The 60,961-nt window shown below is 46.4% G+C and overlaps 1 pseudogene; it reads left to right on the top strand.

The window, feature by feature from the left end:
* The first annotated feature begins 730 nt into the window (after window positions 1-730).
* LOC130520238 (NACHT, LRR and PYD domains-containing protein 12-like) lies at window positions 731-33,977 on the top strand (annotated as a pseudogene).
* Window positions 33,978-60,961: the final 26,984 nt, after the last annotated feature.

Here is a 60,961-nt window from a genome sequence, read left to right as displayed (position 1 = left end):
AGAGCAGTGATCTTTGAGGACTTGGATTATAGAAATAATTGAAGAGGGGAACAAAGGAGGGAAGTTAAAAAGTCCTGACTAGTATGTTTATGTAGCACCAGATAATTTAGTGGCTGAGCTGAAGACAGTCCTTTCACCATGTTGGCCTGTGGAAAACCAGTGTTGTGGGCCCGATGGACCAGCGTCCCCGTCGTTGCCGGACCACCGTTGGCCACCAGTTGGGTTTTGGGATCAAAGTGGGGGCGTTTCCTGTATCCGGTTCTCCTCACGGATCCATGACTACAACATGTTGCTGCAAGTGCAGAGACGTTTGCTCTGGAAAGAACTTTAGAGCACATTCAGTGCTGCAGGATGAGGGGCTGGAAAAGGTGCCAGTTCTTTTCTCACTGCAGGGAACAGTTAAAAAAAGCAGTTTAAACTCTGAAAACATGAAAATGATACAGAGACATCATTGATTTATTGATTCAGTTGTTATCCAGAATGGATTAGAAATGTTCCTGTTTGATAAAAATGCAGTGAATTGGGATTATTTAACTCCAACCTCTCCAGATTATTTACCTTCATCACAGTCTCATCACTATTTCTGATGTTTCCTCAGGATGGACGAGGACAGAGCAGAGTCCACAGTGTCCAGCAGGGTGTCCCTGAAGAGTGACCAGTCCAGAGGTGGACTAATAAACTTCAGAAGTTTAGTCAAATTGTAAGAAAACTAAAGCGTGATGATGTGTTTGTGTGGCACCCTTTAAACTTTGGTATCAGACCTCAAGGCTCACCTTTAAAGTAAGGTTTTCTGAACCACATAACTCTGCCTTAGAACATTTCACAACCATACAAAACATCATTTTGTAGGTATTAGCCTCTACTATCGTGAAAAATTAAATTAATGAAACGGTGCACCAACATGTCAGGCGTTCGCTCCCATTAACTCCCATGTTAATTTTAGTGTGGTAAATCTTTTAAAACTGAAAATTGCTTGTGTTTTTAACTGGTCATTTGTCCTACATGGGTTAACATCATCTCACAAAAATTCCTAGGCATATATTTTAAAGTTTCCCAACAATATCCACCATTGCAGAGTGCTCCAGCTCTCCATTTAGATACGGATGGGTAAGACATGGCAGGTCTGTGCAGCTTGTTCTGCCACACTGTTCCACCACATGTCATGAAAATTCATTAAAAAGTCTATTTATAAGGCTCCTGGTTCTAATAAACCCATAGACAACAATATCAGTCATTTCTAAATGGTTGAAATAAGCTTTTGAATACGCGTGACCTCTGTGCTATTTAATGATCAGTTTCAGAGACCAGACGACTGTATTTGGAGCATAAATGGAGAACTTTTGTTCTATTCTATGAGTTTATATTCCTGATTTGGCACTTTTATTTTTAACATAAATTCACAATGAGGAAAAGCCACTAAACACTTAGATCAAATACACTTTTCTCCAACTAAACGAGCTTGTTAGAACGTAAATAACTTTATATTTTTTGCTCAGTGTTCATTCAATCTTCAACTGTCAGAGCAAACTGAAAGTAGAAGTGAACGCAGCCTTTCTTAGGCGTTGCTAACGCCCAGTAGACATGTATAACCACTATTCCCATTTTTGACAGCTATCAGAAACGCTCTGCTTCCATTGGAGATTCCTCCTGTCCCGAGGGTGAAAAGAAACGGAGAACTGAACTGCAGACCGCCGACCTGAACAACAGCGTCTCACGTAAGCTCGTACATTTGTATTTATAAGATACTTTTGGGTCGGAATAAAGGAACAACTTGTGTATTTACAATGTGCAAGAGAAGATCCAGAGAGCTCTTGTTTGGTTCCACTGGAACCCCTGGACCCTCTTCAGACCTTCCTAAATGCTTAGACAGTATTCAGCAACATTTAGTCATTTAGTTCTGGAAAGTGTTAAAGAGCTGAAGGCAGGTGACTTTTACAGGACAATGGGTCTGCTGAGTATGATGTGTTTGGAGAAGGTTTGATGTGTTTTTCTAAATATCATCCAGCTTTTACCAGCTGTTTAGTCCAAGCAAACTCTTGGAAGACATGGAAATGGTTGTTATAGACTAAATTACACTGAAACCCAATGAAATAAAAGAATAGGTGTACATAAGAAGACATAACATTTCAAACTGACAGTGAGATGGGTCATGACCCGACTGTTGCTCCTATCATTCAAACATGACAGAATATTTTCCAGTTGAGGACATCTGTGTTACTGCTGTAGATGACAATTGTAAAAGGATTTAAAAGATTGTTTGTTTTAGAGGGTGGTGATCTGCAGGAGGTGATAGAAGGTCATAAGATGAGTCTGAAGAGAAGATGTGAACATGTGACTGAAGGAACTCATGAAGCAGGAAGTGGAACCCTGCTGAACAAGATCTACACTGAGCTCTACATCACTGAGGGACAAAGTGAGGAGGTGGACACACAACATGAGGTGAGACAGCTTGAGAGAACCTCCAAGAAGAACATCCAGGACACTCCAATCAAGTGCCAGGACCTCTTCAAAGTCTTATGTGAGCAACAGAGACACATCAGAGTGGTTCTGACCAACGGTGTCGCCGGCGTTGGAAAAACCTTCTCAGAGCAGAAGATCTGACTGTCTGGAAACTTCTGTTCATCTTTGATGGCCTGGATGAAAGCAGATTTTCACTGGGTTTCAACAAGCATCAGGTCATCTCTGATGTCACACAAGTATCGTCAGTTGGCGTGCTCCTGGTGAACCTCATCCAGGGGAACCTGCTTCCCTCAGCTCTCATCTGGATCACCTCCAGACCTGCAGCAGCCTATCAGATTCCTCCCTCGCGTGTTGACAGGATCACAGAAGTACGAGGCTTCACTGACTCCCAGAAGGAGGAGTACTTCAGGAGGAGGTTCAGTGATGAAGATCTGTCCAAGAGAATCATCTCACACATCAAGGCCTCCAGGAGCCTCCACATCATGTGTCTGATCCCAGTTTTCTGCTGGATCACTGCTATAGTTCTGGAGGACATGATGACCAGAGACCAGAGAGGAGAGCTGCCCCAAACCCTGACTGACCTCTACTCACACTTCCTGAGGGTTCAGATAAAGAGGAAGAAGCAGAAGTATGGAGGAAAGCAGAGACCAGAGGAACTGACTGAGGCTGATAAAGAACTCCTTCTGAAGTTGGGTCGGCTGGCGTTTGAACATCTGGAGAAAGGAAACATCATGTTCTACTCAGAAGACCTGGAGCGATGTGGACTGGACGTCTCCGAGGTGTCGGTGTACTCAGGAGTTTGTACAGAGATCTTCAAGAGAGAGAGTGTGATCTTCCAGAAATCAGTCTACTGCTTTGTTCATCTGAGCATTCAGGAGTTTCTGGCTGCCGTCTACATGTTCCACCGTTACACCAGGAAAGACACAGCGGTTATAAATAAGTTCCTAGAATATTCTGAACCAATCACATCTCTTGATGACTTCCTCGGGAGAGCACTAATGAAATCTCTCAAAAGTGAAAATGGCCACCTGGACTTGTTTGTTCGCTTCCTTCATGGTCTCTCTCTGGAGTCCAATCAGAGGATCTTGGGTGGACTGTTGGATCAGAGGAACAGCCACCCAGAAACCATCCAGAAGGTCCTCAACAACCTGAAGGAGGTGAACAGTGGTGGAATCTCCCCAGACAGAAGCATCAACATCTTCCACTGTCTGATGGAGATGAAGGATCAGTCAGTCCATCAGGAGATCCAAGAGTTCCTGAAGTCAGAGAAGATATCAGAGAGGAGACTGTCAGAGATCCACTGTTCAGCTCTGGCCTACCTGCTGCAGATGTCAGAGGAGGTTCTGGATGAGCTGAACCTGCAGCAGTACAACACCTCAGAGGAGGGACGATGTCGCCTGATTCCAGCTGTGAGGAACTGCAGGAAGTTCCAGTAAGTAAAGATTTTTAGGGCCGGACATCGGCGTTTAAACCAAGCGAGTGGATCATGTCAGGTAGCAATACCCCCTCCAGTGGTCATTCCTTCAATTCTTTATCTCCATTGCAGCGTCCATAAATTAAAAACAACAACAATTCATCCAGAAATGTTCAACACTGGCTGGATATAAGTCAAAGGTCAATCCAGACAAACCAACATAAGGCAGGAATAATAGGAGCCACAAGTTAACTGACTATCATGAAATTACTGTCATGTCATTAAATCACTTTTGTTTGTTTGTATACATCGTATTCAAACGACAGAAAAACACATTTTAACTAATGACTCGTGACTATTTTGCTTCATTTGTTCAACGTAAAAACAGCCGGCCTCGTTGGTTTAAATGGGTGTTTTAGGTCTTTGTGGCGGTTCCGTTTGGAGCCTTTATGTGACCCACAAAGTTGTTTGAGCCTTTCCACCCCCGTTAGGTGGCAACTTCATCACTAGCAACAAAAGGTGCAGTGAAAATGATTTGAAGGGAAACAGGCAGATAGAACAGAAGCTGAGGGCAATCGATGCAACCAGAGACTCTGATGTCATCGATCGGATCGCTGAATTAAGACTTGACGCACCATCGTACAAATTGGATGAAATGCAAAATATCCAAAGAGCCGATAGACAGATAAAAAGATGCACGTTTCTTTAAACCATTTGCTACAATCATTTTAAATATTGAGTAATTATGAGCTGTTCTAAAATAAGACAAATGTTGAGAATAATTCAGTTGCATTTCAGATCTGATGGTCGTTCAAACTGTTGCTCTACGGTGTTGAATTTAGCTTTTCCAGGAAATGAGCTACATTTGTGTTGAGGTAGATTCTCAGATAAGTTGATGAGAAATCCCAAAGTTTGACTCACTATTTTTGTTTCATACACAACAGACTGCCTGGTAGTTTTCTTTCAAAGAGTGATTGGGAAGTTGTGGCCTCAGCAATGACGTCAAACCCTTCTCATCTACGGGAGCTGAGCTTAAGCTGGAACCAAAACCTGACAGATGCTGCAGTAGAGTTACTGTCTTCTGCAATGATGCATCCAAACTGCAGACTGGAGACGCTCAGGTCAGGAGGCCTCTGTTGGTCTTTTCTAAATTTCTTTACATTTTCTGCTTTTCTCTTCATTTTCTGATTTAGAAATGTGTTTTTATTTGCCCCATTTATTCCTTTTCCAGGCTGAGTGGCTGCAGTTATCAGAGATCAGCTGTGGCTCTCTGGCCTCGGCGCTGAGGTCCAATCCCTCCCATCTGAGGGTTCTGGACCTGAGTCAGAACCAGCTGAAGGATCCAGCAGTGAAGCTGCTCTGTGGTTTTCTCCAGGATCCTCTCTGTAAGCTGGAGACTCTCAGGTCAGTCAGAGATGATCCAGTACTTTCCCAGGTGTAACTAGTTAGACAATAACTGTTTACATGTTTGATCTTTGTTATAAATGTAGTGTTACAGTTCTTAGAAAAAAGACCACACAGGACAGATTTGCAGTATTAAATTGGTTGTGGAAATCTGTCCCATGTGAGGATGGTCATCAATGACTAGAAAGGAAGTATCAGTTGTAGATTTGTCTTGTTTTATTTTAGGCTGGCCACAAAACCGCCCAAACATTCAGACCAATCAAAAATGGTTCTTCCTGTCTTTTAAAGATCAAAAGGAAAACTAGCAAACCCAAAAAGAAAGCTGCTGCAGTGTGCCATGCCCCTTCTCTCCTGAGAAAACCCATCCCAAAAAAGAGAAAAGCCCAAGTGTGAAGTGAGCACCCTGTTAAACCTTGGTACCGAAAGCCTGCAGTCATTCTCATCTTAGGTGGCTTCATTCCAGCCAGAAGCCCAAACCTGCCTCCCTCTTAAAGGGGCAGCAGGTCAGTCCAACCACAGAAACCTTCATGAAGATCTGAAGCTTTCAGCATCCACAATTGTTGCACCTCACTTCCATTGGAGTCCAAATCAGAAGTCAACAAGTTGATTCTACACCGATTCTACACAATGCAACCATTTTAAAAAGGTTTCCATCCATAAGTTTTCACACATTTTTAGATAAATCTGTTTGTTCATCGCCTCCTTCTTTTGTAATGATCAATAAAGAAAATGACCTTATTTGAGTTTTTCTCCTCACAAATATGACTTTCTATGAACGATGCAATAAATGCAGCTTGCAATCTAAGACAATATGGAAGTATGTGTATATAATAGTAGTGGAAGTAGCTCATAAAATAATACATTTGCTCTTCTCATCGAATCTCTCTATGTTATTAAAGAAAAACCTGCTCTTAGTCAACAACATCTAAGACATCAACCAAAAATCCTAATTTTATACAATCTAATATAAAACAGTAGAGACTCTTTCTGCAGAGACACTGGTGGCAGGAATGCAGAAGTATCACCTGCTCAACTTGGAAGGTGGAGCAGAAACCACCAGCTGAGAAGGTCCTCAGCGAGAGGAAGTGGTGGAGAACCATGAAACTTGCTAAGCTCCACCTCAGCTCCAGAGACGGGCTGATCTGGAGCTGTGGCACCAGGTATCGCCCAGAAGAGCCTCCAACAAACAAGCTCTTCTCTTGGGAGGAGAGGGCTTTGAATCTCAGCTCAGTGTGCTTGTCTCTAGTAGGTGGCAGCTGCACCTTTTCCTGAGCTCCTTGTTGATGCCCTGAGGGGAATTGATGCTCCTGCAATGTTTTCTGGCAGCATTGAGCTTGCAGTGGGGCAATCAAACACACTGTGGGGGGGCTCTCTTTCCTTCTCTCATCTGGAGAACAAGTGACACCAGCTGCCAATCATTGTTGGAGAAATGTGCAGTCAGGGGAACTATGCGTCCAGACTATAGCCACCCTTCCAGCATCCAGCAGTGTCTAAAACCTTTGATTTGGTTTCACCAGAGAGTGTAGGGATTGCAGGGTCGCTGCAGCATCGCCCACAAGCTATCAGGAGTGGGTCGCTTTGTCCCAACTCCTGACAAGAGTTGAGTGCTATTGAGAAATGTGGTCTCACAAACTTGGAAGGTATTTTGACCTACACACACTTTACATACGCTGTAGATCTTGTCCAACCGCCCTGAAAGAACCCAAAATAGGAACATACGGCAGATAAGCCGGTGCAGGACCAGAGGTTTGTTGCTTGGAAGCTGTGTTTTGCTCTGGTACATGTTGATTTTTATTTGTCTTCTCTCAAAATAATTGTTATTTTAGACTAAGAGGCTGCAGTTTATCAGAGACCAGCTGTGATTCTGTGGCCTCAGCTCTGAAGTCCAACCTCTCCCATCTGAGGGTTCTGGACCTGAGCGCCAACACGTTGCAGGATTCAGGAGTGAAGCGGCTCTGTTCTGGACTGGAGAGTCCAAACTGTAAACTGGAGAGGCTCAGGTCAGTCTTCATTTTTCTACCTATATACCAGCTGCTAAGATGGTGAAGTGAGGCTGTTCTCAACACTGCTGTGATGCACCACATTAAAAAAATTCCTTGGAATATCGTGAATTCAGGTCTGACCCAACTAAGAACTAATGTAGGTTTAGTACTGACGCAGATAACATGCAGACCTGCACCGTATAACCTCATCCTGCATTTTTCAGATTGATTGACTGCAGGTTATCAGAGACCAGCTGTGACTCTCTGGCCTCGGCGCTGAGGTCCAATCCCTCCCATCTCAGAGAACTGGACCTGAGTCAGAACCAGCTGCAGGATTCAGGAGTGAAGCTGCTCTGTGGTTTTCTCCAGGATCCAAACTGCCGACTGGAAACTCTGAGGTAAACACCATTCTCAAAAATGTCCATTATTCCATCCGAGGGTCCTCACACTTTCTGAGTGTGTGTGTTGTGCCCAGTTCCTTCAGGAGGGAGGGCCACACGGGGACCACTTATTCATGATAAATTGATTTAAGGACAATGAAAAAGCCGACAGATGGTAACCAAAATTAGACAAAACTAGGTGAGGGTGCCTGGTAGACACCAGCCAACGAGGAGGGAGATGGTGAGGGAGACAGGAAGTCATCTAAGACAGGTTGTGCCTTTAAAGATGAGCCCCAGGTGAGATGGATCTCCATGATGAGATGGGAGGGAAAGAGGTGGGAGAACCTGGGAAGAGTGAGGGCCAGAACAATATATATTCTCCTCTGGAACAGTGCAAACCTGAGAGGTTGGAATTGTGGTAATTACATATTACTATCATTTTTTAACCTGTAACTAAATTAAATATTTACAGATCATGCCTTTGATTAACCTTTCAGATTAATACTGGTTTCACTTATAACCTTATAAAAGTTTCCCTTCTGTATTTAGATTATGGGACTGCAGCTTATCAGAGATCAGCTGTGGCTCTCTGGCCTCGGTGCTGAGGTCCAATCCCTCCCATCTCAGAAAACTGGACCTCAGCTTCAACAATCTGCAGGGTTCAGGAGTGAAGCTGCTGTCTGATCTCGTAGAGAATCCAGACTATGGGCTGGAGACATTGAGACGGTAGCCGGTTGAAGCCAGTCACCTCCCGCTCATCTGCTGCATCACTCACTGACCACTGGTGAAGAGCATCTGTGGAAACATCTGCCGTCTACTCCCCCATAGATGAAAAATTCAGTTTTTAAAAAGCGGTGGTGGACTTTCAGGAGATCAGTCGATGGTCGACAAAGCAGAAGCAGCTTCGCCTTGAAGTTAAATTAGTTCCTGGTATCACACAATGCATCTTTATAAAGTTCTAAATGGCTCCTCGGCCACTCTTATAAGCATGAAACATTCTCTTAATTGTCTCTTCAAATGTCTGTATTATACGTTACTATTTCACATCATGCCTTCAGAATCTTTAGGGTTTAGTATTTACTGTCTCTGTGACATGGAGCATTGGAATATTTCAGCTGCAGCCAGCAAAAACCCATCAGAATGACGGCTATCGGTGGGAACCGCAGGTCATTTGACTTTAGTCAGTCTGGTCAATGTTATAGGATTTATTGCAATCTAATAAAAACTATGAATAAATGTGGGAAATAGGAAATAAAAAGAAGCAAAATGACCAAATAAAACTCCCATGAATACTGTAAATTTAAAGATGTCAAGAATGGAATATCAGCTTAAATGGAATCAAACATAAAGGGAAAAGGCCTCCTTTAAGTTTACTGCAAAAATAAACACTAAATCAAGAGCGACACGCACCAAAAACGTCTCATTCTCTCTTCTGTCTCCACTCATTCTTTTATATTCTCTTCAGATAATGGGGACGGGGTCGCGTGATAACAAAACAAGCTAACTGGGGACTATATTTTTGTTGCAAGAACTTTGGCTCTTCAGAAGTTTCTATGTTGGCTTCCACAGATTGTGCATCCACTAGAAACTCAGTGTTTTTGAGGAACTACCAGGAGTGGCTGGAGTGGAGCCCAATGACGCTATAGCTACATATAGGTACATATAGATCACCGTTATCCTCAACCCAAAAGACCACCAGTTGGCGCAGCAATACTAAAGATAGGAGGTTGTGGTCGTTGTGCAGACGCGGAGTGATATCACGCACAAACGCGCCCTATGTTCTATATACCGTATGTTCGCGACCAAAGGGCGCACCGTATTAAAAGGTGCAGCCTCAGTTACGGTGCTATTTCTGTATTTAACACATACATCAGGCGCTCCGGATTATAGGGCGCGGGCATGGTAAAACATACCGCTACGATAGCTTAAAACATGCATGCTAGCGCGTATTTAGCAATTTAGCGAAAGCCGGCAAGTCGAACAACGACAACAATGTTTCCAAAATTAAAATTTTGGTATTTTTCGTATTTTGTTATTAAGCCCCGGAGGGCTGAAGCAGGACCGCTGTTAAAAATGTATCAGTCCGCGCTTCCAGTTCTGGTGCAACGTCCAGTTCTAAATGTATGAATCCGCGTATTGACGTTTCAACGTCAATCAGTAAACGGAGAGATTTGGATATAGTCCCCCTGAGGTGGTGTTTTTAGAGCAGTTCTTAACAACTTTCTCTTTGCCTGATAAGAGGTCCAAACATTATTTCACTTCCCTATAAAATACTCTAAAATTTGCCATTCAAGATCAGATCCCACCAGGTATAATTCATCCTCTAAATTTTCACAATTTCTTATTCTGTCAGGCTGTTTTTAAACCTTTGGCAACATCAAATAAAGTACCCAACTGGTATTATGTCAGGCTGGTTTACATCCCATTAAAGAAGCCAGCAGAAATAAAGCACAACAGTTACACAGACGACGCACAATAATATAGAGGATATAAAAAACAGTGTTGAGATGGGTTTGTGTCACTTTAGTAAAATCAAAGCATTTTTCTTTATGTGCCAGCAATGAACACAATCTAAGAAGTCTTTGACACTAAACAGTGGACCTGCGGGGAGAGGGTCCTCCTCCTGCAGCTGCTAAGTTGTCCAGAAAGTGCGGGGCTGTGACGGCGGCGGCGGCGGAGGAGGAGGAGCAGGAGGAGGAGGAGGAGGAGGAGGAGGAGCAGGAGGAGGAGGAGGAGGAGGTGTAACCCCAGCAGAGCCTGTCCTCCTGAGGGGAGCCGCTGCTGACGTCTGATCGTCACACAAAACACACAAAACACCTCCTCGGGAAACACGTGTCACACGCACGACGCACGGGCGCGTGTTGGTGAACACACCTGAACCTGAGAACATTAAATTCCACCTGTGGCAGCAGCAGGAGCACACAGGAGCATCACGTCTCCATCGCGCTTCATGACATTATTCGACTTTTCCAGCGGGATTCCTCGGAAGATCCGCCCGGCGTGTCTGAGGCAGCAGCGCCGCCTGCTGGTCAAGATCGTGTATGACTGATCGGTCCAACATATCGGATAGAAGATAAAGTTGAGATAAAATATCTGATTTGCAGCGTCAGGCCTGGTCGAGACCCGCCCTCTGGCTCTTACGTTCACGTTCAAGTCTGTGTTTGCGTTTGTTAATGTGCGTGTTCAACACGGTTTCTTCATCAAGCGCGCACGTGAGATAAGATAAGATAAGATAAAACTTTATTGATCCCGCATCGGGGAGATTCACGCATGTACGCGGGATGAAAACATCTCAACGTTTCCCAGTAAAATGTAGTAAATATTGTAAATATTGGTGTCAGGAAAACAGGGCAGCTGATGCCGAACCACGTGACCAGGCGTCAGGAGCGCCGCTTCAAACCCACTGACGCCCAGCAGGAGCATCAACCGACCGAACCTCCTGAGCAGCAGGTGGACTGTCAAGTTTGGGTCAGCACCCTTCTGGGGGGAGTTGGGTCAGCACCCTTCCGGGGGGAGTTGGGTCAGCACCCTTCTGGGGGGAGTTGGGTCAGCACCCTTCCGGGGGGAGTGTGGGTCAGCACCCTTCTGGGGGGAGTGTGGGTCAGCACCCTTCCGGGGGGAGTGTGGGTCAGCACCCTTCCGGGGGGAGTGTGGGTCAGCACCCTTCTCCCCTGGACAGGTGAGATCAACGCATCCACCTCTCTGTTCTGACTGACACCCGCGTGGAAGAACGGAACACAAACCGGAACTGAAGAGACTATTGAAGGAAAGGAAAGGAAGGAAAGGAAAGGAAAGGAAAGGAAGGAAAGGAAAGGAAAGGAAAGGAAAGGAAAGGAAAGGAAAGGAAAATGAAGGGAAGGGAAGGGAAGGAAACCCGCTATTCTCTCCCCCCCCTGAGCTGAGAGCGTTCTCCTTTGAGAGTCTTTCAACCCTTTGAGCTGGTTAAGCTGGTTTTCTTGGTATTAACTTGTTGGTATAGTTTAATTGTCACAGCCCCATTCCCCCAGTTCCCTCCTGTCCCGGTACCTTTCCACTGCCCTGCTCACACCACACCCTCTGATCACACACCTGTCCTCAGTCACTGATCACACACCTGCCCTCACTCATCAATCAGCTCACCTACCAGTGTATATATTCTCCAGCCTCACACTCACTCAGTGCCAGATTGTTCTTCTGCTTTCATGTGAGACTTTCCAGCGTTACCGACCCTGCCTGTCTTCGTTCTGCCTGCCTTGCCTGTTCCCCGGACAACCTACCTGCTTTCTGCCCCTGACTACGACTTCTGCCTCAGCGTCTCTGGTTCCTGTCTGCTCACCTGGTTTTGACTTCTCCGCCCGGCCCCGACTTCGCTGCTGCTCGCCCCACTCCCCGAGCCTGCAACCCATAGACTTTGTGCAGGCCCAGAGCCTGAAGAACGGACTATTTCCTGTGTTTCCTGGTCTGCCTGAGTTCCTGTTTGCCCGTGGGTTAATAAAAGGCATTACAACGGTCCAGCTTTCCAGAGTGCTGCATTTGGGTCCTAACTGCACCCGTCACACTCCCTGCCCCTGCTCCACGCTACCTGCCCCTGCTCCACTCCACCTGCCCCTGCTCCCCTCCACCTGCCCCTGCTCCACTCCACCCTCCCCTGCTCCCCTCCACCTGCCCCTCTCCCCTGCCCCTGCTCCACTCCACCTGCCCCTGCTCCACTCCACCTGCCCCTGCTCCACTCCACCTGCCCCTGCTCCACTCTCCCTGCCCCTGCTCCATGCTACCTGCCCCTGCTCCACTCCACCTGCCCTGCTCCACTCCACCTGCCCCTGCCCCTGCTCCACTCCACCTGCCTCTGCTCCACTCCACCTGCTCCACTCCACCTGCCCCTGCTCCACTCCACCTGCTCCTGCTCCACTCCACCTGCCCCTGCTCCACTCTACCTGCCCCTGCTCCACTCCACCTGCCCCTGCTCCACTCTCCCTGCCCCTGCTCCACTCTCCCTGCTCCTGCTCCACTCTCCCTGCCCCTGCTCCACTCCCCCTCCCCCTGCTCCACTCCACCTGCCCCTGCTCCACTCTCCCTGCCCCTGCTCCACTCCACCTGCCCCTGCTCCACTCTCCCTGCCCCTGCTCCACTCTCCCTGCTCCTGCTCCACTCTCCCTGCCCCTGCTCCACTCCCCCTGCTCCACTCTCCCTGCCCCTGCTCCACTCTCCCTGCCCCTGCTCCACTCTCCCTGCCCCTGCTCCACTCTCCCTGCCTCTGCTCCACTCCACCTGCCCCTCCTCCACTCTCCCTGCCCCTGCGCCACTCTCCCTGCCCCTGCTCCACTCTCCCTGCCCCTGCTCCACTCCACCTGCCCCTGCTCCACTCTCCCTGCCCCTGCGCCACTCTCCCTGCCCCTGCTCCGCTCCACCTGCCCCTGCTCCACTCCACCTGCCCCTGCTCCACTCTCCCTGCCCCTGCTCCACTCTCCCTGCCCCTGCTCCACTCTCCCTGCCCCACTCCACCTGCCCCACTCCACCTGCCCCTGCCCCTGCTCCACTCTCCCTGCCCCTGCTCCACTCTCCCTGCCCCTGCTCCACTCCACCTGCCCCTGCTCCACTCCATTCCACCTGCCCCTGCTCCACTCTCCCTGCCCCTGCTCCACTCTCCCTGCCCCTGCTCCACTCCACCCGCCCCTGCTCCACTCCACCCGCCCCTGCTCCACTCCACCTGCCCCTGCTCCACTCTCCCTGCCCCTGCTCCACTCCACCTGCCCCTGCTCCACTCTCCCTCCCCTGCTCCACTCTCCCTGCCCCTGCTCCACTCCACCTGCCCCTGCTCCACTCCACCCGCCCCTGCTCCACTCCACCTGCCCCTGCTCCACTCTCCCTGCCCCTGCTCCACTCCACCTGCCCCTGCTCCACTCCACCCGCCCCTGCTCCACTCCACCTGCCCCTGCTCCACTCTCCCTGCCCCTGCTCCACTCCACCTGCCCCTGCTCCACTCCACCTGCCCCTGCTCCACTCCACCTGCCCCTGCTCCACTCTACCTGCCCCTGCTCCACTCCACCGCCCCTGCTCCACTCTCCCTGCCCCTGCTCCACTCTCCGCCCCTGCTCCACTCTCCCTGCCCCTGCTCCTCCCCCTGCTCCACTCCACCTGCCCCTGCTCCACTCCACCTGCCCTGCTCCACTCCACCTGCCTCTGCTCCACTCCACCTGCCCCTGCTCCACTCTCCCTGCCCCTGCGCCACTCTCCCTGCCCCTGCGCCACTCTCCCTGCCCCTGCTCCACTCTCCCTGCCTCTGCTCCACTCCACCTGCCCCTGCTCCACTCTCCCTGCCCCTGCGCCACTCTCCCTGCCCCTGCTCCACTCTCCCTGCCCCTGCTCCGCTCCACGTGCCCCTGCTCTCCACTCTCCCTCTCCTGCCCCTGCTCCACTCTCCCTGCCCCACTCCACCTGCCCCACTCCACCTGCCCCTGCTCCACTCCCCCTGCCCCTGCTCCACCCCCCTGCCCCTGCTCCACTCCACTCCACCTGCCCCTGCTCCACTCCACTCCACCTGCCCCTGCTCCCCACTCTCCCTGCCCCTGCTCCACTCTCCCTGCCCCTGCTCCACTCTCCCTGCCCCACTCTCCCTGCCCCTGCTCCACTCCACTGCCTCCACCTGCCCTGCTCCACTCCACTCCACCTGCCCCTGCTCCACTCTCCCTGCCCCTGCTCCACTCTCCCTGCCCCTTCTCCACTCTCCCTGCCCCTGCTCCACTCCACCTGCCCCTGCTCCACTCCACTCCACCTGCCCCTGCTCCACTCTCCCTGCCCCTGCTCCACTCTCCCTGCCCCTGCTCCACTCTCCCTGCCCCACTCTCCCTGCCCCTGCTCCACTCCACCTGCCCCTGCTCCACTCCACTCTCCCTGCCCCTGCTCCACTCTCCCTGCCCCTGCTCCACTCTCCCTCCCCTGCCCCTGCTCCACTCTCCCTGCCCCACTCTCCCTGCCCCTGCTCCACTCTCCCTGCCCCTGCTCCACTCCACTCCACCTGCCCCTGCTCCACTCCACTCTCCCTGCCCCTACTCCACTCTCCCTGCCCCTGCTCCACTCCACCTGCCCCTGCTCCACTCCACTCCACCTGCCCCTGCTCCACTCTCCCTCCCCTGCCCCCACTCTCCCTGCCCCTGCTCCACTCCACCTGCCTGCCCCTGCTCCACTCCACCCACCCCTGCTCCACTCCACCTGCCCCTGCTCCACTCTCCCTGCCCCTGCTCCACTCTACCTGCCCCTGCTCCACTCCACCTGCCCCTGCTCCACTCTCCCTGCCCCTGCTCCACTCTCCCTGCCCCTGCTCCACTCCACCCTCCCCCCTGCTCCACTCCGCCTGCCCCTGCTCCACTCCGCCTGCCCCTGCTCCACTCTCCCTGCCCCTGCTCCACGCTACCTGCCCCTGCTCCACTCCACCTGCCCCTGCTCCACTCCACCTCCACCTGCCCTGCTCCACTCCACCTGCCCCTGCCCCTGCTCCACTCCACTGCCTCTGCTCCACTCCACCTGCCTCTGCTCCACTCCACCTGCTCCACTCCACCTGCCCCTGCTCCACTCCACCTGCCCCTGCTCCACTCCACCTGCCCCTGCTCCACTCTACCTGCCCCTGCTCCACTCCACCGGCCCCTGCTCCACTCTCCTGCCCCTGCTCCACTCTCCCTGCTCCTGCTCCACTCTCCCTGCCCCTGCTCCACTCCCCCTGCTCCACTCCACCACCCCCCCTGCTCCACTCCACCTGCCCTGCTCCACTCTACCCGCCCCTGCTCCACTCCACCTGCCCCTGCTCCACGCTACCTGCCCCTGCTCCACTCTCCCTGCCCCTGCTCCACTCTCCCTGCCCCTGCTCCACTCCACCTGCCCCTGCGCCACTCCACCTGCCCTGCTCCACTCCACCTGCCCCTGCTCCACTCTCCCTGCCCCTGCTCCACTCTCCCTGCCCCTGCTCCACTCCACCCCCCCCTGCTCCACTCTCCCTGGTGGTTGGTGGTGGGAGCGTTGATCTCTCCCAGTTAACGTGGAGCCATGGCGTTAAGGTGGGGGCCAGGTCTCTGTCCACCGTGGAGGAGGTGGCCCTGGCTGTGGGGGGGCGATCGGACATGGGTCCGTGATGAACGGGGCCGTGGTGTTGTTCGTGGAGAAGGTGGAGCAGGTGAACCGGCTGGTGGAGGCCGGTATCAGTGTGGTGGGAGGTTCAGGGCGACGGCCTCGGTGGGGGGAGCACAGGTGGGGGAGCACAGGTGGGGGTGAACAGGTGGGGGAGAAAGGGGAAGTCAGTGTACAGGATGGTGAGACTGGTGGGAGAGACAGGTGGAGCGTGTGTACGGGGGGGGGGGCAGATAGGTGAGACGGGTGGTGCCATTGAGCAGGGGGAAGCTGGGCTTCAGGTAGGTGAGGGAGGAGAAGAAGAGGAGCTGGGCTTCAGGTAGGAGAGGGAGGAGAAGAAGAGGAGCTGGGCTTCAGGTGGGTGAGGGAGGAGAAGAAGAGGAGCTGGGCTTCAGGTAGGTGAGGTCGGAGAAGAGGAGGAGCTGGGCTTCAGGTGGGTGAGTGAGGAGAAGAGGAGGAGCTAGCTTCAGGTGGGTGAGGGAGGAGAAGAGGAGGAGCTGGGCTTCAGGTAGGTGAGGGAGGAGAAGAGGAGGAGCTGGGCTTCAGGTGGGTGAGGGAGGAGAAGAGGAGGAGCTGGGCTTCAGGTGGGTGAGGGAGGAGAAGAGGAGGAGCTGGGCTTCAGGTGGGTGAGGGAGGAGAAGAGGAGGAGCTGGGCTTCAGGTGGGTGAGGGAGGAGAAGAGGAGGAGCTGGGCTTCAGGTAGGTGAGGGAGGAGAAGAAGAGGAGCTGGGCTTCAGGTGGGTGAGGGAGGAGAAGAGAGGAGCTGGGCTTCAGGTAGGTGAGGGAGGAGAAGAAGAGGAGCTGGGCTTCAGGGAGGTGAGGGAGGAGAAGAAGAGGAGCTGGGCTTCACGTAGGTGAGGGAGGAGAAGAAGAGGAGCTGGGCTTCAGGTAGGTGAGGTCGGAGAAGAGGAGGAGCTGGGCTTCAGGTGGTGAGGGAGGAGAAGAAGAGGAGTTGGGCTTCAGGTAGGAGAGGGAGGAGAAGAAGAGGAGCTGGGCTTCAGGTAGGTGAGGTCAGTACTATACTGTACTGTACACCCCAGGCTACTTCTGTAACACACAGGCCGTAGGTCATGACCAGGTCCAGGGGACCCACCCACGGACAGGCCGTAGGTCATGACCAGGTCCAGGGGACCCACCCACGGACAGGCCGTAGGTTATGACCAGGTCCAGGGGACCCACCCACGGACAGGCCGTAGGTTGACCAGGTCCAGGGGACCCACCCACGGACAGGCCATAGGTTATGACCAGGTCCAGGGGACCCACCTACAGACAGGCCGTAGGTTATGACCAGGTCCAGGGCGCCCTCTGCTGTGGGTCGGCTGCGTGACATGTTGTTTAAAATCCAAACTGTGAAGGAGGTTTAAACATTCTCTGGACACTGGGTCCGAGGCGTTGTTGTTTAGGTGTAGATTAAAATCACCAGTTATTAAAATCCTGTTGTATTTAGCGTAAATGATTGATAAAAATTCTGAGAATTGGCTGATAAAAGAGGTGGAGTATTGGGGTGGTCTGTAAACTGTTATGCCTGAAATAGGAGGGCTGCTAAAAACAAAGGCATGATGCTCAAATGATGGAAACGTATTAAAAGAGACCTCGCGTGAAGACATTTGGGTCCTTGTTATTGAAGCGGTTCCACCTCCTTTCCTGCCCCCCCCCCCCCCCCCCCCCAGCCTCTGTGAGAACAGCAGGTGCATCAGAGCCACGTCTCAGTGAGGAGAATACCATCGAGGTTTCTGTCTAAAATTAAGTCGTTAACTATAACAGATGTGTTTAGAAGAGAGCGCACGTTCAGCACAGCATCTTTATGTCCGTGCTGAACGTGCGCTCATCCTGTCTTTTTATGGGAACAATAAAAGCACTGTTGCATCTGGGAACAGTCCTGGGTTTCTGTCCGTATGAAATGATGGTGTCAATGGAGTGAATGAGCTGAGATGTTGATGGCAGACATGGGAGTAGTGGTGGAGGGGCATGTATGGTGCAGCATGGGGGGTGAGCGTAGATGTGAGTGTGAGTGGGGGGCAGAGTGGTGGCGTGCATGTGCTTTAACCAATAGTCAGGAGGTGGATGTTGTGCAGGAACGGACAGTCAGGTCAGTGTTCACAGATAGAAGCCGGGACCCCTCATGGTTTGGGTGGAGGCCGTCCCGTTTAAAAAGATGGGGTCTATTTAAAAAGGCAGCAAACTTGTCAACGAAGGGGCTACTGTTGCCCAAGCAGCACCCCTTCAGCCACAGGGGCGGCTGGTGATGACGTCACCGTAGCGAGGTAGGGGAAGCGGGCCCGAGATAATGAGCCGCTTCCCCGTGTCCAGCAGACGGTCCACCAGGGAGATGAAGTCCTGCTTCAGAACCTCCGACTGCTGGAATTTGAGGTCGTTGATGCCGGCCTCCAGAACCAGCGTGGAGGCCGAGGGGTGCTGTGCACTCAGCTGCAGGGCCGAGGATGTAACCTCCGCAACACGGGGGGCACCGGGGTGACAGAAGGTCCGGCCGTCGTGCACCGCCACGTGCCTGACCACCTACAGTGATGGCCGCCTATGTCTCAGAAAGGAGTTGACTAGAGGAGTGTGGGTCTCCTTTTGTCCTACAATATTGCACTGGTGCTGAGTGACAGGCAGCAGTAGAGTATTTTAGTTTCTCACACATACTGGAGGCCAGATGCACCGCAGGTGATCAAATACACACCATTACTAATGTGGGCCACCCCGTAGTTTCTCCCTCAAAAACCTTATTGACCTGGCTCCGTATCCACTCTGTCTGTGGAAATCCCTGCAGCTTCTGGGCCTTGCAGCACAGAGAGGCTTGACCAACAGGTCTTGTAACATTTGATATTTTTCTGTAGGCCGCAATGATTCGACAGTCAGAGAAGCTGGAGATGCTCAAGGCTTTTAGACCCTTTAATAATGTCGCTGGACGGAAGTATGTGGTCACCAGGGGAATCATGGAGGAGAAACAGATAGTCCCGGTCTCAAGGAGCTCCTTAAGGGCCTTTCTCCAGAAGGAGCATGAGTGCCCTCTAGTGGAGAGGGCCCAGAAAAATGTCCTGGTGGCCTCCATGAAGTCTCCCTGGTGAATGCAGATTCTGTGAAATCTTGATAACTGTGACTTCAGCAGACCTTTAAAAACATGTTGGGGGGGGGGGTTAGGGTTAGGGGAATGAGAGCTGTACTCCCAGTCTCTCACTACACAGACCACCGTCAGTGTAGCTTTGTATGAGAGATGAGGCGAGGCACCAAGGCACTGGCCGACGCATGTTAGTCCCCAGTCCCCCTCCCACTTGCTAACATGATCCATATCAGAAAGGAGAGGAGGACAGGGTAGAAGAGGCAGGATAGGTGTGTGTGTGTGTGTGTGTTGGGGGGGGGGGCTTCAGCACACAACGATTCCAGGTGTATGATGCAATGATGAGCTGCCAGTTCAGCGTAACGTTTTCCTCCTGCATCTTCTCCCGTATCTTGGCCACCAGTCCACTCCTGTGTCCACACATGGCAGCTGCTCCGTCTGTTGTCCAACCCACCAGTTTTTCCCGAGGCAGCTCCATCTCATTTCCACATCTGGACACCTCTTCATACAAATCCTGTCCTGTGGTTGTGCCGTGCACAGGACGTAACGCCTGAACTCCTCTGTCACGTTGAGGCTGGAGTCCCCTCTAATGTCGCTGCTCTCCTCCACAGCCAGGGAAGATGCCATGAAATCTTTCCCCTTTTTCTCCAGCTGCTCTTTTAGATTGAGGGACAACAATGGTGTTTCTGCTCAGGCTCCCGTTTCAAAAGAGTTGCCTTTTGTCTGGGCAAACTTGCTCACCAACTTTAAGCATGCAGTGTTTGATGGAATCCCCCTCTGGAAATGGCCGGGCTGATTGAGCGATCTCTTCTGCCAGAATCAAACTGGCCTTGACAGCAGCCTCGCTTTGAGATTTGGCTTTTCTGAACAGAGCCTGTCCAGATTTGAGGCCTGGTTTTAACTCCTCAACCTTCTGTAGCTTTTGTTCCATGTCCATATTCTTGTCTTTGTCCGCGTGTTTAGCTTCATGATGCCGTCTCAGATGATATTCTTTCATTACCGCCACCCTTTCTCCACTCAGAAGACACCCAGGTTTCCCAGCTGCCTCCGTGAACATGTGCTCCCACTCCCACCTTGTTTGAACCCCCGGTTCTCAGTGTCCACCTTCCCTTTTGCCATTTTATGGGTATCTGAAAGTTAACTTTTGCTGTTATGCTAATGACTACTGATAAATAATGAAATGAAGCCACCTCCCGCTCAGACTGTCACCGTTGCATTGTGGGAAATGTAGTATTGGCCTGTGTAAAACATCTGCGGCCTGTGGGCCGGTTCTAATAATAAATCAATATCATCCCGGGGGCCATAGAAAACCCTCAACCTTGACTCTGACATATGAGCTTTAAATGATTTCTTTTGACTCCCATTTATTTTGGCTTTTGGATATCATCTTTGCTAGTGTGTGGTGCACGTGCACTCTATGGAACTGGCATAAAGGATGTTAAAATTAGTCTAAATTAGTCTAAATTAGATAAAAATCCATCCATTCATCATTCCCAACAGGCGGTGTTTGATTAGAAACTCTTTCTGAACTCTGGTGCTCTGAAACATCTCCGCTTCCATTTTCAGCTGTTTTTATTCTCAATAACATCAAATCATCCATCCATCCAAGTCGTGGTCCTGTTGGACACCAAAGGACAAACACTTTCCATTTAGCACGGACAAAAAAACCCAAATCCTGTTTAGCAATGAAGCTGTGGGGAGAGTTTGAGGAGCGTTTGTGAGGAACACGCTGCCATATTGGGTCCAAGCTGCTGGGGTTTTTGTTGTTTCCAGGTGAATCGGTGGGCAGCGGCGTTACCGCCTGTCTCTGCCCCCCCCCCTCTCCCCCCGTGGTCGTGGTCACGCCGGGCATCTTTACTGGTCCCGTTTTAAACAGGTTCTGTTGGGAACAGGTGTTCTCCAGAACTGTATTCCAGGCTGCTGTGCTGAAGGGCTGTTTTCAGTAGCAATAGAGCCAGAGTGTGCCTGCTCCATATGAACCCCCCCAGGCCGTGCTTTCCTCCTGGCTGAGCCATAATCAGCTCTGGATGGACTGGTTCACGCTTGGACTGAGTCAAGATTTGATAGCTTGACTGATTCTTACAGTTTTTGATCAAACCCCCATCTGCTGATTCCAGGAGATCTTTAAAGGATCTCAGAGCTTCAGATTTATGAAGCTGCTCAGCCCCCGGCGGCGCTGATGAAACCATTTCATTCCTTCAAAAAAGCAGAACATGAAGCTCCAGAAAAGGTTTTTGGATCAAGTTTCCAACAGAACGAGGACAAGTGGGTAAAAGCGCCACTTTAAAGCCTCCAGGCCTCAGAAAACATCCACCTTTAGGATGCCTGACTTTAGAGGATCGTCGGTTCGCTCCGAGCACAAGAACAAACATGTTTAACCTCAGTCCAAGAACATCTGACCTGAAATGATCAAAACCTTCAGCGTAAAAAGATGGTGGAGAGAAAGCTGCTGGGAGGTTCTCAGAAGAGAAGTGGCATTAAAGCCAGCTGGAAGAGTCCAGCCTGCTTCCTGCTCCTCCAAACAGGCGTCTCCACACCAACACTGAGGAACACGGGCTTCTGTTCTTCCTTCTTCTCTTCTGACTATTGTGTGTTTGATGAATGCAGCATCCACTCACTGCCCCCCCCCCCCAATTTACACTGCTCCTGGTTTCACAATGCTCCTCAGACAGATGCAACCAGAGACACTGATGCCGTCAGACAATAAACCTGAGTGTTTTGTGTCCGGTTATTAACATGTTCCATGCTTTTCCTTCTGCAACTTTTTAGTATTTTTTAGATCCTCCTGTAATAAAGAACTAAAGGCTGACTGTTGTCACGTGACCCGTCTCCGTCTGTGTCCGATGATGGAACCTGCCTGGAACATCTGGTCCACAGAAAAAGCAAAACAGCTCACAGAACTGGCCCAGTTTAGACCCAAAAATGACAATAATGAAAATGTGTGACACAGTAGAAAAATGGACGAACTTTCTATTGGTCATTGACAGTTTCACTCATCGTCATCAGAATTCATCAAAAATATTCAAACCAACAAACTACACACAGAACCGCAAAGTTTAGAGCTTAAAGGGAGCGACAGGTGAAGATTTAAAGCTCAACGCAGCTGAAGAAGTTCCAAAAAGGAGAAATATCATGTGGTGCTTTACCGTCACCCGGTGGACACGCGTGGAACTGCAGACACTAGTTAAACGCGCTCCGACACATTCTGACCTCTGCTGCTCCTCCTGGACTCCAGGGCTGCAGAAATATGCTGCTTTTACAAGTCTTTCAAATCTGTCAAGCATCATAAATCTTATTTATTTAGCTTGGTTGAATAATGGCGGAGAATGGTGTCCGAAAAGCGTCTTTATTTTAAAGTGAACAAGAACAGTTCGGTCCGCGTTCACAGAGACGGAGAGAGTCCAAAACAAGTCCGCTCGGAAAACTCTCAAAAATAGTCAAGCCACAGAAGTCAGGGTTTGGCGATGAGGACGAAAACACTCCGCCGCTGGCAGACGGGAGTTCTGTCCTTAAATCTAACGGGAGATTGAAGAGAGACCGCAGGTGCGTGTGTCTGCGGGGCCAGCTGTGGCTGATGAGCGGCTCCTCCACGCCCCCTGCAGGTAGACACCAGCAACAACGGTCCCAGAAACTGGGAACCCAACAAACCAGTTTTTAAAAGTATTCCTTTCAGACTAAGCAGGAAGACTGAAGACCGACAAGGTGAGTGGAAACGAAGAGCAATTGAAAAGAATTGACATTTGTGTTTGGAGATAAAATCAAGATTTGATTCAACTAGACTTCATATTTAGTTTTATCACAAAACATCGTTATACATTATAAATGAAGAGGTCTTATTTAACTTTCTTATAGTCTGGCTTTAGTTATAGTTGAATAGTCTTTCTAAGTGAAGTTTAGTTTATGTTTCTGCTCTTTGCTACTGATCCTAAAAGAACTTTAAACCCTCCCAGAACGCTTTAATGGTAGTAATATATACGCCATGAAGCTGTTGATTAGGTTGTAAAGTTAAAGTGAAAGTATTCTGTTCAGACGAAGCAGGAAGAGCGACAAGGTGAGTGTAAAGTGAGTATTATGCTGTTAACCTTGTTAGAGAGTCTTAACAGGTATTAACAACATTTTAAAACTTTTTTGTGACAGGTGAAAAGCTCTTTGAGTTATTAGAGTTGTTCAACAGTCCAGGTCACGCTGGATATTTTGGTATTACCTGTCAAACAACATCTAATCGTGGGCAAGTTAGCATCTCTCAGCCGGACCAATTTAAGACAATAAACTAAATAACTAAATCCACACAAGGATCACAGGACACCAACAGGGTTTGGGTTCATGTTGCACGTTTTCTCACAGTGGTTTATTGTTCTATGTTGTGGAACCACTGTGAAAGAAATGCAGGAGTGGGTGTCATTTTTTCATCTATTTTAAATAGAGCAGTGATCTTTGAGGACTTGGATCATAGAAATAATTGAAGAGGGGAACAAAGGAGGGAAGTTAAAAAGTCCTGACTAGCATGTTTATGTAGCACCAGAAATTTAGTGGCTGAGCTGAAGACAGTCCTTTCACCATGTTGGCCTGGAAAACCAGTGTTGTCGGCCCGATGGACCAGCGTCCCCGTCGTTGCCGGACCACCGTTGGCCACCAGTTGGGTTTTGGGATCAAAGTGGGGGCGTTTCCTGTATCCGGTTCTCCTCACGGATCCATGACTACAACATGTTGCTGCAAGTGCAGAGACGTTTGCTCTGGAAAGAACTTTAGAGCACATTCAGTGCTGCAGGATGAGGGGCTGGAAAAGGTGCCAGTTCTTTTCTCACTGCAGGGAACAGTTAAAAAAAGCAGCTTAAACTCTGAAAACATGAAAATGATACAGAGACATCATTGATTTATTGATTCAGTTGTTATCCAGAATGGATTAGAAATGTTCCGTTTGATAAAAATGCAGTGAATTGGGATTATTGAACTACAACCTCTCCAGATTATTTACCTTCATCACAGTCTCATCACTATTTCTGATGTTTCCTCAGGATGGACGAGGACAGAGCAGAGTCCACAGTGCCCAGCTGGGTGTCCCTGAAGAGTGACCAGTCCATAGGTAGATCAATACACTTCAGGAGTTCAGAGGAAATGTAAGAAAACTAAAGCGTGATGATGTGTTTGTGTGGCACCCTTTAAACTTTGGTATTGGACCTCAAGGCTCACCTTTAAAGTAAGGTTTTCTGAACCACATAACTCTGCCTTAGAACATTTCACAACCATAAAAACCATTCAACAATCATTTTGTAGGTATTAGCCTCTACTATCGTGAAAAATTAAATTAATGAAACGGTGCACCAACATGTCAGGCGTTCGCTCCCATTAACTCCCATGTTAATTTTAGTGTGGTAAATCTTTTAAAACTGAAAATGCTTTGTTTTTTAACTGGTCATTCTCCTACATGGAGTTAACATCATCTCACAAAAATTCCTAGGCATATATTTTAAAGTTTCCCAACAATATCCATCATTGCAGAGTGCTCCAGCTCTCCATTTAGATACGGATGGGTAAGACATGGCAGGTCTGTGCAGCTTGTTCTGCCACACTGTTCCACCACATGTCATGAAAATTCATTAAAAAGTCTATTTTTAAGGCTCCTGGTTCTAATCACCCATAGACAACAATATCAGTCATTTCTAAATGGTTGAAATAAGCTTTTGAATACGCGTGACCTCTGTGCTATTTAATGATCAGTTTCAGAGACCAGACTACGTGTATTTGGAGCATAAATGTAGAACTTTTGTTCTATTCTATGAGTTTATATTCCTGATTTGGCACTTTTATTTTTAACATAAATTCACAATGAGAGAAAAGCCACTAAACACTTAGATCAAATACACTTTTCTCCAACTAAACGAGCTTGTTAGAACGTAAATAACTTTATATTTTTTGCTCAGTGTTCATTCAATCTTCAACTGTCAGAGCAAACTGAAAGTAGAAGTGAACGCAGCCTTTCTTAGGCGTTGCTAACGCCCAGTAGACATGTATAACCACTATTCCCATTTTGACAGCTATCAGAAACGGTCTGCTTCCATTGGAGATTCCTCCTGTCCCGAGGGTGAAAAGAAACGGAGAACTGAACTGCAGACCGCCGACCTGAACAACAGCGTCTCACGTAAGCTCGTACATTTGTATTTATAAGATACTTTTGGGTCGGAATAAAGGAACAACTTGTGTATTTACAATGTGCAAGAGAAGATCCAGAGAGCTCTTGTTTGGTTCCACTGGAACCCCTGGACCCTCTTCAGACCTTCCTAAATGCTTAGACAGTATTTAGCAACATTTAGTCATTTAGTTCTGGAAAGTGTTAAAGAGTTGAAGGCAGGTGACCTTTACAGGACAATGGGTCTGCTGAGTATGATGTGTTTGGAGAAGGTTTGATGTGTTTTTCTAAATATCATCCAGCTTTTACCAGCTGTTTAGTCCAAGCAAACTCTTGGAAGACATGGAAATGGTTGTTATAGACTAAATTACATTGAAACCCAATGAAATAAAAGAATAGGTGTACATAAGAAGACATAACATTTCAAACTGACAGTGAGATGGGTCATTACCCGACTGTTGCTTCTATCATTCAAACATGACAGAATATTTTCCAGTTGAGGACATCTGTGTTACTGCTGTAGATGACAATTGTAAAGGATTTAAAAGATTGTTTGTTTTAGAGGGTGGTGAACTGCAGGAGGTGATAGAAGGTCATAAGATGAGTCTGAAGAGAAGATGTGAACATGTGACTGAAGGAACTCATGAAGCAGGAAGTGGAACCCTGCTGAACAAGATCTACACTGAGCTCTACATCACTGAGGGACAAAGTGAGGAGGTGGACACACAACATGAGGTGAGACAGCTTGAGAGAACCTCCAAGAAGAACATCCAGGACACTCCAATCAAGTGCCAGGACATCTTCAAAGTCTTATCTGAGCAACAGAGACACATCAGAGTGGTTCTGACCAACGGTGTCGCCGGCGTTGGAAAAACCTTCTCAGTGCAGAAGTTCAGTCTGGACTGGGCAGAAGGTTTGGAGAACCAAGACATCAGTCTGGTGCTTCCGCTCTCATGCAGGGAGCTGAACTTGATCAGAGATGAGCAGCACAGTCTTCTCTCACTGCTTCATGTTTTCCATCCAACATTACAGAAGATCAGAGCAGAAGATCTGACTGTCTGGAAACTTCTGTTCATCTTTGATGGCCTGGATGAAAGCAGATTTTCACTGGTTTCAACAACCATCAGGTCATCTCTGATGTCACACAAGTATCGTCCGTTGACGTGCTCCTGGTGAACCTCATCCAGGGGAACCTGCTTCCCTCAGCTCTCATCTGGATCACCTCCAGACCTGCAGCAGCCTATCAGATTCCTCCCTCGTGTGTTGACAGGATCACAGAAGTACGAGGCTTCACTGACTCCCAGAAGGAGGAGTACTTCAGGAGGAGGTTCAGTGATGAAGATCTGTCCAAGAGAATCATCTCACACATCAAGGCCTCCAGGAGCCTCCACATCATGTGTCTGATCCCAGTTTTCTGCTGGATCACTGCTATAGTTCTGGAGGACATGATGACCAGAGACCAGAGAGGAGAGCTGCCCAAAACCCTGACTGACCTCTACTCACACTTCCTGAGGGTTCAGATAAAGAGGAAGAAGCAGAAGTATGGAGGAAAGCAGAGACCAGAGGAACTGACTGAGGCTGATAAGAACTCCTTCTGAAGTTGGGTCGGCTGGCGTTTGAACATCTGGAGAAAGGAAACATCATGTTCTACTCAGAAGACCTGGAGCGATGTGGACTGGACGTCTCCGAGGTGTCGGTGTACTCAGGAGTTTGTACAGAGATCTTCAAGAGAGAGAGTGTGATCTTCCAGAAATCAGTCTACTGCTTTGTTCATCTGAGCATTCAGGAGTTTCTGGCTGCCGTCTACATGTTCCACTGTTACACCAGGAAAGACACAGGGTTATAAATAAGTTCCTAGAATATTCTAAACCAGTCAAATCTCTTGATGACTTCCTCCTCAGGAGAGCACTAATGAAATCTCTCAAAGTAAAAATGGCCACCTGGACTTGTTTGTTCGCTTCCTTCATGGTCTCTCTCTGGAGTCCAATCAGAGGATCTTGGGTGGACTGTTGGATCAGAGGAACAGCCACCCAGAAACCATCCAGAAGGTCCTCAACAACCTGAAGGAGGAGAACAGTTATGGAATCTCCCCAGACAGAAGCATCAACATCTTCCACTGTCTGATGGAGATGAAGGATCAGTCAGTCCATCAGGAGATCCAAGAGTTCCTGAAGTCAGAGAAGAAATCAGAGCGGAAACTGTCAGAGATCCACTGTTCAGCTCTGGCCTACCTGCTGCAGATGTCAGAGGAGGTTCTGGATGAGCTGAACCTGCAGCAGTACAACACCTCAGAGGAGGGACGACGTCGCCTGATTCCAGCTGTGAGGAACTGCAGGAAGGCCGAGTAAGTAAAGATTTTTGGGGCCGGACACGATCGGTTTAAATCAAGCGAGTGGATCATGTCAGGTAGCAATACCCCCTCCAGTGGTCATTCCTTCAATTCTTTATCTCCATTGCAGCGTCCATAAATTAAAAACAACAACAATTCATCCAGAAATGTTCAACACTGGCTGGATATAAGTTCAAAGGTCAATCCAGACAAACCAACATAAGGCAGGAATAATAGGAGCCACAAGTTAACTGACTATCATGAAATTACTGTCATGTCATTAAATCACTTTTGTTTGTTTGTATACATCGTATTCAACGACAGAAAAACACATTTTAACTAATGACACGTGACTATTTTGCTTCATTTGTTCAACGTAAAAACAGCCGGCCTCGTTGGTTTAAATGGGTGTTTTAGGTCTTTGTGGCGGTTCCGTTTGGAGCCTTTATGTGACCCACAAAGTTGTTTGAGCCTTTCCACACCCGTTAGGTGGCAACTTCATCACTAGCAACAAAAGGTGCAGTGAAAATGATTTGAAGGGAAACAGGCAGATAGAACAGAAGCTGAGGGCAATCGATGCCACCAGAGACTCTGATGTCATCGATCGGATCGCTGAATTAAGACTTGACGCACCATCGTACAAATTGGATGAAATGCAAAATATCCAAAGAGCCGATAGACAGATAAAAAGATGCACGTTTCTTTAAACCATTTGCTATAATCATTTTAAATATTGAGTAATTATGAGCTGTTCTAAAATAAGACAAATGTTGAGAATAATTCAGTTGCATTTCAGATCTGATGGTCGTTCAAACTGTTGCTCTACGGTGTTGAATTTAGCTTTTCCAGGAAATGAGCTACATTTGTGTTGAGGTAGATTCTCAGATAAGTTGATGAGAAATCCCAAAGTTTGACTCACTATTTTTTTTTCATACACAACAGACTGTCTGGTTGTTTTCTTTCAACGAGTCATTGGGAAGTTGTGGCCTCAGCAATGACGTCAAACCCTTCTCATCTACGGGAGCTGAGCTTAAGCAAGAACAAAAGCCTGACAGATGCCGAAGTAAAGTTACTGTCTTCTGCAATGATGCATCCAAACTGCAGACTGGAGACGCTCAGGTCAGGAGGCCTCTGTTGGTCTTTTCTAAATTTCTTTACATTTTCTGCTTTTCTCTTCATTTTCAGATTTAGAAATGTGTTTTTATTTGCCCCATTTATTCCTTTTCCAGGCTGTGTGACTGCAGGTTATCAGAGATCAGCTGTGACTCTCTGGCCTCGGCGCTGAGGTCCAATCCCTCCCATCTGAGGGTTCTGGACCTGAGTCAGAACCAGCTGGAGGATCCAGGAGTGAAGCTGCTCTGTGGTTTTCTCCAGGATCCTCTCTGTGAGCTGGAGACTCTCAGGTCAGTCAGAGATGGTCCAGTACTTTCCCAGGTGTAACTAGTTAGACAATAACTGTTTCCATGTTTGATCTTTGTCATAAACGTAGTGTTACAGTTCTCAGAAAAAAGACCACACAGGACAGATTTGCAGTATTAAATTGGTTGTGGAAATCTGTCCCATGTGAGGATTGTCATCAATGACTAGAAAGGAAGTATCAGTTGTAGATTTGTCTTGTTTTATTTTAGGCTGGCCACAAAACCGCCCCAACATTCAGACCAATCAAAAATGGTTCTTCCTGTCTTTTAAAGATCAGAAGGAAAACTAGAAACCCCAAAAAGAAAGCTGCTGCAGTGTGCCATGCCCCTTCTCTCCTGAGAAAAGCCATCCCAAAAAAGAGAAAAGCCCAAGTGTGAAGTGAGCACCCTGTTAAACCTTGGTACCGAAAGCCTGCAGTCATTCTCATCTTAGGTGGCTTCATTCCAGCCAGAAGCCCAAACCTGCCTCCCTCTTAAAGGGGCAGCAGGTCAGTCCAACCACAGAAACCTTCATGAAGATCTGAAGCTTTCAGCATCCACAATTGTTGCACCTCACTTCCATTGGAGTCCAAATCAGAAGTCAACAAGTTGATTCTACACCGATTCTACACAATGCAACCGTTTTAAAAAGGTTTCCATCCATAAGTTTTCACACATTTTTATATAAATCTGTTTGTTCATCGCCTCCTTCTGTTGTAATGGTCATTAAAGAAAATGACCTTATTGGAGTTTTTCTCCTCACAAATATGACTTTCTATGAACGATGCAATAAATGCAGCTTGCAATCTAAGACAATATGGAAGTATGTGTATATAATAGTAGTGGAAGTAGCTCATAAAATAATACATTTGCTCTTCTCATCGAATCTCTCTATGTTATTAAAGAAAAACCTGCTCTTAGTCAACAACATCTAAGACATCAACCAAAAATCCTAATTTTCTACAATATAATATAAAACAGTGGAGAAGACTCTTTCTGCAGAGACCCTGGTGGCAGGAATGCAGAAGTATCACCTGCTCAACTTGGAAGGTGGAGCAGAAACCACCAGCTGAGAAGGTCCTCAGCGAGAGGAAGTGGTGGAGAACCATGAAACTTGCTAAGCTCCACCTCAGCTCCAGAGACGGGCTGAGCTGGAGCTGTGGCACCAGGTATCGCCCAGAAGAGCCTCCAACAAACAAGCTCTTCTCTTGGGAGGAGAGGGCTTTGAATCTCAGCTCAGTGTGCTTGTCTCTAGTAGGTGGCAGCTGCACCTTTTCCTGAGCTCCTTGTTGATGCCCTGAGGGGAATTGATGCTCCTGCAATGTTTTCTGGCAGCATTGAGCTTGCAGTGGGGCAATCAAACACACTGTGGGGGGGCTCTCTTTCCTTCTCTCATCTGGAGAACAAGTGACACCAGCTGCCAATCATTGTTGGAGAAATGTGCAGTCAGGGGAACGATGCGTCCAGACTATAGCCACCCTTCCAGCATCCAGCAGTGTCTAAAACCTTTGATTTGGTTTCACCAGAGAGTGTAGGGATTGCAGGGTCGCTGCAGCATCGCCCACAAGCTATCAGGAGTGGGTCGCTTTGTCCCAACTCCTGACAAGAGTTGAGTGCTATTGAGAAATGTGGTCTCACAAACTTGGAAGGTATTTTGACCCACACACACTTTACATACACTGTAGATCTTGTCCAACCGCCCTGAAAGAACCCAAAATAGGAACATACGGCAGATAAGCCGGTGCAGGACCAGAGGTTTGTTGCTTGTAAGCTGTGTTTTGCTCTGGTACATGTTGATTTTTATTTGTCTTCTCTCAAAATAATTGTTATTTTAGACTAAGAGGCTGCAGTTTATCAGAGACCAGCTGTGATTCTGTGGCCTCAGCTCTGAAGTCCAACCTCTCCCATCTGAGGGTTCTGGACCTGAGCTACAACACGTTGCAGGATTCAGGAGTGAAGCGGCTCTGTTCTGGACTGGAGAGTCCAAACTGTAAACTGGAGAGGCTCAGGTCAGTCTTCATTTTTCTACCTATATACCAGCTGCTAAGATGGTGAAGTGAGGCTGTTCTCAACACTGCTGTGATGCACCACATTAAAAAAATTCCTTGTAATATCGTGAATTCAGGTCTGACCCAACTAAGAACTAACGTAGGTTTAGTACTGACGCAGATAACATGCAGCCCTGCACCGTATAACCTCATCCTGCATTTTTCAGATTAGAGCGCTGCTGGTTATCAGAGATCAGCTGTGACTCTCTGGCCTCGGCGCTGAGGTCCAATCCCTCCCATCTCAGAGAACTGGACCTGAGTGTGAACCAGTTGCAGGATTCAGGAGTGAAGCTGCTCTGTGGTGCTCTCCAGGATCCAAACTGCCGACTGGAAACTCTGGGGTAAACACCATTCTCAAAAATGTCCATTATTCCATCCGAGGGTCCTCACACTTTCTGAGTGTGTGTGTTGTGCCCAGTTCCTTCAGGAGGGAGGGCCACACGGGGACCACTTATTCATGATAATTGATTTAAGGACAATGAAAAAGCCGACAGATGGTAACCAAAATTAGACAAAACTAGGTGAGGGTGCCTGGTAGACACCAGCCAACGAGGAGGGAGATGGTGAGGGAGACAGGAAGTCATCTAAGACAGGTTGTGCCTTTAAAGATGAGCCACAGGTGAGATGGATCTCCATGATGAGATGGGAGGGAAAGAGGTGGGAGAACCTGGGAAGAGTGAGGGCCAGAACAATATATATTCTCCTCTGGAACAGTGCAAACCTGAGAGGTTGGAATTGTGGTAATTACATATTACTATCATTTTTTAACCTGGAACTAAATTAAATACAGTGATCCCTCGTTTATCGCGGGAGTTGCGTTCCAAAAATAACCCGCGAAAAGTGAAATCCGTGAAGTAGTCAGCTTCATTTTTTTTTATTATTTTACAATGCAATACTGAACTATAGAATGAAACCAAAAATCAAAACCTGTTTTAAAGCCCAAAATTTGTTTAAAACAATAATTTTAATCTAGTAATACAAGGTTGGAAACATTGTCACTGGCGTATTTCCCAGTCCCAGCTGTGCCTCTTCGTCCTGACTCCGCTCCGCTGGAGCGTCTGTTTCTACTGAAGGCGCAGGAGTCTTTCTCCGAGAGAAGAACATTGTTATGGGTAGTTGTTGGCGCTCTTTCTTTTTCTGAGCAAGAAGATTTTATAAACGGATATGCCACCTTCAATTATATTTGAGAACTGCAATGAACGACTCGCAAAAAAAATCCGCGAAGCAGCGAAGCCGTGAAAGGTGAAACGCGATATAGCGAGGGATCACTGTATATACAGATCATGCCTTTGATTAACCTTTCAGATTAATACTGGTTTCACTTATAACCTTATAAAGTTTCCCTTCTTTATTTAGATTAAGGCTCTGCAGCTTATCAGAGATCAGCTGTGGCTCTCTGGCCTCGGCGCTGAGGTCCAATCCCTCCCATCTCAGAGAACTGGACCTGAGTCAGAACCACCTGAAGGATTCAGGAGTGAAGCGGCTCTGTTCTGGACTGGAGAGTCCAAACTGTAAACTGGAGAGGCTCAGGTCAGTCTTCATTTTTCTACCAGCTGCTAAGATGGTGAAGTGAGGCTGTTCTCAACACTGCTGTGATGCACCACATTAAAAAAATTCCTTGGAATATCGTGAATTCAGGTCTGACCCAACTAAGAACTAACGTAGGTTTAGTACTGACGCAGATAACATGCAGACCTGCACCGTATAACCTCATCCTGCATTTTTCAGATTGATTAGGTGCAGTTTATCAGAGATCAGCTGTGACTCTCTGGCCTCGCGCTGAGGTCCAATCCCTCCCATCTCAGAGAACTGGACCTGGGTTGGAACCAGCTGCAGGATCCAGGAGTGAAGCTGCTCTGTGGTTTTCTCCAGGATCCAAACTGCCGACTGGAAACTCTGGGGTAAACACCATTCTCAAAAATGTCCATTATTCCATCCGAGGGTCCTCACACTGTCTGAGTGTGTGTGTTGTGCCCAGTTCCTTCAGGAGGGAGGGCCACACGGGGACCACTATTTATGATAAATTGATTTAAGGACAATGAAAAAGCCGACAGATGGTAACCAAAATTAGACAAAACTAGGTGAGGGTGCCTGGTAGACACCAGCAAACGAGGAGGGAGATGGTGAGGGAGACAGGAAGTCATCTAAGACAGGTTGTGCCTTTAAAGATGAGCCACAGGTGAGATGGATCTCCATGATGAGATGGGAGGGAAAGAGGTGGGAGAACCTGGGAAGAGTGAGGGCCAGAACAATATATATTCTCCTTTGGAACAGTGCAAACTGAGAGGTTGGAATTGTGGTAATTACATATTATTATCATTTTTAACCTGGAACTAAATTAAATATTTACAGATCATGCCTTTGATTAACCTTTCAGATTAATACTGGGTCACTTATAACCTTTAAAAGTTTCCCTTCTTTACTTAGATTAAGGCTCTGCAGCTTATCAAAGATCAGCTGTGGCTCTCTGGCCTCGGCGCTGAGGTCCAATCCCTCCCATCTCAGAGAACTGGACCTGAGACAGAACTGGCTGAAGGATCCAGGAGTGAAGCTGCTGTCTGCTCTCGTAGAGAGATCCACACTATGGGCTGGAGACATTGAGACAGTAGCTGGTTGAAGCCAGTCAACTCCGCTCATCTGCTGCATCACTCACTGACCACTGGTGAAGAGCATCTGTGGAAACATCTGCCGTCTACTCCCTCCATGGATGAAGAATTCAGTTTTTAAAAAGCGCTGGTGGACTTTCAGGAGATCAGTCGATGGTCGACAAAGCAGAAGCAGCTTCGCCTTGAAGTTAAATTAGTCCTGGTATCACACAATGCATCTTTATAAAGTTCTAAATGGCTCCTCGGCCACTCTTATAGCATGGAAACATTCTCTTAATTGTCTCTTCAAATGTCTGTATTATACGTTACTATTTTACATCATGCCTTCAGAATCTTTAGGGTTTAGTATTTACTGTCTCTGTGACATGGAGCATTGGAATATTTCAGCTGCAGCCAGCAAAAACCCATCAGAATGACGGCTATCGGTGGGAACCACAGGTCATTTGACTTTAGTCAGTCTGGTCAATGTTATAGGATTTATTGCAATCTAATAAAACTATGAATAAATGTGGGAAATAGGAAATAAAAAGAAGAAAAATGACCAAATAAAATCCCATGAATACTGTAAATTTAAAGATGTCAAGAATGGAATATCAGCTTAAATGGAATCAAACATAAAGTGAAAAGGCCTCCTTTAAGTTTACTGCAAAAATAAACACAAAATCAAGAGCGACACGCGCCAAAAACGTCTCATTCTCTCTTCTGTCTCAACTCATTCTTTTATATTCTCTTAAGATAATGGGGACGGGGTCCTGTGATAACAAAACAACCTAATTGGGGACTATATTTCTGTTGCAAGAACTTTGGCTCTTCAGAAGTTTCTATGTTGGCTTCCACAGATTGTGCATCCACTAGAAACTCAGTGTTTTTGAGGAACTACCAGGAGTGGCTGGAGTGGAGGCCAATGACGCTATAGCTACATATAGGTACATATAGATCACCGTTATCCTCAACCCAAAAGACCACCAGTTGGCGCAGCAATACTAAAGATAGGAGGTTGTGGTCGTTGCGCAGACGCGGAGTCATATCACGCACAAACGTGCCCTATGTTCTATATACCGTATGTTCGGACCAAAGGGCGCACCGTATAAAAGGTGCAGCCTCAGTTACGGTGCTATTTCTGTATTTAACACATACATCAGGCGCTCGGATTATAGGGCGCGGGCATGGTAAAACATACCGCTACCATAGCTTAAAACATGCATGCTAGCGCGTATTTAGCAATTTTGCAAAAGCCGGCAGGTCGAACAACGACAACAATGTTTCCAAAACTAAAATTTTTGTATTTTTCGTATTTTGTTATTAAGCCCCGGAGGGCTGAAGCAGGACCGCTGTTAAAAATGTATCAGTCCGCGCTTCCAGTTCTGGTGCAACGTCCAGTTCTAAATGTATGAATCCGCGTATTGACGTTTCAACATCCCATCAGTAAAGGGAGAGATTTGGATATAGTCCCCCTGAGGTGGTGTTTTTAGAGCAGTTCTTAACAACTTTCTCTTTGCCTGATAAGAGGTCCAAACATTATTTCACTTCCCTATAAAATACTCTAAAATTTGCCATTCAAGATCAGATCCCACCAGGTATAATTCATCCTCTAAATTTTCACAATTTCTTATTCTGTCAGGCTGTTTTTAAACCTTTGGCAACATCAAATAAAGTACTCAACTGGTATTATGTCAGGCTGGTTTACATCCCATTAAAGAAGCCAGCAGAAATAAAGCACAACAGTTACACAGACTACGCACAATAATATAGAGGATATAAAAAACAGTGTTGAGATGGGTTTGTGTCACTTTAGTAAAATCAAAGCATTTTTCTTTATGTGCCAGCAATGAACACAATCTAAGAAGTCTCTGACACTAAACATATGGAGCTCCTATAGAACAAACTAAAGATTTGTTGTTATTAAGATAAAGAAATGCAACATTTCCCCCAGAGAAACGATGGCGATGGAAAAAGCCCTGGCTGTGTGTGTGCATCACAGCAGGCGTGGGTTCTCCTCTCTGGAGTCATGCGGGGCTCCTTTGAAGGGCAGATGAGGAGGTTGGTTACAGATTCCCCTCAGAAAGATGATTACGGTGCCAAAGGTCATCACCGGGGTAACCAGGAAGAGGCAGAGTCGGTCTACTGTACGAGCGATGCCGCTCCAGTTATCCTTCTCCTGTCAGGACCAGACATTTACGCCACTTTTGATCTTTTTAAATCAGACTTGGGTTGAGGACTCTGTTTGAACCCTCTGAGCTCATTGTAGTCGTTCTTGTTGCGCATGTGTTTAATGATGTAGTGGCTCCATCCACAGCCAGCTTGATCTCTGCGTACAGCTGATGGCTCCTCCCTCTTCTTGTGGTTTCACAGCTCCACACAGACACCAAAGCTCAGAACTCAAATGAAGCTACTGATGCTTCTATATCTCATGTGTTTAAATGTTTCTGGAAACGTACTGGCAGCGTGTGTGACTCGGGTCACCAGTCCGTGTCTCCCAGACTGTTTCTCAAACATCAGCTCACTGCGGGACTTCACACTGTCGTACTCCTCAGCCGAGGCAATTTAGCCCACTGAGCTGGATCGCCGCGGTAACGCTCCATCCCAGTACGGCTCTGCCTCAGCAGGGCGGACATGGGCAAGATGTGGGGTAATCGCTGGAGGAAGAGCTGGCAGAAAAAGAAAACAGGATTTGGAACACTGATACTGATGTGTGTATGTCTGTGTGTTATAGTGGGAAAACCACATGTTCATATATCCTCTTTCATATGTTATTAAGTCATATGTTCATATATCCTCTTTCATATGTTATTAAGTCACATGTTCATATATCCTCTTTCATATGTTATTAAGTCACATGTTCATATATCCTCTTTCATACGTTATTAAGTCACATGTTCATATATCCTCTTTCATATGTTATTAAGTCACATGTTCATATATCCTCTTTCATATGTTATTAAGTCGTGTGTTCCTGATGTCTTAGCAAATTATAGGCCCATATCCAACCTTCCTTTTATCTCTAAAGTTCTAGAGAAGGTGGTGGTGACTCAGTTCCTGGAGCACCTGCAGAGGAACAGCCTGTTTGAGATGTTTCAGTCAGGCTTTAGAGCTCACCACAGCACAGAAACGGCACTTCTTAAAGTCACTAATGATCTTCTCATAGCTTCCGATCATGGACTGGTCTCTATGCTGGTTCTGCTGGACCTCAGTGCTGCTTTTGATCCAGTTGATCACAGCATCCTGTTACAGAGACTGGAACATGTGATTGGGATTAAAGGGACAGCACTAGACTGGTTTAGATCAGATTTATCTGATAGATACCAGTTTGTCATGTCCACGCGTTCCCTCCTCATACAGTAGGGTTAGCCATGGAGTTCCTCAAGGTTCTGTACTCGGACCAGTCCTCTTCACCTTGTACATGCTTCCCTTAGGGAACATTGTTCGGCAGCATGGGATAAATGTTCATTGTTATGCTGATGACACTCAGCTCTATTTATCCATGAAACCAGAGGAGACAGAGAAGTTAGTGAAGCTCCAGACCTGTCTTAAAGACATAAAGTCCTGGATGTCTTCAAATGTCCTCCTCCTTAACCCAGGAAAAACTGAGGTCATGGTGTTTGGTCCTGAACCTCTCAGGGATAGATTAGATCACATGATCACTCTAGATGGGATCTCATTAACATCTAGTCTCTCTGTGAGGAATCTAGGAGTAACTTTTGATCAAAATCTCTCCTTCAACTCACACATTAAATTAGTCTCTAGAAGTGCCTTTTTTCACCTGAGGAACATCACAAAGATCAGGAAGCTACTGACCCACCATGATGCTGAAAAGTTAGTCCATGCATTTGTTACTTCCAGGCTGGACTATTGTAATTCTTTATTATCAGGGTGTCCAAACACCTCTTTAAGAAGCCTCCAGCTGATCCAAAATGCTGCAGCCAGAGTTCTGACAGGTATTGACCACAGAGATCACATGACTCCTGTAATGGCGTCGCTTCATTGGCTGCCTGTTAAATTTAGAATCATTTTTAAAACCCTCCTCCTGACCTACAAGGTCCTCAGAGGCCTAGCTCCATCCTACCTGGAGGAGCTAGTGACACCTTACAGCCCAATAGACCGCTCCGCTCTCAGAATGCTGGTCTACTTGTGGTTCCCAGAGTTTCCAGGAGTAGAATAGGGGGCCGAGCATTAGCTACCAGGCCCCCCTGCTATGGAACCAGCTCCCTGTCCAGGTACGGGAGGCTGACTCCATCGCTACTTTTAAGATCAGACTCAAAACCTTCCTCTTTGAAAAGCTTATTGTTACTAATTCTGTAGTTCCAGTTACTATCATAGACAGACAAATTATCATACTTAGGGCGTCGCTAATCGTTAGGTCACATCTTAGTTACGCTGTTATAGGCCGAGGCTGCCGGGGTCCGGAACATGATCACCTGACAGGCCTCTGGTACCCCACTGGGTCATGGTTTCCTCTCCTCTCCTCTCCTTTCCTCTCCTTTCCTCCCCTTTCCTCTCCTCATCAAGCAGACTAGTTATGATGATTCCTGTGTTAGTTTTCTGCCCCCCCCCCCCCCCCCCATTTATTTACAGGTATCGCCGCCCTCGTACTGCATAATGACCTCCGGCCCCGCTGAAGTGATTGTACATCATATTTTTTGCATATTTTTTCTCCTCTCTCTTTACCCAGCCGCCATCAGCAGGAGGGTCCCCCTACATGAGCCTGGTCCTGCTCAAGGTTTCTTCCTGTTAAAGGGGAGTTTTTCCTTGCCACTGTTGCTGTCTGGGGTCAGGCCCTGGGATTCTGGAAAGCGCCTTGAAACAATTTTGATTGTATAAGACGCTATATAAATAAAGATTGATTGATTGATTGACATGTTCATATATCCTCTTTCATATGTTATCAAATCATATGTTCATATATCCTCTTTCACTTCCTGTCTTCTCAATCGTTCGTTGGTTGCATTGTGCACGGTGTGTTGTATTCACTTAATATTGAACACTTGGTGTGTTGTATTCACTTAATATTGAACACTTGGTGTGTTGTATTCACTTTACTTAAAATTTTGAACACCTGGGACATTCTAGTCGCCCGATAACAGTGAGAAATAACCCATATTAAACAAATACAGGGCTCCACCGATTATCAGCGCTAGCATGGCCTCACCGTCTGTTTCACCCGGTGTCTTTGTCTGTTCAGCGTGTGAAATGTTTAGTTACTCCTCTGCCTCCTTTAGTGAAGGGAATAGGGGCAGAAAGTGTAGTTTATTTACGGCTATGGAGGCGAGACTTAGCAAGCTTGAGACGCGGTTCCTCAGTTAGCTGGAGTTGCGTCAGGTAGCCAGGAGAAGCTAGCTGCTGCGGAGCCGCCTAGCGTAGCTTCAGCTAGCGGTCCCCCGGCAGCAGCCGGCTAGCCAGGGCGGCTGGGAGACGGTTCGTAGGAAGCGTAGCCCAAACCAAAGGCCCACGGTTGCCCCCCACCCGCTTCCCGTGCTAAACGCTTTTTCCCCACTCGGCGACACCCACCCGCTGAGAAACCGACCCTGGTAATTGGCGACTCTGTTTTGCGCCACGTGAAGCCGACTCCAGCCACCATAGTTAAGAGCATTCTGGGGCCAGAGCGGGCGACATAGAAGCAATTTATGGCTGCTGGCGAGACGTAAACGTAAATTTGGTAAAGTTATTATTCACGTCGGAGCCAACGACACCCGGCTTCATCAGTCGGAGGTCACCAAAATTAACATAGAGTCTGTGTGCAGCTACGCCAAAACGATGTGGGACTCCGGAGCATTCTCTGGTCCCCTCCCCAATCTGGCCAGCGAGGAGATGTTTAGCCGCATGTCGTCGCTTCGTCGCTGGCTGTCACGGTGGTGCCCCGAAAACCAGGTGGCCTTTATAGACAATTGGAGCACTTTTGGGGGAAACCTGGTCTGATTAGAAGAGACAGGATGGTGCCTCTCTCATTTCTAGTAATTTGGCTAATTTTAGACCCAAAGTGACCTGACAATCCAGGGTCCAGACCAGGATGCAGACTTGTAGTCCTACACACCTCTCTGCTGCTTCCTTAGAACCCTCATCCACCAACAATAACATATTTAACACTATAGAGGTAGTCTCTGTTCCACGGTTAAAGGTTCACCAAGCACAGAGCAGGGGAGCGGTCAATCACCATAATCTTATTAAAATTAATACCAAAGCACAAGTTGGAGAAACTAATATCACAATTAAGTGTGGACTGTTAAATATTAGATCTCTTTTGTGTAAATCCCTGTTAGTGCACGACCTGATAGCGGATCATCACATTGATTTGTTCTGTCTTACTGAGACCTGGCTTCAGGAGGAGGAATATGTTAGCTTAAATGACCAGGAAGTGTTAGCAGGAAGTGTTACAGTTGAGCTCCGCACACACTGAAACAGGAAGCACCAAAATTAAATCCAGCTGAGTTGGACTGATTCATCAACTCTGAGCCACATAGAATTTAAGTACACAGCAGCTCGATGTTGTTGAAAAACCTTGTAGGAACATGTCTGATCAACAGGTTCAACCCCGGTCAAGAAACAGACACAGCTCAAACCTCTTCAATGCCGGTGTAATCCACCTCAAAATCACAAGTGTAGTTGAAACTCATAGCATTCCTCAAACCAAATGACTATTAACTCCTAGTTCTTAGCACAACTAAGTAAAACCCTCATCCCTCCTGCACGCGTCTGTGGATTTTTCGTAAATGAACTTTATCGCTCTAGATCTATTCGACGACAGCAAAAGTGGCTTCTCTAAGTTGTATTAGCTCAAAAATATATAATTTCTCACTTACAGCAGATCTTTCTTCACAAACTGTTGGCAGTGAAAGTACGCCAACAACTGTTTGAACCTGTTGAAGGGAAGATGGAAGTGCTGCTGTCTCAAGTACTGCACTGCCCTCTAATGATCGCTAAATTCATATATCTGTGTGTGTGTGTGTGTGTGTGGGAGATGCTTGCCATCCAACACTCCTGGAACCAGAATCATAATGCTTCTGATCATCAAAACTAAAATGAAAGAGTGAACACAAAACGCTGTTCACCTCTGGGTTCACATCGTGTCTTCTGGTCACGCCATAGGTTAGGGTTAGGGTTAGGGTTAGGGGTTAGGGTTAGTGGTTAGAGTTGGGTTAGGGTTAGGGGTTAGGGTTGGGTTAGGGTTAGAGTTAGGGATTAGGGTTAGGGTTAGGTTAGGGTTAGGGTTAGAGTTGGGTTGGGTTAGGGGTTAGGGTTAGGGTTAGTGGTTAGTGGTAGGGTTAGGGTTAGGGTTAGGGTTAGGGTTGGGTTAGGGTTAGGGCGGGTTAGGGTTAGGGTTAGGTGAGCTCTTTTCACTCTTTTCTGTTAGGGTATGCAGCATGTGTAGCGAGAGCTTGCTATGAACATGATAAAACCCTTTTTTTGAGCACCTACAGAAAGAAACAACTCATTAAATCTACAAGTGTACAGTGATCCCGTTCGTCTTGTATATCGCGGGAGTTGCGTTCCAAAAATAATACGCGAAAAGTGAAATCCGTGAAGTAGTCAGCTTTATTTTTTTTAATTATTTTACAATGCAATACTGAACTATAGAATGAAACCAAAAATCAAAACCTGTTTTAAAGACCAAACTTGTTTAAAACAATAATTTTAATCTAGTAATACAAGGTTGGAAACATTGTCACTGGCGTATTTCCCAGTCCCAGCTGTGCCTCTTCGTCCTGACTCCGCTCCGCTGGAGCGTCTGTTTCTATCTTCTACTGAAGGCGCAGGAGTCTTTCTCCCAGAGAAGAACATTGTTATGGGTAGTTGTTGGCGCTCTTTCTTTTCTGAGCAAGAAGATTTTATAAACGGATATGCCACCTTCGATTATATTTGAGAACTGCAATGAACGACTCGCAAAAAGATCCGTGAAGCAGCGAAGCCGCCGTGAAAGATGAAACGCGATATAGCGAGGATCACTGTATTGGACAGTTGAAACCGAAATAAGAAACGGTTGGATCAAATTGATGAGTGTGGTTTTGGTGTCTTGGCTGATTGGTAAAAGGTTAGTTGCTTAGTTAATCATCCCTTAGTTAGTTGCTTTGATGGCGTGGCGTTCCAACCTGGGGCCTGTGAGTGCTCCAGATACTTCAACTCACTGTATGTTTCAGTGGAGGACACCCCATACTCTCGGAGGACTGTGGAATCATGTGCAACTTTATTAGCAGCGTCCTCGTGACATGGCACCAACAACAGAGCAACATCCTTCTGCCCCAACACAATGCAACACACTCTGGTCGCTATGGTAACGTTTAAACATACCTTCAAAATAAGACACAACACAAAAGCAAAGTGCATGAAAATGCTCGCTGTTCACAGCAGCACTGAATCAGTGGGAGCCCTGAGACGGTCCCATCTTGGGCTCATGGGGGACAATGAAACCCGAAGTGTGCTACTTGGGTCCAGTCTGCTCCGTAACTTGGTTTTGGGTGCCGTCACTGCAGAAAACCCTGCTTCCCACAGATACCATGTGGGCAATGGCACCAGGTTTTCACAGTGCTGTTGTGGTGATCTCGGGGTTTCTGCCATGACTTTAATCCAGAACAACGGCAGAGTTGATGTCTCCAACAGACGTTTAAGGCCCCCGTCATCTCCAGCAGATGATCTTCTTCACACATCGACGTGCTGGATTCACCCGGTTTGGTGACGAATGGGTCGCGGATCCATTCCTTGGCAGTTCATGGATCTTTTGTGGTTGGGAAGTAGCGCTCGAACCCTTCTGACAGGATCCATGTTGTGAGGTGGTGATCCACCCCAGCTACCTGCAGCTTGTCCCCCAGCAGCCTGGGCTGGATGGTGCTGAATGCACTGGAGAAATCAAAAAACATGATCCTCACAGTGCTTCCAGCCTTCTCCAGGTGAGTGGGGGCGGTGTGGAGGAGGTAGATGACGGCATCGTCCACCCCGATGCTCGGCTGGTAGGCGACTGCAACGGGTCCATGAAGGAGCTCACCAGTGGGCGCAGGTGATCGAGGATGAGTCTCTCCAGCGTCTTCATCAGATGAGACGTCAGAGCCACCGGCCTGTAGCTGTTGAGCTCCTTGTTGTGCGGTGTCTTCGGCACTGGGACGATGCAGGACGTCTTCCACAGCTGTGGCACTCTCCCCAAATTAGCCAATTATTAGCATTAGCCATTTGGAGCCACATGCAGATCTTAATGCTGACAATGGTTTAGGTTACTATGCCTCCGCACTTGACAACTTAACCAGCACAGGGGCTCCCTCCGCCTCCTTCCTCCGCCCCACGGAGTCGCAGGGTTTCATCGCTGGGGACGGAGCAGGAGCCCTAGTGAGCTCAATCCGCTCAAACCAAGGGAACCCTGGTCGGTGGTGGCCAGGGGCGATGGGGCTCGTCCATCTCCCCCTCCTCTGGCCCCGTATCTGCCACTGGATAACAGTACGATATCCTAAGCCTGCAGGACTTCCCTCCCGTGGGCGCTTGTTCCAGCTCGCCTCCTGGTCCTGTCCGTCCAGCTGGCTCTCACCAGACGAGGAACCGGGGTCATCTCGCTCGACCTGGGCCCCCCGCTAACCATCCTGGTCATGAGCAGCCACGACCCGCGCCACCATCCCCGGGCTCCTCGCCGCCACCGCCGCAACCTCCAGACGGTCAGAGGCGGCCACTCAGGTGCAGCGCACCCCCCCGCGGTGCTGGTGGTCGGGACCTCAATGGTCAGGCACGTGGCGGTGCACGACGGCCGGACCTTCTGTCACCCCGGTGCCCGCCCCGTTTTGCGGAGGTTACATCCTCGGCCCTGCAGCTGAGTGCACAGCACCCTCGGCCTCCACGCTGGTTCTGGAAGCCGGCATCAACGACCTCAAATTCCAGCAGTCGGAGGTTCTGAAGCAGGACTTCATCTCCCTGGTGGACCGTCTGCTGGACACGGGGAAGCGGCTCATTATCTCGGGCCCGCTTCCCCCACCTCGCTACGGTGACGTCATCACCAGCCGCCCCTGTGGCTGAAGGGGTGCTGCTTGGGCAACAGTAGCCCCTTCGTTGACAAGTTTGCTGCCTTTTTAAATAGACCCCATCTTTTTAAACGGGACGGCCTCCACCCAAACCATGAGGGGTCCCGGCTTCTATCTGTGAACACTGACCTGACTGTCCGTTCCTGCACTACATCCACCTCCTGACTATTGGTTAAAGCACATGCACGCCAACACTCTGCCCCCCACTCACACTCACATCTACGCTCACCCCCCCCCACGCTGCACCATACATGCCTCTCCACCACTACTCCCATGTCTGCCATCAACATCTCAGGTCATTCACTCCATTGACACCATCATTTCATACGGACAGAAACCCAGGACTGTTCCCAGATGCAACAGTGCTTTTATTGTTCCCATAAAACGACAGGATGAGCATGTCATGTTCTGTCATGTTCTCCTCACATGCTTGACTGGCCTTGTGTTGTCCTCTGTCAGGAGAAAGGTGACTAAGAAGCAGTAATGGGATTCAATTAGAGCATATGTGAGCGCCATCTCAAACAGGAAATCCTGCCTCGCTGCTGAGGGGCTCTGATTCCAGAAGGTTGACCCACAGCAGCAGAGCCGCAGGTACCAAACCTCCACCGACAGGAAATAGGAAACATGCTCCAAAGCAGGCTGAGTTAGGGGGCGTCAGAGTGGACGAGGAGGACAGATGCCTGAAGGTCTGTCAACTCAAGTGAGGGAGGCCGCGTCTCTGTAGCCGTCTCCACGGTAACGGCAGACACAAACATGCCTTCTGGTGCTCCGGAACATGGACCTTCTGAGCACCAGTGTGACAATAAACTGTTCAAAAAAAGGGAAGAATGACCGAGTCCTTCAGTATGTTCCCTCTCAAAGCAGCACACACACACACACACACACACACACACACACACACACACACACACACACACACCCAGCAAAAAAACCAGCAAGCGATCTCACGGAAAAGCTCAAACCTCGCTGGCTGGACCCTCCAGGCCTGCTGAAGACCACCCAGACCCAGCCATGAAGCTTCAGCACCACCTCCCCAGCTCCCAGAGCTCCCAGAGCTCCCAGTTACATCTGGGGTCGGGGGGGGGGCGCCTCAGACGCTCCGGTGGCGCCCCAGCTGACCGCTGAGCTCAGCGTCTACAGGACCAACCGGGCTGAGCAGCACTGGGACCATCAACAGCTGCCACAGCTGGAAGGTTTGGCTGAAATGTGCAGTGACGTTCAGCAGGTGCCATGTGGTCTTTGGTCTCCCTGTCAGAGACCCAGACTGTTCTGGGCCAGCGCCACAGCTGCAGCGGGTATTTTTAGCTTCTTTAGCTAACGTTGGCGTGCTGCACCACCTACAGTGGGCAGCTCCAGCTGTGTGGACACAGCCTGACTGGCAGCTGGGAGCGTTCATCACGTCTCTCCTCAACTCCTCATTATCTTCTCCCGGTCCAGCAGCTCCAGAGGGTCTATCAACCCTCTCCAAGCTGAGGCCAGCAGAGCTCCTGATCCCCCAACAAACAGGCTTCTATACGAACACACGTTCATGAAGGAGGACACGTCCCCCCTCACGTCTTTGTACATCAGCAGATTCTACTAGCAAAGTGAGGACATTCTGGCTGGCCCCCAGGGTTCAGACCTGGTCGAGGTTAGAACTGGGTTTAGGTCAGGGTTAGGGGTCAGGACGTAGGTGGGATGGGTGGAGTTAGGAGCTGAGTAATGCATTGCGTCTTTGAAAGTCCTCACAAAGATACAAGTACGTATACAAGTAAAGCTGGAAGGTCCGTCTGTGGTTGGGTTTAGCATCTGATATTCAGGAGTGTGTTGTGGACACAGGCAGCCCCCACTGCTGCAGAGCATCACAGCAGGGAAACAGGTGACCTGTCAACATGTCTTCCAGAAGGACATCTGCAAGGGGGAGCTTTAGGAGGAGGTGTGAGGAGGTGTGAGGAGATGTGCAGGAGGTGTGAGGAGGTGTGAGGAGAATGTGCAGGAGGTGTGCAGGAGGTGTGAGGAGTGTGAGGAGGTGTGCGGAGGTGTGAGGAGGTGTGGAGGAGGTGTGCAGAGGTGTGCAGGAGGTGTGAGGAGATGTGAGGAGGTGTGGCAGAGGTGTGCAAAAGGTGGGCAGGAGGTGTGAGGAGGTTGTGAGGAGGTGTAAGGAGATGTGCAGGAGGTGTGAGGAGGTGTATGGAGATGTGCAAGAGGTGTGAGGAGGTGTGCAGGAGGTGTGAGGAGGTGTATGGAGATGTGCAGGAGGTGTGCAGGAGGTTTGAGGAGGTGTATGGAGATGTTGCAGGAGGTGGTGAGGAGGTGTGCAGGAGGTGTGAGGAGGTGTGGAGACGTGCAGGAGGTGTGAGGAGGTGTGCAGTAGGTGTGAGAGGTGTGCAAGAGGTGTGAGGGAGGTGTTCAGGAGGTGTGGAGGAGGTGTGCAGGAGTGTGAGGAGGGTGTGCAGGAGGTGTGAGGAGGTGTATGGAGATGTGCAGGAGGTGTATGGAGATGTGCAGGAGGTGTGAGGAGGTGTGCAGGAGGTGTGAGGGGAGGTGTGCAAGAGGTGTGAGGAGGTGTGCAGGAGGTTGAGAGGGTGTGCAAGAGTGTGAGGAGGTGTGCAGGAGGTGTGAGGAGGTGTACAGGAGGTGTGAGGAGGTGTGCAGGGACGTGTTCAGGAGGTGGGCAGGAGGTGTGAGGAGGTGTGTGCAGGAGGTTGCGGAGTGTGAGGAGTGGTAGGAGATGTGCGGAGGTGTGAGAGTTGTGAGGAGATGTGAGGAGGTGTGCAGGAGGTGGGCAGGAGGTGTGAGGAGATGTGAGAGGTGTGCAGGAGGTGGGCAGGAGGGTGTGAGGAGGTTTGAGGAGGGTGTAACAGGAGTGTGAGGAGGTTTGAGGAGGTGTGCAGGAGGTGTGAGGAGGTGTGAGGAGGTGTGAGGAGGTGTGCAGGAGGTGTGAGGAGGTGTGAGGAGGTGTAAGGAGATGTGAGGAGGTGTGCAGGAGTGTGTAGGAGGTGTATTGGGGTGTGAGGAGGGGTAAGGAGATGTGCAGGAGGTGTGAGGAGGTGTATGAGATGTGCAGGAGGTGTGCAGGAGGTTGTGAGGTGTGTATGGAGATGTGCAGGAGGTGTGAGGAGGTGTGCAGGAGTTGTGCAGGAGGTGTGAGGAGGTCTGCAAGAGGTGTGAGGAGGTGTGAAGGAGGTGTGAGGCGGTGTAAGGAGATGTGGCAGGAGGTGTGAGGAGGTGTGCAGGAGGTGTGAGGAGGTGGGCAGGAGGTGTGAGGAGGTTGTGCAGGAGGTGTGGCGGAGTGTGGCAAGAGGTGTGAGGGGTGTGCAGGAGGTGTGCAGAAGTGTGAGGAGATTGAGGAGATGTGACGAGGTGTGCAGGAGGTGGGCAGGAGTTGAGGGAGATGTGCAGGAGGTGTGAGGAGTGCGAGGAGGTGTGCAGGAGGTGTGAGGAGGTGTGAGAAGGTTGCAGGAGGTGCAGGAGGTGTGAGGAGGTGTAAGGAGATGTGCAGGAGGTGTGAGGAGGTGTATGGAGATGTGCAGGAGTGTTGGCAGGAGGGTGTGAGGAGGTGTATGGAGATGTGCAGGAGGTGTGAGGAGGTGTGCATGAGGTGGAGGAGGTGTGCAAGAGGTGTGAGGAGGTGTGCAGGAGGTGTGAGGAGGTGGTGAGGAGGTGTGCAAGAGGTGTGAGGAGGTGTGCAGGAGGTGTGAGGAGGTGTATGGAGATGTGCAGGAGGTGTGCAGGAGGTGTGAGGAGGTGTATGGAAGATTGAGGAGGTGTGAGGAGGCCAACATGGCCAACGGTGGCCTTGGAGGCAAACATCATCCCCACCTTAACGTTCTCGTTGGTCAGCATGCTGGTGGATTCCGGGCAGGTGGCGTTCCCAGGAAGCTCCGTCCCAGGGAGGCGTGCTGGGACCAGCTCCGTAGGCCTGCTGGTGGCGTTGGAGGGGCCCACGGTCCTACACAGTGGGGGTGGAGTATATAGGACACGATGGTTGGAAGGCTCCAGATGAAGCCTCCTGGGACTCTGTGCTGTTCTTCAAGACCAAGACTTTGGATTGGTCCAGACTGTAACAGTAGCTTGGAATGATGGGAACTGCGGGTCGGAAAATCACATTCCAATATAAATATATGTGTTGCATATATGTAGAGATATATGGATATATATGTTTAGGCTTCTACAGGGGCTTCTTCAGGTCAGGTCATTAGTGGGATTCACCAAGGAGCCAGTGAATGTTTATGATGGTGTTTGTTCCAGTGAACAAACCTGTTTGTTAAATATATTCAGGAATATGAAGGGGCTCATTAAGTGATCTCCATGGTTCCTCCTCTACCTCTGCTAAACCTAATTAGGTGGAGACGTCTGGAGGTAGGAATGAACAGGAAGCAACGCTGACCGACAACATTGACCTGCGATCGAGTCCTGATCTAAAGCATAAACCACGTTTAGAGAAAACAACCTGAAGGTGCTGAATATGTTAAATAATATTAAAATAAAAACAGAAAACACTCAACGAGTGCCTCAAATCCATGACTAGATCAATTTCCAGGCCAGGAAGGCTCGTCTGCACGGTTGGAAGGTGCAGCTGCATGTGCACTAGGGCCAAAGACCAGGGGCACCAGAGACCAGGGCCACAGAGACCAGGGCCACCAGAGACAGGGCCACCAGAGACAGGGCCACCAGAGACCAGGGCCACCAAGACCAGGGCCACCCAGAGCACCGAAAGAACAACAACAGAGACCAGGGCCACCAGAGACCAGGGCCCCACTGAGGGCCCAGGAGATTAAAGTCGCCCAAACAGGTTATTGTCCAACAGGTGGACAACCAGCAACACGGTTCCATGTGTTTGCTTCTACATGTCTGACTTACTACACTGCGCACACACACACGGATGATGGAAGGACAGACAGGCAGACAGACAGACAGGCGGCAGACAGGCAGACAGACAGACAGGCAGACAGGCAGGCAGGCAGACCCAGCGTGGTCTGTGCCAGCAGTGAACCGACAGTATAGCGGAGCGGCACCCACCGACCCACCGACCGGGCACCCACCGACCCAACGACCGTGTCACCCCCGACCCACCGTCCGGGCACCCACCGACCCCACCGACCTTGTCACCCACCGACCCACTGCCTGGTTTGGGACCCCGCCGACCACCCGCTGTCACACCGCCTCCACACCCCCCGACCCACCGACCGTTTCACCCACCGACAACAGTCAGCAACATGTTGTCCAGCAGCAGCGCCACGAAGACGATGAAGAGGATGAGTTTTCCGCGACTGTCGCTCCTCGCGCAGCCCACCTCAGCAGGCTCAGCTGCCACAGCGCGTCCAGCTTCCCCATCGAAACACGCAAGAGTGACCAGTGGACCTGCGGGGAGATGCGGGGAGAGGGTCCTCCTCCTGCAGCTGCTAAGTTGTCCAGAAAGTGCGGGGCTGTGACGGCGGCGGCGGCGGAGGAGGAGGAGGAGGAGGAGGAGGCTTTCCTTCTTATCTTAGGAGTCAGGAGCTCCTTAGGAGGAGGAGGCAGGTGTAACCCCAGCTAGCCTGTCCTCCTCTGAGGGGAGCCGCTGCTGACGTCTGATCGTCCACCAAAAACACATAAAACACCTCCTCGGGAAACACGTGTCACAACACGCACGACGCACTTCCTAGGTATTTGTTTTGATGAAACCCGACCTGTCACCTTCTACGCATTAAATTCCCACCTTTGCAGCAGAGAGCATCAGAGCACACATATGCCTCACGTCTCCATCACGCTTCATGAACATTATTCGACTTTTCCAGCGGGATTCCTCGGAAGATCCGCCCGGCGTGTCTGAGGCAGCAGCCGCCTCTGGTCTTCTGGTCACGTGACTGCTCGGTCGCTATCATTTAGAAGATAAAATTTTGAGTGCAGCGTCATTCTTCGAAAGAGCGAGAAAGGGCCTGGGTGAAAGCTGAGGTCATGTGCTGAGGAGTGTAAGAATGTGTTCTGTATAAGAATATCTATTATAGGTTGGTTCCCCCCTCTCGGATAGAAACTTAAAATCTGTTTGCAGTCTCAGGTCCCTGGTCGATGCACACCCCGCCCCTCCCCATCCATTTCTCTTCTTCCTATACTTGTACGTCATTCGTGTTTGCGTTTGTTTTAATGTGTTCCATCTATATGTCTCTCAACTTACTTTGTTTCCATCTAGATGTCTCTAACTTACTACTTTTGGTATCTAGACCTCTACTTCTTTCTCCATCTATGTCTCCCAACTTACGCGTTTATCTATTTTAATCCAATTATTTCCATCTGATTTCTCCATCCACTTTGTTCCATCTATGTCTCTCACTTATTGTTCCATCAATGTCTCCTGCTCTTCTTTGTTCCGATGTCTCGCTTACTTACTTTTCCCTATCGTCTCTCATGTCTACTCAACCTTCCTTTGTTCCTCTTACGTTGTCATCTGCCATCTAGAATGTCTCTCAATTTACTTTGTTTATTGTTCCATCTATATGTCTCTCAACTTAACTTGGTTCCATCTATATGTCTCTCAACTTACTTTGTTTTCCATTCTCTTTCTCTCCACCTATCCTGTACTACTTTTGTTTCCCTCTATGGTTCATCTCAACTTACTTTGTTCCATCTTGAGGGTCAACTTCCTTTGGATCAGACTTTGTTCCATCTCTTTGTCTCTCCCTTCCTTTTTCCTTTAGTTTCCCTCGTCTTCTCTTTGTTCATCTATGGCTCTCCACTTACTTTGTTACCATGTCCTCATTCTCGTGTTCTCTCCCCTTCTCAACCTATTTGTTCCATCTATATGTCTCTCAAACTTACTTTGTTGTCCATCTATATGTCTATCAACTTACTTTGTTCCATCTATATGTCTCTCAACTTACTTGTTCCATCTATGTCTCTCAACTTACTTTGTTCCATCTATATGTCTCTCTCTCAACTTACTTTGTTATCCTCTCTCAACTTACTTGTGCCATCTAGATGCTCTCAACTTACTTACTTTGTTCCATTATATGTCTCTCAACTTACTTTGTTCCATCTATATGTCTCTCTCAACTTCATTGTTCCACATCTATTCACCTCTCAACTTACTTTTTATTTCCATCTATATAACTTTCTTGTTGTCAACTATACTTTACTTTGTCCATCTAGATGTCTCTCAACTTACTCTTGTTCCATCTATATGTCTCTCAACTTACTTTGTTCCATCTCATGTCTCTCAACTTACTTTGTTTCCATCTAGATGTCTCTCAAACTTACTTTGTTTCCATCTAGATGTCTCCCCTTACTTTGTTCCATCTATATGTCTCTCAACTACCGTACTTTGTGTTCCATCTATATGTCTCTCAACCCTTACTCTACTCTTTGTTTTTTCCATCTATGTCTCTCAACTTACTTTGTCCATCTATGTTCTTCAACTTACTTTGTTCCATCGTATTTCCCGCTCAACTTACTTTGTTCCATCTATATGTCTCTCAACTTACTTTTGTTCCATCTTATGTCTCTCAACTTACTTTGTTCCATCTATGTCTCTCAACTTACTTTGTTCTCTATGTCTCTCAACTTACTTTGTTCCATCTATATGTCTCTCAACTTACTTTGTTCCATCTAGATGTCTATCAACTTACTTTGTTCCATCTATATGCTCTCAACTTATTTTGTTCCATCTAGATGTCTCTCAACTTACTTGTTCCATCTATGTCTCTCAACTTACTTTTTTCCATCTAGATGTCTGTTAACTTACTTTGTTCCATTTATATGTCTCTCAACTTACTTTGTTCCATCTGTATGTCTCTCAACTTACTTTGTTCCATCTAGATGTCTCTCAACTTACTTTGTTCCATCTAGATGTCTCTCAACTTACTTTGTTCCATCTAGATGTCTCTCAACTTACTTTGTTCCATCTATATCTCTCAACTTACTTTGTTCCATCTAGATGTCTCTCAACTTACTTCTTTTTTCCATCTATATGTCTCTCAACTTACTTTGTTCCATCTAGATGTCTCTCAACTTACTTTGTTCCATCTATTGTCTCTCAACTTACTTTGTTCCATCTATATGTCTCTCAACTTACTTTTGTTCCATCTATGTCTCTCAACTTACTTTGTTCCATCTATGTCTCTCAACTTACTTTGTTCCATCTATATGTCTCTCAACTTACTTTGTTCCATCTATGTGTCTCTCAACTTACTTGTTCCATCTATGTCTCTCAACTTACTTTGTTCCATCTATATGTCTCTCAACTTACTTTGTTCCATCTATATGTCTCTCAACTTACTTTGTTCCATCTATATGTCTCTCAACTTACTTTGTTCCATCTATATGTCTCTCAACTTACTTGTTCCATCTATGTCTCTCAACTTACTTTGTTCCATCTAGATGTCTCTCAACTTACTTTGTTCCATCTCGATATGTCTCAACTTACTTACTTTGTTCCATCTATGTCTCTCAACTTACTTTGTTCCATCTATGTCTCTCAACTTACTTTGTTCCATCTATGTCTCTCTCAACTTACTTTGTTCCATCTAGATGTCTCTCAACTTACTTTGTTCCATCTATATGTCTCTCAACTTACTTTGTTCCATCTATATGTCTATCAACTTACTTTGTTCCATCTATGTCTCTCAACTTACTTTGTTCCATCTATGTCTCTCTCAACTTACTTTGTTCCATCTATATGTCTCTCAACTTACTTTGTTCCATCTAGATGTCTCTCAACTTACTTTGTTCCATCTATATGCTCTCAACTTATTTTGTTCCATCTAGATGTCTCTCAACTTACTTGTTCCATCTATGTCTCTCAACTTACTTTGTTCCATCTAGATGTCTCTCAACTTACTTTGTTCCATTTATATGTCTCTCAACTTACTTTGTTCCATCTGTATGTCTCTCAACTTACTTTGTTCCATCTAGATGTCTCTCAACTTACTTTGTTCCATCTAGATGTCTCTCAACTTACTTTGTTCCATCTAGATGTCTCTCAACTTACTTTGTTCCATCTATATCTCTCAACTTACTTTTTTCCATCTAGATGTCTCTCAACTTACTTTGTTCCATCTATATGTCTCTCAACTTACTTTGTTCCATCTATGTCTCTCAACTTACTTTGTTCCATCTGTCTCTCAACTTATTTTGTTCCATCTAGATGTCTCTCAACTTACTTTGTTCCATCTATATGTCTCTCAACTTACTTTGTTCCATCTATGTCTCTCAACTTACTTTGTTCCATCTATGTCTCTCAACTTACTTTTTCCATCTATATGTCTCTCAACTTACTTTGTTCCATCTATATGTCTCTCAACTTACTTTGTTCCATCTATATGTCTCTCAACTTACTTTGTTCCATCTATATGTCTCTCTCAACTTACTTTTCCCATCTATGTCTCTCAACTTACTTTGTTCCATCTAGATGTTCTCTCAACTTACTTTGTTCCATCTAGATGTCTCTCAACTTACTTTGTTCCATCTATGTCTCTCAACTTACTTTGTTCCATCTATGTCTCTCAACTTACTTTGTTCCATCTATGTCTCTCAACTTACTTTGTTCCATCTAGATGTCTCTCTCTCACTTACTTTGTTCCATCTATATGTCTCTCAACTTACTTTGTTCCATCTAGATGTCTCTCAACTTACTTTGTTCCATCTATATGTCTCTCAACTTACTTTGTTCCATCTATATGTCTCTCAACTTACTTTGTTCCATCTATGTCTCTCAACTTACTTTGTTCCATCTATGTCTCTCAACTTACTTTGTTCCATCTATATGTCTCTCAACTTACTTTGTTCCATCTAGATGTCTCTCAACTTACTTTGTTCCATCTATATGCTCTCAACTTATTTTGTTCCATCTAGATGTCTCTCAACTTACTTTGTTCCATCTATGTCTCTCAACTTACTTACTTTGTTCCATCTATCTGATTCTCTCAACTTACTTTGTTCCATTATATGTCTCTCAACTTACTTTGTTCCATCTGTATGTCTCTCAACTTACTTTTTCCATCTAGATGTCTCTCAACTTACTTTGTTCCATCTAGATGTCTCTCAACTTACTTTGTTCCATCTAGATGTCTCTCAACTTACTTTTGTTCCATCTATATCTCTCAACTTACTTTTTTCCATCTAGATGTCTCTCAACTTACTTTGTTCCATCTATATGTCTCTCAACTTACTTTTGTTCCATCTATGTCTCTCAACTTACTTTGTTCCATCTATGTCTCTCAACTTACTTTTGTTCCATCTATATGTCTCTGTCTCTCAACTTACTTTGTTCCATCTAGATGTCTCTCACTTTGTTCCATCTATGTCTCTCAACTTACTTTGTTCCATCTATGTCTCTCAACTTACTTTGTTCCATCTATATGTCTCTCAACTTACTTTGTTCCATCTATATGTCTCTCAACTTACTTTGTTCCATCTAGATGTCTCTCAACTTACTGTTCCATCTATGTCTCTCAACTTACTTTGTTCCATCTAGATGTCTCTCAACTTACTTTGTTCCATCTATATGTCTCTCAACTTACTTTGTTCCATCTATGTCTCTCAACTTACTTTGTTCCATCTATATGTCTCTCAACTTACTTTGTTCCATCTAGATGTCTCTCAACTTACTTTGTTCCATCTAGATGTCTCTCAACTTACTTTGTTCCATCTAGATGTCTCTCAACTTACTTTGTTCCATCTATATGTCTCTCAACTTACTTTGTTCCATCTATATGTCTCTCAACTTACTTTGTTCCATCTAGATGTCTCTCAACTTACTTTGTTCCATCTAGATGTCTCTCTCAACTTACTTACTTTGTTCCATCTAGATGTCTCTCAACTTACTTTGTTCCATCTATATGTCTCTCAACTTACTTTGTTCCATCTAGATGTCTCTCAACTTACTTTGTTCCATCTATGTCTCTCTCTCAACTTACTTTGTTCCATCTAGATGTCTCTCAACTTACTTTGTTCCATCTATATGTCTCTCAACTTACTTTGTTCCATCTAGATGTCTCTCAACTTACTTTGTTCCATCTATATCTCTCAACTTACTTTGTTCCATCTAATGTCTCTCTCACTTACTTTGTTCCATCTAGATGTCTCTCAACTTACTTTGTTCCATCTAGATGTCTCTCAACTTCTCAACTTACTACTTTGTTCCATCTAGATGTCTCTCAACTTACTTTGTTCCATCTATATCTCTCAACTTACTTTGTTCCATCTATGTCTCTCTCTCACTTACTTTGTTCCATCTAGATGTCCTCAACTTCTCAACTTACTTTGTTCCATCTAGATGTCTCTCAACTTACTTTGTTCCATCTATATCTCTCAACTTACTTTGTTCCATCTATATGTCTCTCAACTTACTTTGTTCCATCTATATGTCTCTCAACTTACTTTGTTCCATCTAGATGTCTCTCAACTTACTTTGTTCCATCTAGATGTCTCTCAACTTACTTTGTTCCATCTAGATGTCTCTCAACTTACTTTGTTCCATCTATATGTCTCTCAACTTACTTTGTTCCATCTATATGTCTCTCAACTTACTTTGTTCCATCTAGATGTCTCTCAACTTACTTTGTTCCATCTATATGTCTCTCAACTTACTTTGTTCCATCTAGATCTCTCAACTTACTTTGTTCCATCTAGATGTCTCTCAACTTACTTTGTTCCATCTAGATGTCTCTCAACTTACTTTGTTCCATCTATATCTCTCTCAACTTACTTTGTTCCATTATATGTCTCTCAACTTACTTTGTTCCATCTATATGTCTCTCAACTTACTTTGTTCCATCTAGATGTCTCTCAACTTACTTTGTTCCATCTAGATGTCTCTCAACTTAACTTTTTGTTCCATCTAGATGTCTCTCAACTTACTTTGTTCCATCTATATCTCTCAACTTACTTTGTTCCATCTAGATGTCTCTCAACTTACTTTGTTCCATCTAGATGTCTCTCAACTTACTTTGTTCCATCTAGATGTCTCTCAACTTACTTTGTTCCATCTATATGTCTCTCAACTTACTTTGTTCCATCTATATCTCTCAACTTACTTTGTTCCATCTATGTCTCTCAACTTACTTTGTTCCATCTAGATGTCTCTCAACTTACTTTGTTCCATCTAGATGTCTCTCAACTTACTTTGTTCCATCTATATGTCTCTCAACTTACTTTGTTCCATCTATGTCTCTCAACTTACTTTGTTCCATCTAGATGTCTCTCAACTTACTTTGTTCCATCTAGATGTCCCTCAACTTACTTTGTTCCATCTAGATGTCTCTCAACTTACTTTGTTCCATCTATATGTCTCTCAACTTACTTTGTTCCATCTAGATGTCTCTCAACTTACTTTGTTCCATCTAGATGTCTCTCAACTTACTTTGTTCCATCTAGATGTCTCTCAACTTACTTTGTTCCATCGATGTCTCTCACTTACTTACTTTGTTCCATCTAGTCTCTCAACTTACTTTGTTCCATCTATATGTCTCTCAACTTACTTTGTTCCATCTAGATGTCTCTCAACTTACTTTGTTCCATCTAGATGTCTCTCAACTTACTTTTGTTCCATCTATGTCTCTCAACTTACTTTGTTCCATCTATATGTCTCTCATTACTTTGTTCCATTAGATGTCTCTCAACTTACTTTGTTCCATCTATATGTCTCTCAACTTACTTTGTTCCATCTAGATGTCTCTCAACTTACTTTGTTCCATCTAGATGTCTCTCAACTTACTTATTTGTTCCATCTGATGTCTCTCAACTTACTTTGTTCCATCTATATCTCTCAACTTACTTTGTTCCATCTATATGTCTCTCAACTTATTTGTTCCATCTATGTCTCTCAACTTACTTTTTTTTTTCCATCTAGATGTCTCTCAACTTACTTTGTTCCATCTAGATGTCTCTCAACTTACTTTGTTCCATCTATGTCTCTCAACTTACTTTGTTCCATCTATATGTCTCTCAACTTACTTTGTTCCATCTAGATGTCTCTCAACTTACTTTGTTCCATCTATATCTCTCAACTTACTTTGTTCCATCTAGATGTCTCTCAACTTCTCAACTTACTTTGTTCCTCGAATGTCTCTCAACCTGTTCCTCAACTTACTTTGTTCCATCTATCTCTCAACTTACTTTGTTCCATCTATATGTCTCTCAACTTACTTTGTTCCATCTATATGTCTCTCAACTTCTCAACTTACTTTGTTCCATCTAGATGTCTCTCAACTTACTTTGTTCCATCTATATCTCTCAACTTACTTTGTTCCATCTATATGTCTCTCAACTTACTTTGTTCCATCTATATGTCTCTCAACTTACTTTGTTCCATCTAGATGTCTCTCAACTTACTTTGTTCCATTATATGTCTCTCAACTTACTTTGTTCCATCTATATGTCTCTCAACTTACTTTGTTCCATCTATATGTCTCTCAACTTATTTTGTTCCATCTAGATGTCTCTCAACTTACTTTGTTCCATCTATATGTCTCTCAACTTACTTTGTTCCATCTAGATGTCTCTCAACTTACTTTGTTCCATCTATATGTCTCTCAACTTACTTTGTTCCATCTAGATGTCTCTCAACTTACTGTTTTTCCATCTAGATCTCTCAACTTACTTTGTTCCATCTATATGTCTCTCACTTACTTTGTTCCATCTATATGTCTCTCAACTTACTTTGTTCCATCTAGATGTCTCTCAACTTACTTTGTTCCATCTAGATGTCTCTCACTTCTCAACTTACTTTGTTCCATCGAGATGTCTCTCAACTTACTTTGTTCCATCTATATCTCTCAACTTACTTTGTTCCATCTATATGTCTCTCAACTTATTTGTTCCATCTATATGTCTCTCAACTTACTTTGTCCATCTAGATGTCTCTCAACTTACTTTGTTCCATCTAGATGTCTCTCAACTTACTTTGTTCCATCTAGATGTCTCTCAACTTACTTTGTTCCATCGATGTCTCTCAACTTACTTTGTTCCATCTAGATGTCTCTCAACTTACTTACTTTGTTCCATCTAGATGTCTCTCAACTTACTTTGTTCCATCTATATGTCTCTCAACTTACTTTTTTCCATCTATGTCTCTCTCAACTTACTTTGTTCCATCTATGTCTCTCAACTTACTTTGTTCCATCTATATGTCTCTCAACTTACTTTGTTCCATCTTATGTCTCTCAACTTACTTTGTTCCATCTAGAATGTCTCTCAACTTACTTTGTTCCATCTAATGTCTCTCAACTTACTTTGTTCCATCTAGATGTCTCTCAACTTACTTTGTTCCATCTAGATGTCTCTCAACTTACTTTGTTCCATCTAGATGTCTCTCAACTTACTTTGTTCCATTTATGTCTCTCAACTTACTTTGTTCCATCTAGATGTCTCTCAACTTACTTTGTTCCATCTATTCTCTCAACTTATTTGTTCCATCTAGATGTCTCTCAACTTACTTTGTTCCATCTATATGTCTCTCAACTTACTTTGTTCCATCTAGATGTCTCTCAACTTACTTTGTTCCATCTAGATGTCTCTCAACTTACTTTGTTCCATCTAGATGTCTCTCAACTTACTTTGTTCCATCGAGTCTCTCAACTTACTTTGTTCCATCTAGATGTCTCTCAACTTACTTTGTTCCATCTATGTCTCTCAACTTACTTTGTTCCATCTATATGTCTCTCAACTTACTTTGTTCCATCTATGTCTCTCAACTTACTTTGTTCCATCTATGTCTCTCAACTTACTTTGTTCCATCTATATGTCTCTCAACTTACTTTGTTCCATCTATGTCTCTCAACTTACTTTGTTCCATCTATATGTCTCTCAACTTACTTTGTTCCATCTATATCTCTCAACTTACTTTGTTCCATCTATATGTCTCTCAACTTACTTTGTTCCATCTATATGTCTCTCAACTTACTTTGTTCCATCTAGATGTCTCTCAACTTACTTTGTTCCATCTAGATGTCTCTCAACTTACTTTGTTCCATTATGTCTCTCAACTTACTTTGTTCCATCTATATGTCTCTCAACTTACTTTGTTCCATCTATATGTCTCTCAACTTATTTTGTTCCATCTAGATGTCTCTCAACTTACTTTGTTCCATCTATATGTCTCTCAACTTATTTTGTTCCATCTAGATGTCTCTCAACTTACTTTGTTCCATCTATATGTCTCTCAACTTACTTTGTTCCATCTAGATGTCTCTCAACTTACTTTGTTCCATCTATATCTCTCAACTTACTTTGTTCCATCTATATGTCTCTCAACTTACTTTGTTCCATCTTATGTCTCTCAACTTACTTTGTTCCATCTAGATGTCTCTCAACTTACTTTGTTCCATCTAGATGTTCTCTCACTTCTCAACTTACTTTGTTCCATCGAGATGTCTCTCAACTTACTTTGTTCCATCTATATCTCTCAACTTACTTTGTTCCATCTATATGTCTCTCAACTTACTTTGTTTCCATCTATATGTCTCTCAACTTACTTTGTTCCATCTAGATGTCTCTCAACTTACTTTGTTCCATCTAGATGTCTCTCAACTTACTTTGTTCCATCGAGATGTCTCTCAACTTACTTTGTTCCATCTAGATGTCTCTCAACTTACTTTGTTCCATCTAGATGTCTCTCAACTTACTTTGTTCCATCTATATGTCTCTCAACTTACTTTGTTCCATCTAGATGTCTCTCTCAACTTACTTTGTTCCATCTAGATGTCTCTCAACTTACTTTGTTCCATCTAGATGTCTCTCAACTTACTTTGTTCCATCGAGATGTCTCTCAACTTACTTTGTTCCATCTATGTCTCTCAACTTACTTTGTTCCATCTATGTCTCTCTCAACTTACTTTGTTCCATCTATATGTCTCTCAACTTACTTTGTTCCATCTATATGTCTCTCAACTTACTTTGTTCCATCTATGTCTCTCAACTTACTTTGTTCATCATCTATATGTCTCTCAACTTACTTTGTTCCATCTAGATGTCTCTCAACTTACTTTGTTCCATCTAGATGTCTCTCAACTTACTTTGTTCCATCTAGATGTCTCTCAACTTACTTTGTTCCATTATGTCTCTCAACTTACTTTGTTCCATCTAGATGTCTCTCAACTTACTTTGTTCCATCTATATGTCTCTCAACTTACTTTGTTCCATCTAGATGTCTCTCAACTTACTTTGTTCCATCTATATGTCTCTCAACACTTACTTTGTTCCATCTATATGTCTCTCAACTTACTTTGTTCCATCTAGATGTCTCTCAACTTACTTTGTTCCATCTAGATTCTCTCAATTCTCAACTTACTTTGTTCCATCTAGATGTCTCTCAACTTACTTTGTTCCATCTATATCTCTCAACTTACTTTGTTCCATCTATATGTCTCTCAACTTACTTTGTTCCATCTATATGTCTCTCATTACTTTGTTCCATCTAGATGTCTCTCAACTTACTTTGTTCCATCGAGATGTCTCTCAACTTACTTTGTTCCATCTAGGTCTCTCAACTTACTTTGTTCCATCTAGATGTCTCTCAACTTACTTTGTTCCATCTAGATGTCTCTCAACTTACTTTGTTCCATCTATTGTCTCTCAACTTACTTTGTTCCATCTAGATGTCTCTCAACTTACTTTGTTCCATCTAGATGTCTCTCAACTTACTTTGTTCCATCTAGATGTCTCTCAACTTACTTTGTTCCATCTCGAGATGTCTCTCAACTTACTTTGTTCCATCTATGTCTCTCAACTTACTTTGTTCCATCTATGTCTCTCAACTTACTTTGTTCCATCTATATGTCTCTCAACTTACTTTGTTCCATCTTATGTCTCTCAACTTACTTTGTTCCATCTAGATGTCTCTCAACTTACTTGTTCCATCTAGATGTCTCTCAACTTACTTTGTTCCATCTAGATGTCTCTCAACTTACTTTGTTCCATCTATGTCTCTCAACTACTTTGTTCCATCTAGATGTCTCTCAACTTACTTTGTTCCATCTAGATGTCTCTCAACTTACTTTGTTCCATCTAGATGTCTCTCAACTTACTTTGTTCCATCGAGATGTCTCTCAACTTACTTTGTCCATCTATATCTCTCAACTTACTTTGTTCCATCTATATGTCTCTCAACTTACTTTGTTCCATCTATGTCTCTCAACTTACTTTGTTCCATCTAGTGTCTCTCAACTTACTTTGTTCCATCTAGATGTCTCTCAACTTTTGTTCCATCTATATGTCTCTCAACTTACTTTGTTCCATCTAGATGTCTCTCAACTTACTTTGTTCCATCTAGATGTCTCTCAACTTACTTTGTTCCATCTATATGTCTCTCAACTTACTTTTTGTTCCATCTATGTCTCTCAACTTACTTTGTTCCATCTATATGTCTCTCAACTTACTTTGTTCCATCTAGATGTCTCTCAACTTACTTTGTTCCATCTATGTCTCTCAACTTACTTTGTTCCATCGAGATGTCTCTCAACTTACTTTGTTCCATCTAGTCTCTCAACTTACTTTGTTCCATCTAGATGTCTCTCAACTTACTTTGTTCCATCTATATGTCTCTCAACTTACTTTGTTCCATCTATATGTCTCTCAACTTACTTTGTTCCATCTATATGTCTCTCAACTTACTTTGTTCCATCTAGATGTCTCTCAACTTACTTTGTTCCATCTAGATGTCTCTCAACTCAACTTACTTTGTTCCATCTAGATGTCTCTCAACTTACTTTGTTCCATC

Source organism: Takifugu flavidus, unplaced genomic scaffold (genome assembly GCF_003711565.1).
Source record: "Takifugu flavidus isolate HTHZ2018 unplaced genomic scaffold, ASM371156v2 ctg311, whole genome shotgun sequence".
Lineage (NCBI taxonomy): Eukaryota > Metazoa > Chordata > Actinopteri > Tetraodontiformes > Tetraodontidae > Takifugu > Takifugu flavidus.
This window is presented reverse-complemented; position numbering and strand designations above follow the sequence as displayed.